Here is a 63,537-nt window from a genome sequence, read left to right as displayed (position 1 = left end):
TTTGAGGCGGTGCCCTTGCTCACAGTATGCTTCACCCATTTTTTGCTTGCAAGTCTTGGTGAGAGCGGATTTGAAACATCCCATGGCGATACCGTTTTTTACTATCCTTGAGTGCCCAGAAGTGTAATCCAGGAGTGGTTTTTCCATGGGAGGCGAGTATTGCCAGCACATGTGATGCTCTTCAAATGTGAACCTCACATCCAAGAACTGTAGCACGTTTTCTTTTGGTACCTCATACGTGAAACTTAACCCTTCGCCTCTCACTCTGAAGACGTCTAACACATGTGCTTTTAACATCTACAACTCTGTACATTGGCCCAGTACTAAATATTCGTCTACATATCTGAAGATTCTCAGCACACTTCCTTCTAAATCAGTCTTTACACGACTATCTACCCTACTCAAAAAATGTGCTTAACACAGGGGCTACTTTCGACCCTATGCACACGCACTGTTTCTGAAGGAACAGCTTGTCTTTGTACTTCACGTAATTACTCTCCAGATACAGACCCAGTAGTTCTAGAAAGGCCTCCAGCGACATTCCACTCATATTACGAAACGCGACTTCATCATTGTAGTGTTACTGTACTGATTGTAATGATTGTACTGATAGTAATCTTTTTTGAACCATAATTTTGTACCCGATGCCTGTCCCTTCTTTCTCTATTGCAGGCTGAATTACACGGGCGCATTCAAGCTGTCAGGTATGCCGGAGTTACCGCAACGCAACCACACATACTGATTTCGTACTCGAGCCACTCCAACGCCGCTCCGCATCAGAAATTGTTTGTCCACCAACACAGGCCAGTTTCAGTGGCACTGGATAACTTCATTCTAAAGCCGCTGTGTGAAGCTGCGTTCCAAATATTTTTTAGACCGGCAGTCGCTAAGCTCGCAGCTACAGCTTGCACGAAACTGGCTTGCATGCCAACCAATATAATCAACCACTTCTATTGCTTTCCTCACTATTTGTGATTTTAATACCCCCTCTTTGCCTTTCTATCCTATTTTCTCTTCTGTTTCCCTTTAAACCTCTTTTCATATGCCGCATGGCAGAAACACCGCATTACAAGAAACTACAATTATAAATTTGATACATATTTTTCGTTAAGATAGCAGAATGAATCATTTCCTTTAAGCGTAGGTCCACTCCAACAGCAGTGATTAAGTTTGGTACAATGCGCGGCTAAATCTATGAAAGTCTTATTTTGGTGAAATATCGCTTTTGAGCAGCTTCCAGTTGGCCTGACGTTTCGTTTTTTCTCTAGCTGTTTACTGTTCCAATGCTAATCCACAAACATTCGGGCAGCCAGTCACCAGTCACGTGAACCTGGCTATCTGGCAAGATGCGCATGGTCTAGCACAAAGAAGGAACAGCAGACGGATGGCATACAAGCGGCTCGGCTCCTAACAAGTAGTCTAGTCGCCATGGCCCTCATCTGCCGTTCAAGTAGTTTTTAAGAACGTTTGCGACTTAGCTTTAAGGGTTATTTACAGAGCTTTTTGCCAGCTGTTTGACGTTGTTTTTTGTAACTAGCATTTAATTACCTCATATGTCGTCGACAGCATCGCTGGCCACCCAATTCGGTCACAGCATGCCATAGGGTGGCATTTAATTATTTTATCAGCCCGCTACACGCCATCTGGCAATGCTAAATTTATTCTGCAGCTGCTACTATTTTTTAGACATGAAGTTCCTTTCCTTCGAGAGAAGGTGATAGTAACCCGAAGCTAGAAAGTGCGCCTCTGGCCCTGGTTAAAACGTAAACTTTTAAATATTATTTAATTGAATATTTTTTTTGATCAACTCTTGGAACATCGTTATCCACCGCATCTCTATCCAGATCATCTACATACCGCCATGGAGTGGCGCTAACCTCAGCTATCAGCTGTTGTTTGGTGACTTATACCCCAAATACTGGTCATTTCCTCCGAGACTTACATACCTTCAATAATTCGAGCTCAAACATTATTACCAATCGGTTTTCTATTTAACATTTCAAACATCTCGGAACAGTTTTAGCGCTGAAAAATCATACTATTGTGGAATAGGAATGATTCATTCAAGCACTCCGTTCTCCTCAGAACAGTATCAGATTGAATACAATGGATTTATGTGTATTTCAATATAATCACCCTGATAGGTGTCTTGAAGAAAATGTTAGTGTTTTACGTACACCGTCTTGCGTCTCCGCCTTGCAACAGCGATTAGACGCTCACATAATTAGACACAATTTTGCCACCACGGCTTTACTATTATAAATCGTTCAAAAACCTACAACCTTTAAGGAAACTTCGAGTAATTTTGTTTACTGCATTTAAGAGTCTCGTTTATGTAAGTAGATTTCAGAGATTGCTACCACACCGAGATACTCCAAAAAAACTTCTCGGACATTGCAAACATGCAGGTTTAAAACAAACCATCGTGCACGCAGCGCCAACGTGACAAGTCCTATCAAAAGTGGCCAACTAACAAGAGCTCACTACCAACCATTTTTATTAAAAAAACGTAGCTTTTCTTGCTAACGCTGTTCAAATCACAGATGGCCAACTGCACTGTGAGACTCGGATTGTGAAACGAGACCTTGTAGTTTGAGACCCAGTTGCGGAGGAAATTATAATATTAAAGATCTCCTAACACTAAAAAACCCACGAAAAGACTGTAGTTTCTTCTAAAATTATACTCAAAGCAATATTACCCATTTATGGCCGCTTCAAAACATTTAGCCGCACATACAGTGTGTGTACACGGGTATTATTTTTTCTAGTTATTTTAATTACTGTGCGTAAATTCTGAACCTGTTAGATATTGCAATTCAGTTTTAATGTATCTTAAGGAGTGTTGAACTGTAATTTGGTTTGCTTTTAATCAGGACGGCCAGACAGTTTTGCAGCCTTTTGGTGGTCCTTGAGAAAATTACAGCCTCAGAATTTCCTCTTTGGCTTCGACGCTCCGCCTTAAAAGTCACTGCGTGTCCTCCAGCACTAGTTTGATCGCACGTCTCTTTTCTGTCACACCATCCCACCTTTAATAGTCCCTAATGGGTCCACACAGGAGGCGGCGTTCGGGCTGTACAAGCGGGAATACAACAAAAAGTGAAAAAAACTTCCAACAGCGAACTTTTGATGCGGCCACGCTGTTCAAAAAACTCGTCTCGGCTTATTTATATAGTCGGCGCCTGGACCAGAGGATACTTAGCAGGAAACTTGTTATTTTACTGTCCGCCTAGAGCCATGTGCTGTTGAAACGGAAACTGTGCCTATTAACTGGCGCCTCTTTCTAGTCAAGAAAAGCGTACTCCTCAGGTTGTCTGCGCCGCTCTTCCGGAGGAACCTAACAACGTAAGGACGAAACGTTTGAGGAAGTGACCTTCGCCATTATTTTGTAACAAAATTTAATGTGAATTATGCTGCTCCGGGGTAAATTTCTTTCATGGCCATCGATGTACCATACACACACTCTCTCTGTCTCTGTACTAATTCTGACAAACAGCGAAGGCGGCCTGGAAACCTGAAAAAGTAGCATTAGCACCATTTCAATGATTATTATCAGGTTTATAGAGAGAACCTTCTGGTGAGGTTAGCCTGGCCAAGGCACCTAGCTTGCTACACCAGATATACAAAAAACAAAATGAAATCGAAGTATTTCGGTGCACGTTACAGATACCCAGGTGGTGAAAATTAATCCGGAGCCCTCCACTACGGCGCGCCTCATCGCCTGCGTTGCGTCGGCGCGTCAAACCCTGCAACCAATCAATGATTTGTTCGGAAAGGCAAGGGTCGAAATCTTTGATTTGACGCGCTTCCCGTCACACATGCGATTCTCGTCTTCTTCGGTGATAACACTTTCTGGTGGCCGGGGGTCAAATGCTGCAGCTCGCTGTTTGCCTTGTGGTTACGAAATCCACCTCTGTCACTGATACAGCGAAGTCAGTGCTTTTAACAGCTGCAACAGCCCAAAACTGCCGTGGGTATGTGCCATTGTGAGTACTCGGACTTGGTGCGTTGAGCGGAATGTTCATAGACAGGTTACAACTATTCCTAAAGAGCTCTACCTGAGAAGTGAAAAAACTTCCCGAAAAGATGTTAAGGTATTTTTACCGAAACTACTCGCAAGTTGTGATTTCTGTGTGGCTAATGCCAGCACCATGAATCTTTTCAGGAGACGTGGGAACTTACGAAGTCTGCTTTGAAAGCATGTATTGGCCTTCTTGCTTGAGAGGGTACCGAAGGACAGGCTATGTGGATGCACCTCGCCTACTTTTGCTGGGTATTCTTCTTGTGAAGGGCTCCCTTGCAGGAAAATGTGATTTGGACCAACGTGAAGGTGGGTGTTAACTACCTTTTGTTTTATCATTAAATGTGCCATTTACAAAATCCTTACTTGGAGGAAGCAATGCTTCAGCATTACAACCACACATTAGCATTTCGCCATGTTTTGTTAACGGAATATAACTTTGTGTGTGTTCCGGAAATAAAATTGGGTTCTGAATGACATTCCGTAATTGATTTGCGTTGGCTGAGCATTCGAGCGTATTACCAAGGGTTGCGTTTATCTCGCAGTGTTTAAGCAGCTGAAAAAAGCGAAAACAGATTAGCAGTAAATTGCAACACAATAGAGAGAAGTCCAGGAATTCGTAAGCACATTTATGTGAAAGTGAGAATGTCCATTAAAACGCCTGAGATCCCCTCGCGCTGTAGAAAGGCTTTGTAATCTTGCCGCTTGTGGCGCGTTGATCTGCGATCCGCATTGACGCTTTCAAATGGTATCAGTCAGTCTATTACAGGTACGCAATTTTATTCGGGGTAACGTCTCTCCCATGACATTGCAAATTCTCTCCAAAAATCCTCCATCCGACATCGTGACCCTGCTGTGGACACCAGCCCACACAGGCGTAGGCGCTAATGAAGTGGTGCACGTACGTGCTGGCGAACTAATTAGCCAGGTCGACATTTTCCCTACGCCTAAACGCGAAGCCCCTGCAGGAAAGCCAACCTCCCTCCTGCAACACAGGGATATTGCCCTTCCCTACCACCTTCTCTGCCGCCGATACCCACCCCCGCTCACATCTCTCTCCGGAGGGAGGCCACATGCTGCGCATCCTGCAAACACACACCTTCCCACACAGAACACAATTGATACGCAGTCATCCACACCTCTTTACCGACCCTACCTGTCCAGCCTTCGGAGCACTCAACACTCACTACCATTTCCTCTGCGAATGCCACGCAGACCCGTCCCCCCTGTTCCCTCCCCTCACCTCTGGTAGCAGATGTTGCAACCCCCGGAGGGAGTCAGGCCAGGTCCTGACCACCTCCCGGGCCCTGGCGGTCACGGCGGCCCTGTGGATCTCCTCCACCCCCAATACCTGATCCCGATGGACGAAAAAAGTGTATTCCTTCCTTCCTGTTTTCCGCCATTTATCTTCCCCACCGCCGCGCAATGGGAGAGATGACATCGAAGTGAATTTTCTTGCCTGTCCGCTAGTTTTCTTGATTTCGTGCGCTCGCCTTCATCTCCGACTCCTCTTAAATTGTTAGCTACAAGATGGCCGGGATTCAAGAATAAACTTCCCAGTGCCATAGGCAAGGGTTGCTATTCAAAACGACAGTAATTCCCGGGTAATATAAAAGATAAGGCTTTAGACCGACACTGAACGTCCGTGTCGTGCGTTGTGGATGACAACATTGTATATTCAAACGCGCGGAGCAGCTTCTTGTCTTACATGAGCACAGAAGAATATTTCTCTGAATAATTGCTTGTGCTCTCTTTCCTTATCTGAATTGTTGCGAACATCTGGCCGCGCCGGTCTGTCTTTTCTATTTTTGAAGCGAAAATAGGAAAGATCATACCAGCTGTCTGGTAGGCCATACCAGATGGCCATGGCCATACCAGCTGTCCTATTTGATGGGGAGAGTATTGCACCTTGTCGTCACTTGACTAAAATGATCTTTGTTCTCGGTGCAACTCAATTGTTCCAGAAACAACAGCGCCTCAACATAAAAACTCCCAACGCCGCAGCATTCAATTCGCTGACACTCGTATGTGCAGGTCATTTTCGTGACTGCTACGTCCCCGCTTGTGTATTCTTTGAGTTATTAGCGTAGCACAAGTTCGCTCCAAAATGCTTTTGTTCTTTAAGGGAAACCTGCGTAGTCCTTGGCTACGTGACAAAATCATGCAGGTTTGACGCTGCATCGGACTGAATGAGAACACTATTTGGCAGGCAGTTGTGGAGGTTTGAAAGTATTTAGCAATAACCGCACCATAATCGAAGCCAAGGTGCCTGTAGCAATTATAAGAGAGAACTTCACCAACTGCGGCAGCAGTCTTGTCCATCCCGGGGCAACAAAGCCCACAGACAATTCTCCCTTCACATCTTGGACAAAAAGAAGCGTGAAAATATCCTCATCTCTTCTGAGGCCGCATCATTAAAGATCATCAAATGAAAGACGACACCAAAGAACGAAAAATGGACAGGACCATGCTGCCCTTACAAATAATTTATTTGGGAAAAGCATGGCTGCGGCTTAGCACAGCTAACCCTGGCGATGCAAAGCACAAGCTTGGCTTAGTTTGATTAATGCGTAGTTTCACTCGGTTAACCTTTCATTTAGCTCTATTTTTTGCAATATTCATTCAAAACCTGCCTTTGTATACGGTTGTTGTCCCTTTTCGGCGTTATTTTAGCCGAACGGCTCACCCTTCTTGGGTTTCAAGGCGCTTGGCATTTTGGACCCTCTCCAGCTGCTGTGAAGCAGCCAGCCGAGCGATATCCTCGCTGTGGTCAGACCCCGCTTGGCGATGACCGCTCACAGACTCCAGCTTTCGCGCAACGCTCAGAGAGAAGACGGTTCGGCCTCGCTCTCATTCAAGGTCAACCTAGCATGCACGCGCCGATTCACGTGGTCAGGCGGCGACCCAGCTGCGGAGGGCGCATGCGCCAAGTCGGAAGCGGCGGAGGCACCCAGCGAGCGTGTCCGTCGGCAGAGCTTGGCCCGGCGAGTCACTTGATGTGTGTCTAAGGCCACGCCGCAGCGGAGTCAAATGAAGGACAATTTTTGCGCGAAAGTGAAACCGTTCAACGGGATTGATAAATGTTTGCCTTATCGCACGGATTCCACACATACATCAGTTATTTACGTGGTGCTAAGTCATAACAACAAACAACAAAAGGAAACACAATCACTGGTACGTCTGCGCAAGTGTAATTTATTTACTGACTTGGCTACACACTGATTTAATTTAAATACGTGAATTTTTGGTTATACAGCACTAGGGAGGGTACACTTATGCAGCGGAGGGCAGATCGCCTTCTTTGGTATGACGCAATGATACAGCGCTTGCCAATTATAAAACACTTCGATTATATAAGGTTAGATTAGATAGATTAGATTAGAATTAGATTAGATTACGTTTGCTCGGACGTACCAATGATTGTGTGTCGTTTTGTACTCTGGTGTCACGATTTAGCCCAACGTGCGTGACCGATGTATGTGTATAAGCCGTGCTTCCTTTTTCAAAGTATATTGAGTTTGAACGCTGCTCTGTCCTGTCCGTTCCTCGTTTAGCGCCGTGTTTTCTTTCCCAAAATACAGCTGCACTGCCCTGTCCATTTCTCGTTCTTTAGTGCCGTGTTTACTCGCGCTCATCTGTAATGATGAACATTCACCAACTCGCCCACCTTACACTCCTTTCAGGAACTCCAGTGATTCCACATACTGAACCCGCCGCTGTGGCTCAGTGGCTAAGCGTTGCGCTGCTGAGCACGAGGACGCGGGTTCGATTCCCGACCACGGCGGCCGCTTTTCGATGGAGGCGAAAAGCAAAAACGCCCATGTGTGAGAGATTTCGGCGCACGTTAAAGATCCCCAGGTGGTCAAAATTAATTCGGAGCCCTCCACTACGGCGCGCCTCATCGCCTGCGTTGCGTTGGCGCGTTAAACCCTACAATCAATCAATACCACATACTGATTGTGATGCCTACATCCTCCTGCGATTCCCCATTTTTTCGAAGAAGGATGTCACCACAGAAATTTTTCCGCACATTTTTTTTTCTACCATGCTCTAGAGACCTTGCTTTGCTGCCGCGTAGCCCCTGAGCTGGGCGCAGAGAAGGCATTTTTGCTTTTTTTCTACAGGAATCATAAGAGCCTCTGAGCTTGGGCGCGCCACAAGTCATTTCATGAAGAACTGCAGGTGGGCATTCAGGTGCCTTTCCAGTCGTCCGGACATGACCATCATCTACGAGGTAATATGTTCCATCTGGCGCTGCGTACCAAAACTTGTATTCGCCGGAAACCTGAATGCGTCGTTCGGTGCACAAGCACGACGGTGAAGCGGAGGGAGCGTTGCGGAGATTTTAGTATACCTGCCAGTAGTGACAAAATATCGAACACTTGTTACAGCCGACAATAAAAAAAACTGGCAAACTTATTGCAGAAGGTGTGTAGGCACATTAAAATATACGAACCACACACTAGTGGACGCAAGCGAATAGTAAAGACTTCTTTCTATCATTACTAGAGCTTAAGAAGGCTCTCAAGTGGCTTATAACAACTGTCTACATAGATGGTGTGAGAGCAGTTCGCCAGTACTATTACCAAACAGTTTCGAACGATAAACGTTCTCCTTCCTTTCTCCAAAGGCTGACCGCCACCACCACGCCGAGCGGTCGTGTTCTAAACGTGCTCCAGTTTTTTTTGCAAAGTTCTGGCGTTTTAGGCGACGTTGGCCCTTCTTCCTGTGTTTACCCACCTTCATGGACATGTGTGACACCGCCTAACCCAAAATTCGGCCCATCGGAACCACCACGCGTCCCAGAGCCAAGTCTGTATCCCCGAACAATCGGTTAAGCCTAGCCCAACGGCCTCCACGACGTGCTCGCCTACACCCGACCGCAGCTGTCGGCGTGGCGGCTGCGTGTGCGGCTGTCGCAGCAGCTGCGGATGAAAAGGCTCCCACTCACTCGGATCTCATTCCTATGCACACTGAAGACGAACCTAGTCCTACCATGGACGCGAAGGCGATCTCCAACGAACCTCAGCAACCCCAGACTTATTTCACTCTACAGTCACCGAACGTGAATGCCTATGTAGGAGAAGATCTCGAAGACGACGGCATGGAAGAAACCGAAGAGGACGCCGCCACCGAGGAGGCGGAAGGCTGGCGACGAGCTCGCCTTTCCAAGAAGCGCAGACCTACGCGCACAGACAGGGTAAGTCGGTCACGCCAGACTTTTGATTTGAGGCCAAATTTAAAATTGAACCAAATTTAATATCAGAAATATTCCTCGACATGCCATAGCCAGTGTAATTGGCCGAACAGCGCCAAGTGCAGAACTCGCCGAAATGGCTTTCGTTACCTTCGATGACGCCGCTAACAGCGCGCACATTGCTGTTTACGATAAAGGTCATGCAGCTAAGCTCACCCAAATGGACCATCTTACTTTTCGCCAGAACGAGAAGTTAGAACACATCGAAGTAGTCATTGAACTCATTACCTCATCCAAGAACACCACCAGAGGAGTCATCCGAATAGATCCAAACGATAGTAACGAAGCTATCCATAGTTGGATTCATTGCGAGCAGGTGAAGTACTTCGAGGGCAAAAAATAGGAAAAACGGACCGAGTGATCGTTACTTTTGACTCTACTACTCTCCCCCGCGTAGTAAAATATTATATGGAACTCGTACGAGTCACCGAGTACCGTCCCAAACGGTTAGTGTGGTTCAACTGCCACAGTTTGGGTAGGAAGGAAGGAAGGAAGTAAACTTTGCACTTTTTGTGTCCCGTGCCAGGCTGTTGGTCATCTTGCTGTAAGCAAAGTCTGTCCCAGCCGGTTTCCAAAGAAGGAGGAAAAGTCTCCAAAGGCCGATTTACCAAAATAGTCCGATGAAAATTGTAGAACAAAGCAAACGAGCCCTCCCAATAATAACAATGTTTCCTGGGCAGCCACTGACGCAGGACACCAGCAGATGATTGGCCGTAACCCCACCGCCCCTTTACCAGAAAACCACCCGGTCATGATCGAAAATATTCAACTCAAGAAGAGCCTTGTAGAACTTCGTTCAGAACTTCAGGCGATGCGTAAAGAACTCACCTCCCTCCGCAAAGCTATCACACGGCGTCAATCTGTTTCACCCCAATCACGTGGCATGGAGTCGGTGCGCCAAAGTCGTTCGCGCACCTCTCGTCACCCCACAGCAGATTCTTCGCAGATAGCAAGCAGCAAACCCACGAGCTATGTCACTGAACAGATGTTGAAACAACGGGAGGCGCAAATCAAGTTTGAGGTGTACAAGGAATGGCAGAAAGCCTGCGGCAATATTGCAGACTTACAGGGGCAATATGACATTCTTAAACAGGACATGCAACAGGTCATACCCAGCTTTCTCGCTCCAAATTCCGACCTCTCAGGAACCTAGCAGAACCACTTCAGGAAAGTGGTATTTTGCATAAAGCTGCCGATTCTAGAAGAACTGCGCCTCCATTCTAACTACTCTCAAGTGGAAGATACTCTTGTGAAGACTCTCTTCCCACATGCCGCGGCTGACATCTCGACGCTAGCCCCTCTGCCCGAAATCGATATACACGCACCGCTCCCGGAGCTCGACTCTCCATTCACCGAGAGCGAGCTGCATACAGCCAGCTCCCAAGGAAAACCCGAATCTACAACGGGCCACGACCAAATTAAATGGCAAGACCTTCGAAATTTTCCCTCATCGGGTCAAGCATCCCTCTTAACTCTCATCAATCGATCCTGGGATACTGAGCAAGTTCCTGACCTGCTCGATCGATCTATCGATTCCTGATCGATCGATCGATCGATCGACTACGACCCATAGCATTAACTCCTGCTAATTGCAAGTTAGCAGAACGTCTCATAAACAAGAGGCTTCACCACCACCTGGAACACACAGGATGGTTCCACCCGGCCCTCACAGGATTTCGCCCCAATTCAGGCACCCATGGTTACCTCTGGCTTCTGCCCCCACCACGCAGGCCCGAGAGCAGAGCTCCACCGAGCGCTCCAGCGTCGAGGCCTTCCTAGCGCCGACATGGAGGACCTTCTGTTCCCGAAGGGACCTGCGGCAACCCAACGGGAAGTGTTCACTCGTCTGCTTCACTTCCTGAAGACGACCGGCCTCACGCAGCGGCTGTAGCCCGGAGTGCAGTGATTCACTGGTGTGCCCGGACTGACAGCGTTCTAGGACTGACAGCTCTCTTTATACCTTTCTCTCTCTCTCTCTCTCTTTCTACCTTATCCTATCACTCCCCCTCTACTTCCCTTCCCCTGCACTGGGTTGTATGCAGGTGAGCTCCCTGCCGAGCTCAAAATATCCCCAGTGAATTTCCTTTCATTTTCCCGTCGCGAACCACAACCCCCCCCCCCCCCCCCCCTCTGGCTTCTTTTCAGAAACCGGCCATCCCGAAAGAGCTTACCCGACTACGTTCTGGACCTTGATATGCACAAGGCGTTCGATAACGTCAGTCAAGAAGGCATCCTGCAAGAATTAGCCACTGCCTTCCCCAGTCAGAAGGCTCAGAGGTGTATTCCCGGCTTCGTAACGCACAGACCCATTCGCCTTAACCCAAAGAAAGCAAAGCCGACTACCTACTACTTTGAACGAGGAGTTTCTAAAGGTTCAATTCTCGGACCTTTCCTCTTCAATCTGGCCATGAATCATGTAGCCCGCATCCTTCAAATGGACTCAGCGGCCCGTTTCACCTTCTAAGCTGATGATATAGTCGTGTGGACCGAGGCTGCTGATTATGACTCAAAAGAATCTATGCAGGCTGAATTCCCAGCGGCTGTCTTTAGCTCGGAGCGCACCCTCTCCCGATTCCAGCTGCAATTATCCCCCAACATGACCGAATTTCTCTGCGTAGACGGCAAGCGTTCGACCAACCCTGACCAAGTCCTCCACCTCAATATCGCCAATACGATTCTTCAATCAAAAAATGGTACCATGAAATTACTTGGCCTCCAGATTAGCAGCTGCAATAGCCCAACTACATGAATCCGACATTTTAGGACAACATGGCGCTCAACCTTGCACGTCAATACCCGTCTATACAATAAATACGGCGGCTTACACAAGACGCCTGTCTCAAGCTTACGCGAGCCGTTGCGCACGGCCGACTGCCTTGCCGATTTTCTGTATATGAATTCCGTCCCCGGCATCTCAGTGAACTAACCATATTAAACAGACACCTGATTCGTGCCATATCAGGCCTACCACGCCACACTAGGACGGACGTGCTAGAACAAGCAGTGCCACTTCCTCCGATCACAAATCTAGTCGAAGAAGCCAAGGTGCGATTCAAGAAGCACCTCTAATACATGCCGCAGGGACGAGCTATCTTTAAAGAGGACACCTTGAACAGCAATTTCGACCTTGCAATATTTCCTAAATCTATCCCCCCTGGGGAGAGACCTGCAATCGGCGCTATCCGACGACGACCATTTCCCCGACGTGAACGAGCAGCTAGGGAACAGTACGTCCGCACCCTGACTAATGACAAAGCCCACGATGAAGTTGATGTATTCACCGATCGCCGCTATCCACGGCATAACAGCCACTGTTGCTTGGACGTGCCCCGAGGTTCCACAACTCGGCGGTTCTCGCAACATTACGAACACCTATGTCCTCTCAGATGAAGTGCAACTCTGGAATTCTGGGCGCAGTTCAAAGTATTTCAGACCCATTGTTCAACCACCCACACAAAGAAGTCCCGCATCATCACTGACTGAATAGGACCCTCACGCCTAACTATACGGCCACCAACATCCTCTACATAGTACGGGACTTGTCTCATGAAGGAATCACGATACGCACTGTCTGGACACCTGCGCGCACGTCTGGAGCGCACGGCAACCGAACGGCGCACAACACTGCCCGGGAGTGCCTACAAAATCCTCCCAGGGTTCTCGACACCACTTCAGCACAATCTGACCCACGCAGCACATCTGAACAACACTGGCAACAAAAACATCGTCAAGGTAGAGCCCTCAGCCGGCACCGGCTAGCCCAGGCCTCACCCCTCGATTTCCTCGCCATACTAAAGACCCTTCCCAGAACCTGAGAGGTCATCGCCAACAAAGTTTACGCCAACTCGGCCTATACCCCCGATGTGCTTTCGAAGTGGACGAACCCAAGGCGTCCCTCCTTACACAGGTGCCCCCACTGTGGCAGCAGCGCGACACCCAACTTGTTCCACCTTATTTGGTCATGTGCAGCCTTCTCAGACAGCCGTGCAAGCGCCACGGTTCCGACGTCGGCGTTAGAGCGTGTCGAGTATGTTAGGGACAACCCTGAAATCTTGGGAAAATTGACAGACTTTGACCTAAAAAATGGTCTCTATGAGAAGGTTTAATGGCTTACCGACGACCTTTTTAGTTGACCAGGCACAAATGAACACCGGTGCGCTTCCATCTTGCCACACCAACCATAATGTGCCATCAAGAACTATGCCAGACACCCCCTCCCCTCAGTGGAAGGCCAGTGTGTGTGTGTTGCTCCAACGGGACCTCGAGAGACAGCTACAGTAATAGCGAAGCTTGAACATTGCTTAGTGAGATGTACTATAACTAATTTGTGGTGTCTTTCCTAATTCTCTTTTCCATTCCCTACCACCAGGGCTTTATAGCCTCCTCTCTAGAATAAAGTAATGCATTCATTCATTCTCCAAAATTAAACTCCTATCGCAAAGGGGTATGCAGTGAGTAAGGACGATACATGACAAAGTTTTAAAACATTTTCCTGAGTGAGAAAAATAGGAAGCACTGTCACTTCCCATTAACAACATAACGCTTAGTATAACAATTCCCAACTAATCTCCCCCCGCTCTTCCAACCTACGAGCAGGGGGAATGCGTGCCGCAGGCCACGGCAGGTCGCTGCGGCCACGGAAGGCGCAGCGGCGAGCGGTCAGCGGCCACGGCACCTGTCCGGTCGGAATAGAGTAGCCACCCTTGCCCGCTTTTTAAGTGCGAATGCACTTTATAAGCGACCCCAAACCATACACCGCCGGCGGCGGCGGCGGCGTCCGCAGTGCTGCTCTATATTTAAAAAAGAAACAGCATCCGGCGCCAGGTTTCGATCCGAGGACTTTGCGGCCGCAGCGCGACGCTCTACCGACCAAGCCACGGACGCGACGCTGATATCAGTGTTAGTGACGCGCCTTATATCTTTAACGCATTCAAACTACGTCGTCAGCGGCGTGCGTTGGCGACTCAGCGGCGTTATAGCGGCTTGATAACTGCGTGGTGTACACGTGATACTACAAACCCGATGGAAGAGATGGAAGAGAAGGCGGCGAGGCGGTGGGCTGCGGGGGCCGAGCGCAAGCGCCGCAAGCGGGCCGACAACCGTGCATTCGCACTTTCACATTCTCCCCCTCGGGGAAATGCGGGGGAATTTTTTTCGACCCCATTACTTTCCCTCCCCAAGTTTTTGGAAAAAAATGGTTATTGTCCCTTTCCCTTGCTCGGAGTGAACCCTTCTTTCTTCACGTTAAATCTTCGGACGAAGTTCACATTTTGTGGCCCATCTGACATGTAGCAAGAACAACACCGGCACTAATTAAAACAACTTCGCTGATGAGAAAGTGGCGGCCATCTTGGACGTTATGTCTGACTGACTGACTGACTGACTGACTGACTGACTGACTGACTGACTGACTGAACAAACTTTGTTGAGAAAAAGGAAGAGGAGGGAAGGGGTAGGGTACAAAAAGGAGTGGAATTCATGGGTGGAACCCTAGGTCCACGGACCCAGTGGTGAGTGCTCCTGTCATCGCTCTCTCCAGCAGGTTGGGTTGGTCGTGTAGAGATGTGCTTGCCAGGGCCGCCTCCCAGGTAGCCAAAGCGATAGGTTGAATCGAGGTGTTGCTGGTGCGTGTTCCCCATGTGATTCGGCAGGACCATATCTAACCCGTAAAGGCAGCGCAACCTTGGTTATGAAGAACGACACCGGCCATGCCAATTCGCGCAAGGACGGAGCAAGATTTGACGGCAGATCGAAAGTCGCTTGTTTCGTTGCGGTTGCCGCCGCTTAAGGGCGCCACCATTCCATGTGCTTGCTACCATTATTAGTGACATTGCATCTTCATCCAATCTTCCCTTAAAGCGCTAACAGAAATACATTTTCAAGCTTAGAACGCTTGTCGACATCAAGCATTTGTGAAACTGTCACATTAGTCGGTACTTTTACTGTCATTAGCGAAATGTACCCGAGATATTACGCTCCCGGCGTTTTGATCGCCGGAAGAGGACATTTTAACACCCTGCACCTACTTTCTGGGTTCTTCCTGACAGAATAAAACCTAAAATTAGCACCAACTCCTACATCAATGGCGCCCTCCTCACCCACATTTTAAGACATAGTGGCTTGCATTGAGCGCCGACTGCAACCCACACGTATTGCAAAGACCTCGATATACTCTAGGACACGTCCACGTATCCCTACAATTCCTTCTACTACATGCCCAATATCACTTGCTTTGTATTCTGTGAATGCCCGTACGCACCAAACGGCGTGCATACCTTTTACACTAAACAATGGAAATGCGAACTGGCCAGAGCACAGAGCGAGGATCAAGAACACCTCTTCGGCCGCAACAGAGCTGCTGTGATGGCTGGCAGCTTGCTGGACTCAGGAAACCACCCTTTTATGCTAAACAAATGTTTCTTAATCACTCAATTAGCTAACCTAACGCTAATAGTCAACCGTTCCCTTTTATTATTTTATCAGATATTACATAAGGTATTATATGTTGATTTCATTCACTCTTGCAGTTCCTAGACCACGCCTGTGCCGCGGTTCTTAACTGCAGCAGAAGGACCAACGACGAAGACCCGGTGGTACGACCATTTTATCCTCAAACTTGTGAAAAAAGAATCGCGGCCGTCTTGAAAGCAGCGATTGAATTAGGTCAAACAAGCCATCTGAGAGAATTGCATTCCCGGGCCACCTGTTTACAGCTTCGTCACTCCACCACGTCGGCACGAGAGATCAGGTATTCTGCAACTTACGGCCCAGTCAGTTTGCAACAATTCGGCCTAGAGCACATTGGTAGCAACTCTTTAAAAAATTATGCAAATAAGATGAACGAAAGGGAGTTGCCACTACTATGCGTTATAGAAGTAAAACACCTACAACGGCCCGTTATGATGTATTTATGGTTAACCTACACGGTGCACATTGAGACATCTTGGTAACGGTGTGCAGTGGAGCCGCGTACCCGAGTCCCCCTGCTTAAGCTGTGACCAACTGAGGCTAAAAGATTTATATGGGGAGCAGATGTTTTAAATGGAGGCAGTGGTTGGTAGCCTTGGGCAACCTAAGCCTTGTCTGTCCACCATACAGAAGGCAACGGGATCTTAATGAGCAACAGTAGAACTTCACGAGACATAATAGCTGTTGTTTATGATTTAATTGCTATCGCACGCATGCAAAACAGTACCTTTCTGTTACAGCGCATCATGGAATGTACAAAGCCTTTAATCTATGTAAGTATCAGTTGGTGAGATCCATCCTTTTTTATAATATGCGTCCACCCATCCCATAACAACTGAACATTTCGTAAGTGACGAAACGTTCAGCCAAACTCACCAGATTATTATTAAGGCACAACACGTTTTATGTATTTTAACGCCATAGCCTTACAGAGGCCGTTCTGTAAATATCCGGTGTCAGCTTCGGAGTGAGTTCGTGAGTGAATTGCTGCTAATGAACAAGGGCCTATCTTTGCAGAGAGTGCCAACAATTGCTCTGTCCTAGCCGCGCAAAACTGTGCGTCCAATACCCACGGGTACCTTAGCTTTGTGTTCAACAAAAACCGGAGGTGCACTCGCAATATGTCCAGCCTGATGAGCCAGTGCTCGTTTGTGAAAAGAACGCAGGGCGTCTCTCATTCGAAGTTGCCTAATCAAAGCTGACCGCTCCGCCGCATGTTCTGGACAGTCCATGATAAGGTGTCCGATGTCACCTGGAACACTAAACGTTGGAAACAGGGCCAATGAGATAAGCTAAAATAGTAAGCTACGACTGAGTTCGTGACGAATTTGTCCGATTACGGTGCAGCAATTACAACTCTCCCCTTTTCATTCCTTTGGTAACGCAGGGCTGGAAGCGTTTGTGCTAAAGGGACCTGAAGCGTTTTCTGACGGTTTTACCACTTTCAAAAATCGAGAATATGAAAAGGTTCCTCACGACCACTTGTCACCGGCTTCGTTCCTTAGAACTCCTACACGTGAAGGAAACCACTGAAAGCCAACATTACAGCCGTTTCTGGTGAGGGGCCAGGCGATACATTAGACGCGACGCTTAGAAGAACTGCCAGTTGGGCTTGTTGGTATACGCTCATGACTGGAACAGCGCTATTCAAAACGAAGACGGTGCAACAAACACAAGACGGCACGCTACTAGCACCTAAATTTTGTTTTGAAAAACGAACATGTATATACATGGAGCAAGAACCTGCTTCATCACCGAAAACGCTGCTAGCATTGATACCTTTTGAAACATCACTACATTCGCATGAATGAAACGTTCATATCAAATAGTAGCAAATAATCGCAAGGCACGTGTAGAGAAAATTAAGATAAAACAAAAACTAAAAACTATACTAACAAAAAAACTTTTTCATTCTATTAGCTTCGAAGGGGCGTATGCGCCAGTCTAATCTCCCCATTGGCTTCAACGTGCCATGTGGCCACAAACGCCGGTATGCGCTGACTACGACCTCAGGCCTGCGTCGTCAGGCATGACGTTTCCATTGGCTGCGAATAAGAACAGTAGGCACCAGCATGACATCTTCAGGTGCACCGATGCATCGCTCTTCCGCAAACGCGTGTATGCGGCGGTATGACGTCCCAAATGTATATCCGAGGGCCCGACATTTGGCTTAACATTACATGCTAAGATCTGACGACGTACGCCGACAATCCCCCCTCCCCCGTTACGCAGAAGTTCTGCATTGCTTGGCACGTCGGTAAGTTTAACGTTGAGGTGACGTAACGTTCTGCGCTACTGTCTACTGTTATAGCCTGTATTTAAGGTTTACATTACGCAGCAATTGTTCCGCACCATTTGGCACGCCAACCAACGTCTACCCCTGAGTACCTTGACCTATATGTACCATATTACGGTTTCGGAGCTCAAAGCGTAACGTACGTATAACATAAGGCAAGAACACACCCCCGTGGTCACACCGCTTACGCGGCATCTGTTGGGTAAGATGCGTTATAAAGCATTTTTAACTGGCTGCTGCTTCATGGCGCTACTAACGTTAGCCCGGAACACCCACGGAACACCAAGCAAAGAGGACATCTATCGCTACCATACCCTTCTGATCGCTTAATTTATACTTCTTTAGTTTGCATGATCAAGTTACTCACGAAGGCCTCAGTGCACGTCTCTAATTCTACGCAAAGGCCGTGCACGTGACTCGTTAAATGGAAGCAGCCTCCTGCAGTTACTGCGGGTCCGTGAGCACTTCCGCAAGTGGGTACGGCGACGACATTGAAACGCCCAGTGAATGGTCGCGTTCCATTGTTGTTGTTGTTGTTCCTGGCGATTTGCATCTTATCTTGCGCGTGGCACCGCTAGCGCTCGGGGGCACGCTATGCTGATAATGGTGCCATTTTCGAAGTTGAAGGCCAAATCGCATTCACTATGTCCCCGTTTAGTCACCTAGAGCGCCACAGCCATAGTCCCGCCGCGGATGCCTTATCCACTCGCAGTCAAGAGGCCCTGTGTTCGACTGTCAGCCAGATCGAAATTTACAAAATTTTTCAGGCCTAATTTTCTGCATTTTTTTCTTTTTGCCGCTCGCCATTTTGTGCATCACTTCAGGGTTACAACGATACTAAATTTTCGACTTACCAAATTAACTAATGCTTCCATATTAATGAAACTGCTCAATAGAAACGCTCAAGTTTGGCTGCGGAGAGCTTACTCTGTTATGGCCAGTTAATTCACAACCTCTCTGCACACTACACCACATTAGAAATCGCCAATCTTTTTCTGAATGTAGAGAGCATTTTTGCAATCTCTGTCGCCGGAAAACATGGGGATACGGCTGTCATCACTAAACATTACAGAGGAGAGAGAGAATAAACATTTAATAGCGCTAACGGTGGTGGTTGAGCCGCCACTCAGTGAGGTGGGTTGGCCTCAGTCCAGGTATCATTAGGCGTTGGCTGCAGCCCTGGCAAGGGTCACCAGAAAGATCTGGTCAGCGTGACATGAGCTGGTCTGCAGGCCCTCCCACTGCATTAGGGGGGGGGGGTGAGCCAAGGGTTGTTTTGATAGGCTCACACCATGTGGTAGGTAGAATTAAGAGAGGGGCAGAAGTGACAGGTGAGGGTGCATTGGGTAGGGGAAATAGCGTGGAGGATGGGTGCGTTGTGATAGGTGTTAGTACGTATTCAACGGCAGAATATTACTTCCTTTTTGGTTAGTTGAGAATGAGGCTGAGGCAAGGTTAGTCGAAGGTTGGGATAATGGTGGACGATGTCGTGCTAGCGTGACGGAACAGCGGGAGGTGGAGGATGCTGGATCGTGGTTTCTGTCCCTGGGGGAAATGCCCGGTGTGGAATGGCGCAGGCAGCGGCGTGAGCCGCCTCATTTCCCTCGAGGGACGAGTGGCCAGGGGTCCAAACGATGTACAGCTCGAGGAGGAGATTGATTTATGCGGGTATGCATAAGGCGGGAAGTGAGATGCATCCACGTTGAATGTTACCGCAGGCTTGCTGGGAATCTGTTGTAATTGTAAGATATTCAGAGCCAGTGGTAGCGGCGATGGCTATGGCAATTTCTTCAGCAGTGGTGATTGATATGGAGAGAGTTGTGAGGGAGGTGAGAAGTGTGCCTTCTGAGTTGACAACCGCCAGAGCTTGAGCCTGGCGTGAGGGGTAGAGGGCGGGGTCGGTATAGCGAGTACGGCGGTGAAAGTAAAATTGGTATCGAAGATGTTTAACCCCGGATATACCTTGGTTGAAATCTGGTACCCATTGCTAGGAAGTTTGGATACAGTACTGTGGAACCGGCTTGAAGATGGAATGCGTTGAACGGCTTGTGGAGCAAGTGGGGTCGGGTATCCGAGGGACTGAAAGACGTGTCGGCTAGTAGAGGTGAGGAGGAGACTGGTGAGTTGGCTGTTGCGTTGAGCTTTCAGGAGTTCTCCGAGGGTGTTGTGGATTCCATTTTGAAGGAAACCACCAGAGGTTTGAGCGGGGAGGCCAAGTCCAATTTTGAAAGCTTTTCGAATTAGTATATTGACTTTCTCCCGTTCTTTGGATTTGAGGCCAATGTATGGGGTGGAATGTGTGACGCGACTAATTAAAAAGTGCTTGAATTAGTCGTATTGTATAGTCTTCTTTGAGGCCCTGACGTTGGTTTGTGATACGCTTGATGAGATGGGTGAGTTGGGTGAGAATGGCTTGTAGCTGGGGAGAACTGAAGCGCCAGAGCCATCTTGATGGAATCGGGCTCCGAGTATACGAAGGGTGCGTACTTTAGTAATTGGTGTGGAATCGATTGTTTGAGCAGGGTCGGGTGTGGGAACTGGAGGCCGCCCACCGGCTTGGGAGGGAGCGGACACTCTGGGGACACACGTGAACCCTCGAGGTCGGAGATAAGCGAGAATGGTGCCGATAACTTGTTGTGGTGTATCTGGTTGTGTGCGAGGAGATCCGGGGGTGGTCCAAAGAGAAAAATCGTCCGCGTATAGGGCATGGTGTGGATAAGGAATGGCTTGAAGGAGAGGTGGGAGCTTCCTAGGAATGCGAAAGCTAAAGCCTAATTGGACCTCCTGATATCTCCTGTTGAACTTTCTGGTAAATTTTGCGTCCCCACCAGTAACCACTTGACCAGCCTCCCGGGCAGCACCATCCGAAGCTCGTTTCCCTCGCCTCCGAGATCACCTCGCGCGCTATCTCGGAGGTTATGCCCTCGCAGGACATAGCCAGCAGGATCCTGCTTGCTCCCGTCGTTACCTTCAACTCTCAAGGCAGCACGTACTGCACGTGCGACAGTGTCCTGCCCCTCTCCTGCTCCGCTGTTTCCCTTCCCCAGCGCGATACCCGGCTCTGGCCTTGCGTTCCTATTTTCGAGCGGTTCAGTGTACTTTACAACGATTTCTTTTACGTCAAATTTTGCGTGAAAAACAGAGATTTCAGGCTTGCACCTTATACACGCAAAGTACGTTTCACTGACGTCTGCCCCAACCAGCTTTGCGGGCTGGACCCTTCATTCTTCAGGTCGGTAATGTTTAGAGCCAATACATATGTACAGTTGAGTAACACTTTTTCACAAACATCACGGTTTTTCTTATTTAGAACGAAACTTACAAGATACCAAGAAGCGAAGTGGAATGCCTCGAAAAGGCTGGCGTAAGTACATGCTGCCACGAAGGTGAAAGTCTTATCTCTGGCCTTTGGGCGAATGAACACGAATATTGGCGGATAAAAGAGGGCGTAATCCTCGGTCCCACAGACAAGGCTAAATCATTGTGCAAGGTTAGCAAATATTTGCCGCGCGGCTGAATTGAATTTTCTGTCTCTTCGCGTGCTCTGCGCACGGCAATTTATAGTAACCTGGCGAAGGTCAGATCTAATGCTAACCACGAGGGGAGGGCGTACGTTGCCTTGTGGAATTGCTCCTGCTTGATCTGATCTGTGCATTAGAATGAGAGACAGCTGGGCGAGTTGGAAGGGGTTCATATTCAAAATTTACCCGTCCGTCTTTCGCGCAGTTAAATTTTGAATTTGATCTGATCTTCACACGGGAAGACAATGGGGTTTATATTTCTTTTTCCTTCTTCCAACTTGCTGTAACCTTGTCCACGGTTGTTGCGAATGTTAAAACACTCTGTTCCACACATACTAAATAAGTTCAAGCTCACAGAACAGCACTTGCGTCTGCTTTCAGATAGGGATATATTAAACCTGTTTGTATAAGGAGCTGTAAACCCAGAGAAATTGCACCCAGTACTTGTAAATGCATGAACATTTCAACAGTGTATCCCTTTCTGTTATAGCGTCTTATTATGGTATAAGTTGCCTTTTTTTCTGATAATTTTATGTGCTTGTGAACACCAAAGTGTGCATTTATTTTGTACTTGAAATATAACCACTAGAATGTTGTTTTCTTTTCTTTCATACGTGGGTACCGTATGGGGTTTGGTGCGCCGTTGTTTCTGATGCCTTGTACAAACTGTAGGTGGGGCTAGTCAAGCTGCTATAGCGTAGCTTGTTTCCCACTTTCCATGCCACAATTGTTTCTATTTTGTGCAAACCACGGTGTATCGTTCTGGTGAAATAAACTTCAACTTAAACCGTCCGGTAAGTCAGACGGTGCGAGGAGGATGGGGGTTTTTATGTATTTTCGTCCGGACTTTTTTTTTACCAAATCGTAGGAGTATTTACCATCTGTATCTGAGGTATAACATTATGGCGTATCAAGTAGATGCTTCGTAAAAAATTTCAGGCCTTGTAGACACTCAGAGAAATTGGCCGATCGTAGCATTGGGTATTTTATTTGGGGGCCCGTTTTGTCTGCGGCGAATTCCCCTCACTATGGCGTCTTTGCTCTTTATCCATTTACACTAAAGGCCCTTACGGGTGTTGCAAAGGGGTGTGGGTGGAAAAAAGGCATTGACATAAAGAAAACAGCAACACTCATAAAAATACACATACAAACACATTCATGTTGAAATCCATAGTTCCGCTATAAAAGCACACAAAAAGGGGACAAAAGTTTCAATTCGAACAAGCCTATGTACAAGTTCTAAAACGACACAAATATTAAAACATTGCTTATACATTGAGCAATATAATTGTAACTCTTTGATGAATGAGTCATGTTAATGAAGGCGGGGATGTTACCAGACAGCTGATTCCAGTGACAAATTGCAAGTAAGGTAGCGAATTGGGTGAGTTGGAGTGCGTTCATGATGGTCAGCGCAGACGAAAACTGGAGAAGAGTAAGGACGACAACAGCGCTTGTGTCGTCCTTACTCTTGTCCAGTTTTCGTCTGCGCTGACCATCATGAATTGCAAGTAAGAGTGGCGAGAAGGAAAATACGTTAGTACGTGAAAATAATTTCTCGACTTTGAACGCATGATCTAGAGGAGATAAAATGCGATTCGAGGCTTTTGTGTGCTAGAGAACGGAATAATACTGGCTGGCGTCTATGAAAGATAGGTAAAAAACTGGGAAGCCGGCGTTGTTTTAGAGGTGGTCAATTTAGGAAGTTTTTTTCATTTCAAGTTATATTTGATTTTCGTGAGCAGTTCCTGGTAATAAATCAGGAAGCTTTATTTTGGAGTGCTTCAAGTTTATTTACGAGATACGACTGATGGGGGTCCCGATTAGAGCTGCATATTCTATGTTCGATCGAACTAGCTTTTGGTAGACCGAAAGCTCTGTGAACGTGTTTGCTGGATACAGACTGCACCTAATAAATCCAAGTGATTCAGATGCTTTGCTGGCTATTGTATCTATATGATGGTTCCAGGTCAGATCAGGCGTTATGTAGAGCTGCAAGTATTCTACAACGGTTACAGCTTGTATAGGCATACTATTAAGAAAATAGTGATGGGCCTCTGAAGTCCTAATTTAAATAAATTTCGAGGTGTTAGTTCTGGGCACATTTATTTCCATCGGCCAATTCATACACTACTCTTTCAGTTGATGAAGGTCTGCCTGCAAGGATAAGGAATCTTGGGGGTTTGTAATTTGTCCACAAATAGGCCAGTCATCCGCAAATAATCGAATAGTAGAACAGATATTACTGTAAATACCTTCGATATATATTAAAAAAGAAAACATAGAACCCTAGACTGAGCCCTGTTTTGTGGTATAGCGTCCAGTAGATGATATTTCTAACCTATACACAGGTACACATTACAGCACCTTTCGCTCTGTTGATACTCTTTGTCCTAGAGTATGGCTGTGACGGCATTCAGTTCGGCCATGACAGGGCTGTTAGTTCGCCTACAATCACTTCACTTGCATTTATTTTGAAGACGCATTTTTTTTATTTAGATCGTATTAAGGCCACATTCCAGGCAAAAAGCATCCCCTGGAAGGTAATCGTTGTAATGCGCAGGGAGCGCCCAAGCATTGCCTATTTTGGCGTGGTCGTTCGATGGAAGTAAACCTAATGTGACCGTGCTTCACAAAATCACTGCAAAGCTACCGAAAAAACTCCCAGAATACTTCTCGTTCTCTTTGCTTCGAGGCACCTAAGTTCACACCTTAGCATGGGAAAAACAAAATCACAGTGTTACTAGGTAAAACCTCATAGTATATGGAGAAATACGATGTTACGTATGAACGGCCACAAGGCCACCTCATGATTTTGTTGGACGTAGCCACGCTTAACAGTGTTCGCTCCCGCGCGCACTGATAGCCGCGCGGTTTCTGCCATTTAATGGCTCAATAAACAACAGTTTGTGTTAAAACACATGATGCACGGCAGACTTTACGCCCCAGCGGCCGTATACTTGCCGCCTCCAGGCCGGAGTTCCCCCGTGACACTACAATAATGAGCGTAAGTGACATCGTTCTATGCAGAAAAAACTTTATAAATATATACTTTCTAGTGACAGGTCGTAAGTTAATTTTTCAGTCACTTCGTTTAATTGCGGATTCAACACAAAGAGACAGAACGCCTGCAATGTTTACAGAGTACTGTCGGGCAGACGAGAAGATGTTAGATTCGCGATTACTTTTCTCTGCGGCAACCCAGAGAACGCCAGTCAGAATAACAGATGCTCTTTTTTATGAAAAACTTGTTTCGAAAAATCATGTAAAATATCCCTACACCTGTTTTCCCACTCGGGATCAGTGGAGAGAGCAGCGCGAAGGCTTCTCCGCAACTTCATGGAGTTTAGTGCAACACTGCCGTAATAACAGTGCACTAGCAGAAATATCACTTTGCCTGTAAATACGTGATTGAGGCTGATGGTGAAGCCCCGTTTTGTAAGCAATGCATGCAGCTTGTGTATTTGGTGCGCTTTTAGCTCAACTAAGAATTTATCAGCTTCAACCGGAAGCACTCTGTTCCCATTTGTGATAGACTGTCACTCGAACCGATTCTTCTAAGGTTTAACTTTTCGGAGCCTAACGGCCAAATAAACGTCGTTGCTCACATATCAGAAATACTGCATGGCATCTTCAAACATATCGCATTATGCCAAAGAACAGTAGTTTTGGCAATTACGAATATTATGACGCTATTCTTGCCGTTGTCTCCAAAAATAAATTCACTTAATCCCGACTTGAGTGAGCGATTGTAACATTCGGTTCCGTAGTTCCTCAGAATAACCCGCACACAAATTCACGGTAAGACCACTTTGTCAAGTCGACAAGTTTTTATTGAGACAGAATCGTTCATATCTTTGGTTTTCAGTTGTCATTCGTTTCCTATTTTTTGTTTTACATCAGCGCAGTGCGCAAAGTATTCCTTAATTTTTTGTAACTGCTAGTTGTTTTCGCGTTCTCATAGAGGATTGCAGTGCGTACAGTGGCGATTCCATAAGTCCTTCTATTCATTCAGCAATCGGATGTTAGTAATCATTGTTTGTTGCTACAAAACTGGTTTCTGTTTTTCATTATTTATCTGATCTAATCTTCAAGGCTAATTATTTTGCTTGCTTTGGTGATGCATCTAATCTTCAAGGCTAATTATTTTGCTTGCTTTGGTGATGCAATAACTTGCTATAGGTAATGTTGAAATTCTTCAAGTCTGTCTTTTTTATGGGCTCGACATAATCAATGCCACTATGGGTCCAAGCGCCATTGTGCATACTATGCAAAATGAAATAAAAAGGAATGAAAAATTCTCGAACTTCGTAATCATTATTCTTTCCTGTCACCTGCACTTTTAGGGACGCTTTTAAAAAAATATTTTCAACTGTCGTAACTATTTTCAACTGTCGTGAGTTGACAGACGTAACTTTTTGTGGAATGACGGGCTACAATAATTACTTACAGGACTGTGCCATAAAAGAAGTTAGAAGTGTCAACGGGGTGATTCTGCTTATTGGATACCTGAAAAAACTCCTGGGATAGGAAGTTCCCGGTAATATTGTCTTATTTGCATGAAATAAAGAAGAACTTACTAAACTACGCTGACTGACACATTGCCTGGCTTACTCATCACCCCGCGCTCCAAACTTTCACTAGTAAGGGTAACCTTATTGCATCTGAGAGCACTCTCCCTCCAACCTCTGTTGAACTTTCGCACGAACTAGTTAGGGGTGGAAGCGGGCTTGCTTTTCGGAAAGCTCATGGAGTAGGAATAATGCTGTTCTGGAGTAGCTTTAAAGCAACAAGGACGTTTCGAAGCTGTTTTGGAGCATTTGACGAGTTTTGGAGCAGTGAAAGTCTGTCTGGAACTAGACTTCGAGTCAAACATCATTTGTTTGCACTTTTTTATTTCTTGTAAACACACAAAAAAGAAAATTCAAATTTACTCGTACTCAACATTTGATCAATACTAAGCCGACCACTTCTCCAATGCGATAATATATGTTCCCATAACTGAACCTAACAGCTGACAGAACAATACGAGAGAGATGTAAGCAATGCTTTAAACAGCTACATCTAACTAGACTTCGCACGAATGAAAAATATATTTGTCACATTACACCATCAGTCATTATAAACAACCCAAAAATGGTCCCATTCGCACTTAACTCTTTCGTGACCACGCAATAGGCCATCGTTCACGGGTGAACGAAGATTTTCAAACCTCCCGCAAAAAGTAAACACGGCGCTATTCGGGCAACTGACGCCATCTGGCATGTTCATTAGAAACACCTTTTTGTTTGTTTGTTTACATTGTTTGCCGTTTGTTTACATTTCGCGTGTGTAGACGGCGCGCCGCGAGAGAAATCTGAACCCAAGGCAGCAGGGAGTTGGGCAAAAATGGCTTCCAGTGTTACTGTGTGCTCAGCAAAGGCGAACTGCGGTTTCAGGGACTTCGGCGACTTCTGCTGCTGATTTTTTTACCCTAGCAGCTGTGATGAGTCTCGCAACGATGCAACCGCCTGAGACATCGACAGGTGCTGCCAGGAACGGTTCGTTTCGGACTTCGCGCTGTATTTATAAACACAAGCTGCCTCATATCTGACGGCTGTGGTATTACTTTCATGTGTGGGGTCTGGACAGCGTGCGGCGGGGATATTTTGCCAAATGCACCGCGCCGTACCGCGTTAGGACCTTCAAGATAGCATGGTGCTCCTGTAAAATTAGCACTGCGGAGCGACGCGCGCTGCTTCTCAGGAGCGCTAAATTTTTGTTGCTTTTTACCACTGCGGTAACAAGGATTTTGTGTGAGAACAGAAACAAGCATGCTCGGATGCATATTTTAGAGAGACCGCCTGACTCTCGAGTGGCTTCGTGATGAGAACAGCTGTCAGGGCCACAACGTTGGCGGACCCGCAAAAATCCAAAACTCGGTGTACAGCGCTGATGTATTTACTGAGTCATAGCTTAGGAACGTAGGAACATTTTGTATGTTATAATTCCTAAAATAATTTTTAGGCTAAGTAAAATCGCCTTTTCTGTACACTGTTTTCGTGCATTTCTTTTGAATTCCTTGATACATTTACTCTCAATAATTACACCTTTCACAAAACTGCTGTTATTTGGTTGAAAGAGAAATCTATAAGCTACAATTTCATGCATAGCAATGCTAAATGTGTGTGGTATAGCTCAAGAGAAAAAAAGTTTTCTGGAAGCACTCTAAATCAGCCGTTTGTTCACGGTCACAAAAGAGTTAAGCTGATAGAAGTAGCTTCATTCTACACCTAGCAAGATCTAGACAGATGAAAACTAAAGAGAAACTAAGAGAAATTATGTGAGAAAAAAATTGAGAGAAAAAGAAACCAAGAGGAAACCATAGATAATTTGATGCATTGCATAAATAAACCGCGCTAGACTCCAAAGTAATAAAAATAAATGTTCATATTCAAACACAGAATAAGAAATGCTATATAGCATATCACCCATCCTATTGAACAATGCATGCTTCTAACTACATTAAAAATACTGTGCAAATGCACCGTGTTTATCCAAATAACGAATGTACTATCGTTTACGAAAATTTTTGATAGAGGGAATGCACCCTCCCCCTAAAGAACAGTGCTTTATGGTACCACACTACCGATCTTATTACGTGCAGATAGTTACCAGAATCTCCCCCTCACTTGTGCCAGTGCCATGTTCATTATCTCAACCAGTTACACATGGCACGGCGGCATCTACCCTTTGTACTGGCGAACGCACTCGCAATTAGATAAAATGACGACGTTCCGTATGAACAGTGAAACGTAATTGTTTTTTGCTTTTGACACACAGCTGGAAGTTTTCAACGACAGCTGGTGACAATGCATGCATCATATCACAGCATGCCGGGTGATGAAGTTGCGTTGAGCGGCAAAATGTGCGCATTTCCCGCACCGCGAATGTTCACTACCAGGTCCCGTGAAACAATGCTGCCACTTGAAGGCAAGGAAATTGTGACGAGTTACTCAGAGCACAAGTCCTTTGGTGATTCCGTTGCAGTGTACCTCATCGTCAATGACAGCTGAATGACTGAGTACGCTGCTCCCTGAACAATGTGACTGGCACTCATGACCTCACAGTGGCCTCAGAGTTTGCGGCTACACTTCGGAGCACTTCTCGCACAATTTTGCCTTTTGGAGCAAGATTGCGCAGGAAAAGTGGATTGGCACAGCGTGGCGCAAATGGCGCACATCCACCGCTCACTAGTGCTTTTCTTTACAGGAGACATTTTCTCCATCACTATTTGGCATTGACCGATGGATGAAAACTTGCCCAGGGACAGTACTGGACGCAGAATAAAGTGTATGACCTACTGCCTCCACACTGTGCTGCTCTCCCAAATGCTTCTCCAACTGCTGCTTCCATCTGAATGTGCTTGGACATAAGCTATACAAGAACGGTTTCTCACCAGTGTGCTTGCGCATGTGAATTCTCAAGTGTGTCTGCTGCGTGAATGCGACTGCGCACACGCTGCACTTGAATGGCTTTTCTCCCGTGTGAGTTCTCTCATGCCTTACAAGATACCAAGAGGTAGAGCAGGAGTACGGGCAGAAGTGGCACTGGTAAGCCCTCTTTCCCTGGTCCATCGTAGAGCCCAGATTTTGTCCTCTTCCTGCAGGGTAGATAGTCCCGGAATGTCGATTTTCTCTCCCTGGAATAGAGTGGGCAGACTTGTTCAGGGGAAAGCCATAAACACGTCCTTACACAAAAAAACAACATCCAGCATTGGCATGAAAGAAATATGCCTGACAGTGCAAGAAAAATAAACTAAAAACAAAAAAAAGTTTGATGGCGTGGGATTCAAAGCAGGGGCATTTGAAACTGGAGGCTAACTTGCATCCTGTGCACCACAGCCAAGAAAAGGAGGAGATAGTTAACCTGCTGTGCACATCAGCTAACGAATGTGGTGGCAACATGTACTGGGGCCTACAGGTACATTCTGTGCATCACAATTATACACGAAAGCGTATTTACACTAACATCATATACTAAGGAAAGTTCGACCCAGTTAAGTGCTTAGTAAACTTCAGTTAAGTAACATGTTGTAAAGGCATGTCCTGAAGTCTACAGGAATATTACCTGCATGCTAATTACACAAGAAAGCAAGTTTATACTAATATCATATATGTAGGGTTCATGAAGGCAAGCGGCCATGGCTGTCATCAATTTACAGGAGTAGAAAACGATTCAGAAGAAAAAAGGATAAGAACGATTAAAATAAAAGCACAATACTCATGAGTGCTGCCACCACTACAAAGTACTCTCGGCATGACGTTATAATTGTATAGTGATATTTGCATATAAAGTGATTATTGCACTGTCTAAAATAAAATTTAATGCTCTTGCATCACAATACATAAGCAGTCACAGCAGTCCCTGAATTGCTTTCCTTTTTCCATGACTTACCCCTTCTGCACATAGAGTGAACACCAAAAAAGACCATAGAACACCTCCCATAAAATCTCAACCAAGCAAACGTAAAGCAAATTTTTGTGGACGCCCAGCTTGATATAAAATGCTGGGTGTCACAGGCAACCAAATTCAACATCAAAGTTTTGTTCCAAGCACGAAACCTTTCTGCATATTTGAACAAAAAATTGAAATACTAAACTATAGAAGGTTAACTCCAGTTGAATCAAACCATTTGATTTTAAGGATTAAAATTACTCTTTTAAGATTTAAAAGTGAGGTTTTCAATGTTCGTACTCCTGCGCAAACAATGCATTGCCACACTAAAACCTCGGTATAACGAACTTTATAGTATCGAAGTATCCGGTACAACAAAGTCACCAAACATAACCTAATACACAATGCAAATAATGTATACTTATTCCTGAAATAGTGCAGTACCTGCTGCTGTTATTCCAATAAAATGACTCTCTCAAGTTCAGGATTAGATGTCGCAAGACAATTTCTCTATGACAATGATGGTTAAGGAGAAAGCATTGCTGGTATGGGCACTTTCGATAACCCATAGGCGGGCGCCCTAAGGGCTTCCAGGATTGCTTTGCAGAAAGCGGGAGGCAAGCAGCTCCGTTTTTTCCTTCACTGTCAAGGCAATGCACATGCAGCCACCCCCTCCCTTTGCCCTTGGCTGTTTCTTTCTACCTCATGCTCGGGTGAAGGCAGCTGCACTTTTTCCAATGCAATGTTGCAGGCTACTGAAATTCTATAGCCGAGTTTGTACATTTTGCTTATCATTTTGAAGCAATGGATAATGCGGAAAGCATGAAATATTTTGTGTACGCAGAAGGGCTTTGCACACACAATGGCCGTGTGGCCGAATACCACATTCGGCTCCAAGCCCATGCAGTGCGGCGGTTTTATGGTGCCTGTTGTCCCTTTTAGAATGAAACTCGCAGCAAAAATAAAGTTCCACATGCAAAAAAGATGACAGTGTGAAAAAAAAAATTGGACCAGCGATTGTCATTCCGGTTGCTTGTGAAAGCAGTGATCAAATAAATGCCGCAATGCTAAGCCGAGAGTACTGTCTGCAGACTGCCTACTGAAGATGTGACAAGTAAAAATGTTTTGACATCATGGTATTCGAGAACTATGTGGCTAAAACCGAGTGCACCTCAAGAACATGTTAGTGTGGCAACCAATGAAAGGGCTCCATTCAATATTCATGCACTCGGTAACAGTGATAAGGATAAGGATGCCCCTGAAGAATCATGAGGTGTCTGGAAAGTGCCATGGTCGGGCTTGATAGTACCACTTTATAGAACTTTGTTGCATCAACACTTACGTCATGGTATCAAGGATGTTACTACTGAGAAAAAAATCTAAAAATAATTATCAGTGTAGACTTAATTATATCTGCAAATTTTTCCCTTAGTTTAAAAATTTCAGTTATTTAGGACTTCAATTGCATGTTTATATTTTCATATGTTCAACCACGCCTAAAAAATATAGACTAGAGTGTATCTTCTATTTTATTCAAACTGGTCCCGAGAAGGTGGTTTACACTCAAAAAATTTAGTTAAACTATTTTCATAACTTCTTGCCTCTGCTTTGAAATCACTTTTACTTCAACAGTACCTTAAAATTTGCTTTGAAATTTGAGGTAGCTCACCAAGGAAAACCAACATGGTTCTGATAAATGTGCCATTAACTGGAAGTCTAATAATTTCCCACGATTTAGGCCTATCACTGTACACAATACGTATTGGGTGTGACAGTATGGCTAAACGAAATATTTTAAAATAGATGGCCATTATACCACACAAAATGAACATGCAGTTATGATCCCAGGAACACAACAACCTGGCCAATGAAGAGCCCCAATCGATATTGAAGGCACAGGAACACAAAACAAAAATACACTGGTCCCCAACTGCTAAAAGTTGTTTCTAACACCATTTAAGGCAACGAAGAGCACTGCAAAGCTTTATTTTGTTCTAGTTAAAGATAATCCAGCTTGTTTCAAAGTACACATTACTCAAAACCAGATAGTGAAAATAAGAAGGAAACTATTTTTACAGGCAGTACCTACAACATAATTGCTTTCCCAAATCATATTTTAGTGATGTGCAGTGCAACAAAGTCTGTCGCATGAAAACTTTAGTACATCCAGTACCTAGAGTATAATTTCTTTCACAAACCATTTTTTGAGTGATGTGCATTCAACAAAATCTGTTACATGAAAACTTCTTTAGCATATCTAAGGTGCTACAGCAGTGTTGTTTTTGTTAATCATATCTGGAATATGCCAGTGCTTGTTGTAATACAGCTTTTCTTATTGGCATACCTGCAAACACCTTCAGTTATAAAAGCTGAGGAGTAGCATGACCAGCACAAGTAGTCGATTGCTAGTATGTATGTGCGGTATGACGCATACCATACAAAACAGAAAGCACGGTATGCGTGGACACAATTAAGGATGCTAACAGGCACCAAACCACACCTTAGAAACCCACGAAATTATGTTATCAGAAGTTTAACATGCTAACCCTTGGCCCCAGTAGCCCCGCAAAAACATAGATAAACGAAATAGGGTGGTTGGTTGCCTATACAAAAGTTCTGAGCAAAAACATTTAATTGCTAACCAAAGAGGAATTTGTGTGTGCAGTAAAAAGTACTAGAATCCGAAGCTGTGCCCATGTAATGATCAAAAATGTGCTTAAAACATTGTTATTTTAGCTAGAAATGATACCACACAATTAGCATCAAAACAATAATAGCAGTTCTACAATTACTAACCTTAGCATAAAAATTACAAAAACTAGAAACGAAAGGATTCCTAATTCAACTATCTCAATCGGATGATAGTACAAGGCAAACTAGTAGCAACTCTGACTGAAAAGAGAACACAAAGATGAGTTCAAGCTAAAGTAGCTTGTTTCCATGGCTCTATAAGCATACCAAAAACAAAAACAGGAACTTTTAAACAATTGGCCCCAAAATCTGTACCGAGCACGTGGCATTTGACAGGGCGAGACAAAACATCTGCCGGAGCTTCCACTCTGTTGGTGTCAAATGATCGTAATAAAAATACCAATGATAAAAAAATCAATACAAAAATTGCCTGAATGAGAATGCGACTATTATGCTGCTGCTATGCTTGTATGGCCATTCAAACCAGCACAAAAAATAACGAGGACAGCCGAGTGAAGATGTCACAAACCTGGTGGCACCAAAGCTGCATAGATGGACACAGAACCACGGTTTAAAAGTACCACTATGCCCCCAGCTGTAGCCTGTTTCCTCTTCACAGTAATTGCAATGATTAGAAGTGCTCAGCTTAATTATACAGCGTGATGTAAAGGCACTATTTGTGGAATTCTTTTCCTTAAGCTTAACACTTGGAACATAAAAAATGAGCACTTTAGGTGCTACTACACAAAAAGTCCTTTTCATTAAAATACAAGAATTACACCCAGTAAGGTTAAACTATTTTTCTGTACAACCAGTCACATGCTTCTGATCGTTTTTTGTAACATGTAATGTAAAGAGACTATCAGTTGTCAACGATTTCAATTTTCCAAATATTTGGAACAATTTCCGTTACCTTTTCTACTTATTCTTTGACACCCGACCCCGTCAGCTGATAGACTGATTAATTGATTGCAGGGTTTAATGCGCCGACGCAACACAGGTGATGAGATGCACCAGAGTAGAGGGCTCCATATTAATTTGGACCACCTGGGTATCTTTCATATGCGCCGAAATCTCGTACACACGGGCGTTCTTGCTTTTTGTTACCATCAGAAAAGCGGCTGCCGCAGCCGGGAATCAAACCCGCGTCCTCGTGCTCAGCAGCGCAATTGTGATGCTTCAAAAGTTAGGAAGCATCACCATAGTTAATCTATAAATGCAGTACCTCCATTTTGTTGTGCAAATACAAGTGATTACGAAAGTTGTCTTAAATGTTTGAACACCACTATTAGTGGACTCCAACTGGTCTGTATTGTTACAAAACATACCGATTCAGGTGCATGGTACATGAAAAAATTTGTATAGCCAAGTGGCATATAAAAAACTTGAGTTTCAATAACTTACAGCCTGTACATAATACACAACTCATCGGATCATTGCATCAATCCAATCAAAGGCTCATGCATACAAACTGAAAAAATGCAACGACATAAGCTTAGAAAAAAATAGGATCATGTGGTGTGCTTATTTTATCTAACAAAACGTAAGAACTTGAGTACTGGTGGACTAACAATGTCATGTGCAACTGCGTCACCTCCAGGCCAAAAGTCTGCACTCATGGGGCACTCCCACTGTGTGAGTACGTGCCATGCAGTAGATGACAACAAAGAAGCACACTGGCTTGTGCTTTTGGTTTTGTTTGCCGTATTGCCAGCCACTGCCCAGTGCTCACTTTGTCGCCCCTTGCCACTTAGGCACCTCGCCTAATACTTTGCCCCCTGCGTCTTCATGAAGACAACTAGCGTGCGCACCTGTTTGACAAGAAGAAACACTGGTGAATGGGCTAGGTATGTCACGTGTGCAATATAAACCAGCTGTCTTTCAGCTCCGCATGTGAACTTCGTTTCCCAGAATTAAATTTCTAAGCTCAATGCCTAGGTTTTACCGAATGATTACTCACGTCCAAGCAAACTATCCTTATAATAAACAAGTTTTCTTTCAGATGCCGCTTAAGTGCCACCTTTCACAAGACGTAAATTTCGCGAACAGACTCTGTTCAGTTAAACAAAATACAGAAAATGATTGCTACGATGGCTGCTCCGAAATTCTGAGATATCAGTAACGTAATGCTCTGTGTTGACATTTTAGCTTTATTGAACCTTCCGGAATACCAGCAAAAAAATTACTCGGTGAGTATGTTCCTTAACTCTGGAATATGTTTCAATTCAAAAGAATTGTTGCACTGCAAATTCCAAGCACACAATAAATCCTCACAATATACATTTTTATGCCAAAATACTGAAAATGCCGTTTTCCGCTTTATTTCAAGCTACAGAATTCCTGTGCAGCTTGTAAATGCTGCACTGCCTTCATTTTTTGCACTTCGGATGGATGCATGCCCACGGCCCCTTCATGCACAAAAGCGTGGGTGATAGATGGTGCTGTTGGCTGTATAAGTAACTACATCTTTTTGCCACATATACTAATTCCGTCTGACATAAGCAATACAGTGTTTGTAAGTGTACAGTTTACTGCCAGCTATGTAATAACATTGGCCAAGATAATGGGAATTAACATCTTAGAAGTAAGAGTTTTAGCGAATACAGCCAGTGTAGATGAAATCGATGAAGACTAGCAAGCTAGCATTCACAAAAGCAAAAACATTGTATTATTAAAAAAAAGCTTTTAGCATTTCAAACAAGGAAGTTGTCACAGATTCTAGACTTTTAAATTTTAAGTTCAAATAAAAGTGTACAACTAGTCATCATTTTTAGCCCTCTCAGCCCTAGTGTCATCATCGAATGACAACACAAAATATCCTCAAGCGTGTTAAAATTCCTAGTCAAAATTTCTTCAAGGATGCCTCTTGCAATGACATCACCATCATTGCATTTTCGTGAAGGTGGACGCTACGAAAAAGTATGAGCTGCAGTGGAAACAAGGTATGGCGGAGGGCCGGGAAAGGAAACTTAACTCTCGGTTTGTGCAAATGTCCATAAATCCGTAAATACCAGCACCATCCGCTTAATTTTTTTGTGTAGGCTCAGGGTGCCAAAAGATTTCAGGAAAACGGGACAAAATTTTTGTTGTTCTCGAGAGAAAACTTTTGATTGCCAAATGACCTAATTATCACACCTGTAAATTAATAAATGCTTGCACAATGAGCTCAATTTCTTTTGTCTACACTTCCGAGGTCCACAAAACACAATAAAAATTTCTGCTAGAAATAAAAAATTTCAGGGCTGAAAGGGTTACTATTTTAACATCCAAAGATGAGGGTGTCGCTTTGAGTAAATTGAGCGTACTTAAAATGCCCTAAATTCCTTTTTTGGCTGCTATCATTGCTATTCCACACAAACAATTTCCCCCTAACCAGCAAGAAGTTGCAACTGATTTGGGTACTGAGCCCCATCTGCATATTAATTATGCTAATGTACTTCCTAATGAGTCGATTAAGGCAGCGCTTGCATTTTTAGTGTTAGGAGTTAACAAATAAAACAATTTTTGCATTTCATAACACTTTATACATCTTTTCAGAAACATGTTTTATGTTCTGCACACAATTTCACAAAAATTTCCTGTTTTCTATCTTAGGTTCGAGCTTCAAACCTATATCGTTTCAAATCGATACCTCCACAAAGGAAGTTTAGTTGGCTTTCTTTATTAACAATACTGCCACGACCATTCTGGAGCATAGCAGTTTGGCATACATAGTGCAGATTTCAAGCACACAGAAACACTAGAGTGGAAAATATATTACACAGTACAAATTTACCTCATTACATGACATTATTATCTCAGCACTTTCAGAACATCAGGAATGGATTCCTGGAAGAAAAAAATGGTCATTTCTGTCTAAGTTTACTTTATCAGCCTTAGTGTAAAATTGCACAATCCAATTAGCAGTAGAATTTTCATCATGACGTGTGCTACCTGGAATTCTCTAAGACCGCTTTAACTTTTTAAATAAAAAAACACTTATCATTTCTTTGTGATAAAATAAATCAATAATACAGAAATACTATTACTTTTTAGAACTTGAGCTGAGATATTTACCAGAAACACTCTCAACAGGACAGAACTACTAGGAGCTTCAATATTATTTCGTTATGAAGACTACTATTTAAATAGCACAAAAGGAAATGCACTTATTGTCTCGTACTGACTGGCCTCTAGTGTAAAGGCCCAGGCATAAGATGTCTCTAGAACTTCTTGTTTGGAATTCTGCCAAATCAATGCATCCACAACACAAAATGTTGCTTTTGGTGCCAACAACAAAATTTTTCAAAGCGTAGAATTCGGGGTCATGCCAATGAAGACAAAAAACTCTCGCTTTTTTTACATAGCATGCTCTTAGCTTATCACAACGCTTGGCTTGCACCGAAGACAAGCTTTTACTAGATTCTTATCCCTGTTAAGGCCAGCTTTTCTTACTGTGTGCATCAAAGACAACCTTGATGTGCTACAGCGAAGAGTTGATCCACATTACAAATGATCTAACAGAATGGACATGATACATCATGGTATAATCAACACTATCACGAGCTTTGTTTCAGAAACATCCATTTTAAAGCAAAGCCATTCTCGACTCAACTATAAACGGACCACTGAATGCAGTGAATTAAATATCAGGTGGAGATTGATAGTGAGCAAGTTAACAATGCCGCCATGATAATGCCAGTTTGAGGTGGCACAATTGAACTTTATTCCAACAATTAAAAAACTTTTCAGTTCTTGTTTGCAATCAGGGATAATTCTTGTCTATGCTGAGTGCTCCATCTATGATGTACTTGAGACAAAAGCATTCACTTAACCTACAAAAATGACTGCTCTGTGAAGATGGTATTGCAGAACATTCTGAAATGTGACCTTCTTTCAAACCTTTCCTTTTCCAAAACTTAACACTGGGTTGCTAAACAAGTTTTACTTCCTTGGCTCTTTTCCACTTGAAATGCAGACCCAGACAATTCAGAAGCAACAGATCTGTTTCCCAAAACCTGCAAGGTGCATTACGAGGGACCTTGACTGGAAAAATGCTTGTTGCTGACATGTTTTTTGAGCTGATTATGGGATGCAAAGGAACTTCCACAAAAGTCGCACACATACGGGTTCTCCCTGCTGTGGATGCGCATGTGAATTCTCAAATGCGACATCTGGGTGGAAGCGTGCGAACACACCCTGCACTTGAACGGCCTCTCGCCAGTATGTGTCCTAACGTGTGCAGCCAAATGGCTGGTCTTGTGACTTTCATAAGGGCAGTAGGGGCAGCCGTGAACTGTGAATTTCTGGGGGTGTCCTCTGATTCTACGTTGAGCAGTCCGGTCTGCGCTGCCCACCATCTCTAAGCCAGAGTGAGCATAGCTTGTGTCCTGAAGAGGAAGCTGTCCAGTTGTGGTATCTGAAGCAATTGACAAGCAAAATATTTGAGCAGAGATTGTCGAAGAAATGCGCAGAATTTTTTAAAACTACGTTGTTTTAAATGCCCAGCCCTGGAAGTGAGCATGCCATAGCACAAAATTTTACAGTAAATAAAAACTCAACAAAGTTCCAATAATAATACCAATTCAAAAGTTTAAATGTATAATTATAGGTGGTTTCAATGATGCAGCAACAATTTGGCTAAGCTACACTGCTGTGGAAGGCTACAGATTAATTTAGACCACCCATAAAACTTTAATACTATAGGCCCAAATGATGATGTAGATGTTTTAGTTCTGCTGCTTAAGAACAAAGAAATGGTAAAAGTCCTACGAATGGTCAGTACAGAACTTCTTTTCATCTTAATTTCTGGAGGGGCAATAAGGTCCAGTGATTATACAATTTCTTGTTTCACGGGCTGCCAGCTAATTTCAGATTACTTTAAATAATTACGCACTTCAATTTATATTGTTGATATAAACTAATGAAATTGCAATCCTCTCCATGTTGTTGTAACCATGCATTCCTCAGCATGTGCAGTCTATTGTGCAGTTGAATTTATTCTATAACTAGTAAATATAACAAACTGGTATTTTCATGCACACTTAATCTTACAGTTCCCAGCCTAGTTAATCTTGTGGTCATTATCCTGCCTTTATTGATTTTATCTCTTACTTAAAACCAGGCCACCAAGTTGTGCGCTCTTTCAATGATACCTACTCGTAACCAGCATTACCTCTCGCAGTTAGTTCCCCTTAAATTTATCAGAATATCTACCTATCCATTTATGGGTAAGAAACACAGCAACAAGCAAGCCTGCCTTTCAGACAACATTGTATTTTGGTTGCAAAGTCAAAAACTGAACTGTCTACACTTAAAGTCACCTATTTCACTTTTTTCTTGGTTATACTTGTCACAGAGCATTTGGTAGCCACAGTTCAACATTTCAATGCATTGACAGTACAAAAATTACTTAATGTACGATTTAATGTATTGCAGCTATGAAAAACAACACAGAAAACGGGCACGAACTCTTACTTTTGCAACCGGTTTCAAATGCGAAATGCACAAAAACAAAAATACGCTGCAAGAACCGATATGCATCACGTGCACAGACCGACTGCTTCTGAGCTGAATACGGGTACATATACAATAACCACAATGTTTCACTTCAAAGTCAAATTTCTTTGCCACCAAGCTAGCAAATGATTAACACACAAATTTTCTGGTTTCAACTTCACACTGACTACCATCCCATGGAGATCTCAAAATTAGAACATTGGTGTGACATCATGGCATAAGCAAATAGAGCTTTCAAAAGTTAGCAAAAGTGCGGACAAGTGAGCAGCGAGGACGACTTCTTCATATTGGTAGAAATTTTCATTTTGGTTTGAACTGTAAATTTGAAGTAGATGGCAGTTGACAAATAGTGAAGACTAGCCTGCACATCTGCCTGAAAAATGGCATGCATTAAGGTGCATTCCCAATCAAGCCAAATCAAGCCTGGGTTATTTTCTAATATTTTTTGATGATGTCTGTTTGGCATGTTGTGGTAAAATTGCCAAACATGAGTTACCAAGGCCAACTGTGTGATCTGTGACCAGCACTGAATCAAAAACTGTGGCATGGTTGGCACACTGCACAAAGTCATAACAGAAAGTTCTTTTTGCATTTTTGTTTGGTGCGCATGCATGTAATTACTGTTTCTCACATATCAGTGCCGGTGGATCCTGATGACAACAGTGATGGTGTTAAGCACTGAAAAGCAATCTGGAGCTAGTCCTGAAAAATGCTCCCAGGCAATATTGCTTGGTTCATTAAATGCAAAGCAATTTTCGGCGGTTATTCGAATGGCTCCACAATTCTTGGTGATATGCATCAAATGGCATGCATGTTGCAGTAAAATAACCGGCTACTTCAGTGCATTACAATGCGGATGGCTTCTGATGGCTGATTGTTTTGCGCATAACTATTCCAAATGTTCGCTTCTAAATTACTCAAAGCACAATATTACTCTCCACAGGTGACAATCACTATTGCCATATGCCTAGCAGAAAGCACCACAAGGACATTCAGGGTATTTATCGAGAACATGTCACCAGAAACGTTACGAATGCATTCCCAAAATGCCAACTTACAATGCACTGCGTAGAGGTTCACAAATGGTCCTATGAGATCATTATTCTGCATTCAGAACTTTTAGCATAGCACTGCAATGCTCATATTCACAAAACCAATGACCACAGATAACCGAACATGGCCCAAGAAGCAAAGGAGATTGCTGGTAAAATTAAATACGGGATTCCGTTCTCCTGTGGATACAAGCCCAACACTCCCTGCACACTACAAGCACCACCTAGAATGCTCCTTCTGTTGTTTTGAAAGAGCACTGCTAAAAGAACCCCCCAGTGTTTGGCCTCAGTAGGCTTTGTGTACATTCTTATACATTATAACTAAATAATAAAAGTTGTGTTCCACCAAATGGAAAACACCCAAAAAAACTGCCTAAATATGACTTTTTGATCTAAGCAAAACACCTTCACCTCTAGTGTCATTTGCCAAGTAGGAATTAAGGGTTGAGCTGCGTCAAAATGTTCTGCATTACATCGACAGCAAATCAGATTTAATGCATAAATACTGAGTGTATTAAGCACAAAACACAATAAACGAAGCACTACACCATATAAAGGGCTGCGGTATTATTAACTTGCTTAACCAGACACGTCCAGTGTACCTTGTCGACATTTCCAGCTTAAAGCTAACCTTAAAACTTAGCAAAAGCTCTTCACGAAGCAAAATGCTTTGAGCATTATGGGTAATTAACATTGCACAAAATACCACGTCAACATGTATTTATGAGGCCACAGTAACTGCAGTAAAAATTGCCACCAAATCTTAGTGATGCCGCATTCACATACAATAACAAAACCCATTTTGTTAGCTCTGAGTTTGCAAATACAACATGCCGATAGCAATTTGCGTGCACAACTAAACACAGAGGCCTTAAGGAGAAACAGTCTAATAAGGTAAATAATAAAAGAAGCAAAAACCTTTGCTGTGAGCAAAAGAGCGCATAGGTCGCTAGGGAGGCCTCACTTGATCGAGTCTACAGGAGCAAAACCGGATTTTTCTCGGCAGCACCAAAACATGCAACTGATCAACAGCACAGTGTACAACTCCTAAACCCTTTTACATTAGACGCCTCAGACAGTTGAACAGTCAAGTACATTTCTTCATTGACGCAAACCTAAGGGACCTAAAAGAGAAAAAAAAATGTTAAATCAACTCTTCCAATACAAGGGAAGAATTTCAAAGTGGTATATTCTTAGATGCTCAAAGAGTAGAATGCATTGAACCCTGTTATTCCAATTTCAAGTACGTTTTTTCAGTGATGCAAGTATCATCTAGCTACTAAACAGGAGATGTTTAGGCAAACTCTTCCAATGCAGGTGCACAATTGCACGGCAAAAAGTTCCTCGGTACTCAAACAACTGTCCCACATGATGTCCTACACTGTCCGCACATTCAGTGGACTGCTCTTCGATGTGTCTTGAGCTGACCAACAAAAGACCCGGAGCATAAGGAACACTTGTACGGTCTCTCACTGGTATGCTTGCACATTTGCATCCTCAAGTGGCTCTGCTGGCTAAACTCAAGTACATTTATCCAGTAACGTAAAACTAACTCACCTATAATAGAAGAAATATTAGACAAACCTCCCAGTGCAAGTGAAAAATTTCAAGGTGAAGAATTCCTGGATGCTCAAAGAGCCCTCACATGAGATGTCCTACACTACCCTCATACCGAGTGTGCTGCTCTTCGACGTGCTTCTTGAGCTGACGCTTCCAACGAAAGGCCCCGGAGCATAAGGAACACTTGTATGGTCTCTCACCCGTATGTTTCCGCATGTGAATCCTCAAGTGGCTCTGCTGGCTAAACGCGAATGAGCACACCGTGCACTTGAAGGGTCTCTCGCCCGTATGGGTTCTGACATGTGTAATGAGATGGGTGCGGTTGGCGCTTCCGTAAGGGCAGAACGGACACAGGTGGTAGTCCTTCCTCCGGTTGTCTCCACCAGACAATGGCTCATGCTCTCCTCCAGATGGATGACAGACAGTACTCTCATCTCCGTAGTCTGCCGCAAAGCTGGGCAGAGGATAACCCGTGTCCTCACGCAGGTCCTTCCCAGTTGCTGCATCAACAGGAAGAGCGAAGAAAAGCACAAAGTATTTTAGCTGAATTTAATTGCAACGAAAGTTGCCAAAATTCTCGCAGGATTAGAAATAGCCAGCCTGTGAACAGTGCTTTATAGCAAAGTAAGCTTCGGGTAGAAATTTCCCCAGGAAAACTTTATTAAAAGTATTATAATCAGCCTGAGCACCAAACTGTCAGTTTTGACCAAGGTTAAAAATACACATGTAAGATTAGTTTTTGCTGCTTTGAATGCTCGTTTAGGTTACCGAGCTCTGAAGAATACCCATGAAGTTGCAACAGGTTTCTGCTCTCTGAGTGAGTGTTGCAAAAATTAATACTTTAAGCTTTCTTCGGTTAGTTTTGGATTGCAGGGAGACACGACTTTTACAATAACGCAGCTTTGCCTCTTCACTCTAATAGAGCCCTTGTGAGCGGGGTCGGAGACGAACTACTTGTGTAGCACTGGCATATACATCTTCACCAGGCATCCTGTGCACTCAGCTCCAAGAATGCAATGACTAAGCAAACAAGCAGCCATTAAAGGCAGACTGCAGCACAACCTCCCTTGGCAAAATTTATATTCTCAATATATCGCAGGAGTCACCAAGACAAAAGGAATATGATTACTATCTCTTTAAAATGCAAACGCCAGCTAGTTTGTGTTGCTTGCTTGGCAAGCTGACTTATCATTTCCACCAGGCTGCAATGGCCGCCTTTTTTCAATTTCAATTTGCCAATTTTCGCTGCTCATCAGCGGCCCCGGCACATATTACAGGTGTAATTTGTAACTTCTACTCTCTTAGTCAGACTATACGAAATTAGCATTTTGAAGTGGTCAAAGCGTTTACTGAAATTGGCCTTTAAAGTAGCACTTACACAAACTTTTTGCGTTAGATTTTTTTCACTGTTATTGGTGCCTACCAACCCACTAATCACAGAACGGCACATTAGATGGTTGACCACAGTGAAAATAATTATTTACAGCCTCGTTTATCTGTGTCAGTTTCAGTTTCGACAAAACGAACACCTAGGCGGTCACCATAACCGGAAGGCTCTTGTGGCGTCAGTGTTAGTGTTTCACTGCTAATTAATAAGACCGACCGTGGTCTCCAGCATCTCCACATGCCCGGGGAGCCTGAAGTCAGTCCCAAAACAGAGATGTGATATGCATGCCAACTGCAGCCATTGCATTGACCGCGTCACGAGGGCAGTCACATCAGCAGTTTGGGGTCAGGAGGAGCAGATCCCCCCATTCATACCGACTGCGAGAGGGCATTCGTTCTGAGCTTTCTCGTGCATGCAAAAGTTAAAATTAATTTAAAATATGCTATACTGGATGGTTACGGTAGAAACTTGCTGGGAGTGATTTAAACAGTTATCTCAGCTTTGGAATTTCGTGTAAGTACTCCTTTATAGCATATGCAGGTCCTTGAAAAAAATGCCTTTAACATTGAGCTATTCTCACGTAATTTGCTGGAATATACATTTCAGCCTACAAATATCAAATATAGAATCAAATTTTATGCTATGCTATCCAACAAAGACATATCCACCTTTATTCCTAGACATTTAGAAAATTGTCATAAAAACCTGCTACACCAGTACTTATACTGATGGCGCTATAAAATACAATAAAGGATTGCAGTAACAGCCATTTCACCTCAACCTAGCCTTGCTATCTCAAAAGTAGTGTTCATACATTACAGGCAGTAAAAATTATATAAAAGTACCATTTACATTATATTTTCTATTAAAAGGTACTTCAAATTGGAGTTTTCTGAAACAAAGCTATGGCGCTGCTATGACGCACTCTATTGTGGATGGTTACAGGTGAATTTAGACCACCTGGCTGTCTTTAACAGGAATTTGAATATTGATGCACCAGCATATCTGTTTGTTGCTTCCACTAGGAGCAAATTTTGTATTTTTTACCATGAACTATGGAACATTCCAAGGCATAATAAGCTAGCATGTAGAAACATATTTTAGGTAAAAATACATAAGAACACAGGAAGGCTAAATGCACTTGAAGCACTTTTTTGATGCTCTGCGCCCTGCAGAAGTATTACATGCCCACATGAACAGGGAATCATCATGACACAAGGGAAATTTTGACTGCCAAGCATCAAGCGATTTCTCACATCTCTCGAGCCAGTAAGCATGTGAAACAAAAAGAACACTAAGCACATCAATGTCTGCATGAGCCATAAAAAGTTCTGGTGGCACTTCAGAAGCGATACAGTGGCCTTTGCAAGCTCACAGTTCTCAAGGGTTAATTTTATTCATGTGATGTGGTAACAATAGACATTTTTAAGAACCAAATATTATTCAAAACGTAAATGGAAAGCACGCTTCACATCCAATGAGCAAGAACGTTCAGAAAACATCATCTCGAGAAACCAATGAGCAGTAGGAAGAAACACATCCACAAGCAAAAAAGGGGGTGTACTCTTGGCTGAAGCTCTCGTCTCTAAGGCACCCTGTTCAAATCGTTGCGAACATGTAATGAAACCAGTCTTCACACAAAAATGACCAGGAAAGCAAACAGAAAATGCAACTTCTGCTACTGTTGTTGAAAACCCTCTTCAACTCTTCCTCACTTGGCATTGAACATCACTGCAAAAGAAAACAAAACGAAAGATCAATGATTGCACTCTTTAAAATGGTCAATTGCCATAATCTCCTTTTACCCTGAAGAGCACCAGAGCAAAAAACGAATTACAGATGTGCGAGGTCTATCTGAATCATGTTTCAAATGGCCTTTCTACTTGGAAATGCCGCTGTATTATTGCACGAAAAACTGGTGCGAGTTTTACAAGACCTCATGAGACACAGGGTGCTCATGCCAAGGAAATTCGCACTACCTAAAAATGAAGACCGGACACAAGTTTAAAAAAGACAAGAGAAATGGCAAGGCAGTGTATGCTAAGCGGGGTAGAATTGTGTGAAAGCATGAGGTTATAATTATATGCCTCCCTGTTCAGGGTGTCAAACCGGAACTGAACCAAACCAAAAACCAGAACCGAACCGATATTTTTGCCAGAACTGAACCCGAATTGTTATTTTTGGAGCAAGCTGAACCCAAACTGGAACCGAACCAAAAAAATAAATAACGGTTACTGGTTCACGACAAAATGGTTTGACCATTCATGGTTGATATTGCATGGTCAACACCATTCAGGCGTTTTGCTTTCATGTACCATCAACTTTGTACCCTCTCGTGCACTTTTCCTCTAGACTATCAAAGCACTATTAATGCTCTCTTTGTAGTCGCTACAGGAAAAATGAATGTGCATCAATGGGGCAATGGTATGTTGCTGCTGGCAGCGCGAGCAGAGTGCATGGCTGACCAAACAAAATGTCATTCTCGGCAGCTTGCAGGCCACATGAAACCACTTCGCCCTTCCCTCACTGCAATTTTTAGGATCAGTCAGGCTGCAAGAGTGCTCCACTGTGCAATAGCAAAAGCCCGAACCCAAAGTGTGCAAACCGGTTTCATTTCATAATTTGTTTTAAAAGGTCGCACACCTGGAAAGTGTAAATACTTGAGTGTAACCCGTCGGAGTTGCCCAGCGGCTGAGCCTTTTGCTGATGACCACGAGGGTTCGATCGCCATACCCCGCACCTGTATTTCTGATGCAGACAGAAAACGAAATCGCTCGTGTGTCGAGATTTCAACGCACATTAAATACCCCCAAGTGATTTAAATTACTCTGACACCTGCAGTATAAACTGCGTCTTGGGGGAGAGGTGTAGCATCGGAGCTTCAAACGCACCAATATTTCAAAAAACTGTGTTTTCACGAAAAAAAAGATAAGGCACCTCATGTGCTTTTTAATTATTTCGCACAAAATAAGCAAAACATGAAAAGGTTGATATTGTTGTATACACATCCTTTCCTTTGTCCGATCTTTCACAACCAAACATGGTCATCAATGAAAAGCTGTAATCGGCAGTTTTTCGGGACGGAAGAGCTGACAAGTTCGCATTTTTTGGGATAGAAATAATTACAGATATAGCAGGGAAAATTGCTAGCGTGTGATGCACATTTTATTCCTTTCTGAAGAAATTGCATCCCTCAACCTTCAGGCACTACGCATTCTTTCATTTAAGGAAAAGCAACACTAATTCGGATAACACATCCATGAAAGGCAGGCCAGTCCTACACTGTCCCACTCGCCAAGAGTTTGTATTTTCTGCATGTTGTGCAGTTTTCGGCTCTGATTTGTTTTTGGGGGTGCACTTTTACGAACTGCCAAACTCGCTACTCAACTGCTGCTGCTACTGATTCAGGAGGGGATGTACTGCTGTTGACGAATTAAAAAGCCTCTCCCCGAAAAACTTCCACCTCGTGCTTCACTAATCAAATTACGCTTTCAGTTTGCAATGGCATAATCTGTTATGAGATTCCGCAATGTAGCTGGCAGAACGATGGTAGGGGTCAGGCGGAACCAAGACATATTCATTGTGACGTACAATTCTGTAATATCTATTGCAAAATATACTCTAGTGATCAAAGCAATGCAAGGAATGCATGTTAACTAAAGTTTACTTCTAACAAAATTTTGACTTACACCCTCGAGAAGGTGACAGCTAACAAATTATTCTAGGTGGCCATATAATCGAATCCATTTGTCGCATTCATGTGGTTCCTGTAAAAAATTTTTATGCTACACCGCTGGTATTAAACGCTGGCATATAAATGCCCCGGTTTGGAGGTCTAACTCAAGGGTTTGATGGTTAGCATGACGGGCGGTTATACAACAAGGATTTCGACTTCGACAAAAAAAGGAAAGGGTAGAAAATTTATACCACCGTCGTATCTCTTGGCAGTGACTTTATGCAGTCCCTCGGACAACATAAGGTCTGGGTGAGAAAGTAGCAGGTAAATTATCACTACTTAGTCTGTTTTCCTAATGTCTCGCCCAATTGTTTAAAGTGTGCTTTGGAATTGCACCGCTGTTATTATGAAACAGAAGCATTTTGAATTTTGCTTTTATAATGTTTTTAGTGCCGTTCTAACCTAGTGAATCTTTTTTTCTCTCACTTAGCTTGTAATACAACTCACCGAACCGGTTTGCGAACCGGTTCAAGGTTCCAAACCGGTTTGCGAACCTGTTCAGTACGAGTTTAGTCAAACCAGAACTGAAACTGGAACCGAATCGGTATTTCTTCGGTTCAACACACTGTTCCTGCATTATTTTTCTTTGTTTCCATCCAATTCTGATTGCCATTATGTAATGTTCTCGAACTGGAAGTAGCACCTGCACCCAGAAATCCCGCTCACAGAAGGTAACCAGAACGTGACAAAAAAACACAAACAAGGCTTCACGAAGTGATCTACAGATATTTATCACGAGGTACAACAAAACCAGAACATGCACAGGCAGCTGTAAGGGATACCGTAGATACCAAGAGGCTGACGTCATCCAAAGTGTAGGTAGAAAAATTAGACGAGCATGTGCACAGTAATTCCAGAGATGTCCCCTTAACCGAGAAAGCTCTAGCAGTGTTAACACCTACACGAAGCCAGCTAAAATGAGAGACTCAAAAACACAACAAAAAGCTAAAATTACACATCATGAACAACCTCTCACAAAGCGCAACAATATATTTCGAGCCTCAGAATTAAAAACTGGTATTAATTATGCAGTCCCATACATGGTACTTATCAGCAGAGCCAGAATTTAGGGTTTGTTGTTATTTCAACAACCCAAAATCTAAAGAACCCTGCTTAAAGAAACACCGAAGGCTGAGACCACACTTTTCAAAGCTGTTTAGCTTTTGTATGACGGCAATCGATGCTTGGTTGGTTCAGAATTAAAATAATTAAAGCTGTCTTTCCTCTCCCTAGTTTCCCTTTTCTAGCTGCATGACATGAATTATCACGTCACCCATCACAAAGGGCAACAACCTAAGAAGTCATTCAAAGCATTGCTAACAAGAAAGGTGCTGCCTCCTAGGAGAAGCCATGGAAACTAGTCACGTGGTTCACAAGCACAGTGGCTGACTGCTGGACAAATTTTTTAGCCAATTGCACCAGTAATTAAGGAGTATCGCTGTTGGTTGTTGCATATAAACATGCACAGTAAAAAAGCAATGCCTCTCGTGTTAGCTCAGTGCTTACATGGGAGTTACGATAACGTAAAACACTTCACGGAAACCAAAACTAATTTGACCACCAGCTGCCAACTTTTTCACTAAATGAGCCATTTCGTGCTTTCCGCTTAACACGTCTGACAATGCAGTGAAACATCCCGATTCCGCAGTATGAGGAACTAGTTCTAAATTTAGTTCTAGTTCTGGGGTCACCGAAGCTACCCCTGGGTGGAGGGCCCTGGATTCACTTCAACAGCATGGGGATCTTTAACATGCGCCAAAATCTCGACACCGGCAATTTTGTTTTTTCACTCATCAGAAAAATGGCTGCCGCTGCCTAGCTCGAACCCGCGTATTTGGACACAGCAGCATGAAAGCTTACCCACTGAGCCACTGCAGCAGGTAATATGAGGAAGCATCAATGTGAATCTCAACAGCACTGCCACCATAGAAAAAGTGTATCAGGTACTGCAGAATCCCACAGTTAACACTATCTTGCTCTCTTATGCATCAGCAACAAACTATTTGCAAACTTGAGAAAAATAATCTCACAGCTGACAAAGTATTTTACCAGTCACAAGTAAATGAGTACTTTCCCACAGTAATGGTGGCACGTATATAAGGTTCTCATTCCCAAATAGGGCAGGCCCCTAGTCTTCCAAAACTAAATATTGATATCTCTAACAACGTGCCTTGGTAAAGTTTGTTCATGGCATCTGCAACAGGATATCCCCAGGAGGACAATGACCTCTTACAACACATACGGTTCCCACTTCCACCTATTCACTCAGGACACTTGAAACCAGTTAACAAAAAAAATTCCCCGCATTTCCCCGAGGGGAAGAATGTGAAAGTGCGAATGCACGAGTTGAATTTGCGCGGTTCGGTAATGTTCGCGAAAGAGAGATCACACACACACACACAACTACAAAGAAAGAAAGATGCATTTATTCACAGACACCTATTTGTGTTGTCGTTGTACTTGATTGCTAGAGCGGATCTCAGCTTTGAAATTTCGTGTCAGTACTCCTTTAAGCGGGTGCATTAGCCCTTCTCACGCCCGATTCCTGGCCAATCCCCCACGTGGGTATGTGCCATGTCAGCGGCCAGGCAGCGCGCGCCCATCTCCCCCCGTTGCTAAGGAAGACGAGGAGCGCGCGCACCCGCAGCTGTTGCTATGAGGACTACGGCGGCGGACGATTCAGGCTCGCTTAAGAAGTGCATTCGCACTTAAAAAACAATACCCACAGTCAACCAGACTAACATGGCCCCCAGAGAATGCTAACACTAGACCTGAAAAGTGCACTCAATAAAGTCAGCCATTAAACACTGGAGAACCTGGGCTGAATGACCTGAGGAGCAAAACGTAAATATTTTCTCAGAGATTACTCGCTCAAATTAAAAGTTAAAGCACTTCGACTGGCCACAATATTCCACCATTAAAGGGGCCAGTGAACTGAACTCGTCAGAGTTCTGTTTGTGCTTGCATAGCATAGATGGGCTCCGATAACTTTTCTTCATGCATCCTGTTGCAAAAACAGTGTTTAATTCATACTTACTGAAACAAGAAAAAATACATACCTGCAAGGTTTCCCGAACTGTCCGGGCAGCTCCTGAAATTTTATGGTATTGTACAACTGCACGACAGAAACTATATTCTCCCAAATATGCACTTGTGTTTACCAAACCTTTCTCCCAATCTGGCCACATTGCGCTGAAGCTACCTGACAATCCAATCTAATCTTACGCCAATTGACACCGTTATCAGCAATGAGCTTTTGAAAAGCATAGTTGGCTATGGGTGCAAGCTGAACTGTTCTGTACCACACAAACACTGAATGAGAGAAGCAGTTCAGCATAGTAAAGGAAAATTGCCCCCCGTTCCGAGCATCCATATCTGCACAACATTCCGTCGCGTTCGTTTGGCAAAGTGTTGCAGGAATGAACATTGTTAGGCTTGACAACATTCCCAGGACTTCCTGAACATGGTGGCGTCAGCCACACCGAAGATTGACCAACTTACCAGTGGTGTGGCTTCTTAGTTTCCACTCTGTTGTAACGAAATTAAAAATGCATGTAAATTGTTCCATTCTGGTAATGCTAATTTTCCTAGACCCCCCACCTGTAAGATCTCCCTCATTCCATCCCAGCAGGCATAAAAATACCATGGGTTGTCTCTGCCGATCGCAACACAGGAGTGACGTAAAATGATGTGCACTTTTCTTGTGATGGGATTCGACGTCTAAGCTCTTAAAGGGACAGACAACCGATTTTTGTGAGCATATTTTGTTTAACCCAAATAAAAGGGCATGACTTAAAAAACTTTAACCCGAAACAGTTTTGCTGATAGTGCTTTAGAATGTTTGAAAAGGGAATTTTTAGATCTACCAGCCATACATGTCCTAGCAAAAGGAATGCTGGCAACCATGACAGTGATAGGTCTGGCAGCGTACTTGTAACTGCACTGGAGATTAGAAGAGGTATTTGACAACTTTTCCCAGGCTAAAATAACAATAGTGTTAAACCTTACCTATTCCTTCAAGCAGTTTTTTAATCATGCATTGAAATCGACGGAGTTGTTTGGACACGTAACTTAGCGTCACGTTTAAACACTGTGTCACGGCCTTTCAGAGTTCGGAAAGTTTAGTGCTAAAGTAACGTTATTTTCACCTGTTTATTTAGAAATTCCCTGCGGTACCCAATCTATAAAACGCTGGCTTTCATAGGAGATAGAGGACATGCACTCCACAAAAATCGGTTGTCTGTCCCTTTAAAGGAGCCATGAAGAGAAAATACAACTTCGTTTAATTTGAAAGAACTAGGATACAGTATCTCACTCAGCTCCATTGCAGCCCCAAAAGATGTTTTTTAACGAAAAAAAAGCAAGAAGAATTTACTAACTTTCAAATTTTGCGCCACAGTGACGTGTTATGAGCCAGAATGACGTCATACGGGCCAACAATAAAACATAATTTTCAGTTCGTTAACTGCACGTTAGCATTCAAGTGATGCGGTAAAATGGAACTAGAGGCCCCATTACAGACGTCCAGTCATGTGTCGTCGCGATAGGTCAGTTAGGGGGGCGCCAATTGCACAAACAAGGTTCCGTGACGTCATAGAAAAGTTGCGGGAAATTGGCTAGGGGGTCGCCACGGCTTCACACGTTTTCGTTAATATCTCCGTTATTTTTTCGAAGATTGCGATGATATTGGTATCATTGTTATCGGGAGTAAGCAGTCTTTCTAATAAACCCAACTTGTATTTTCTCTTCATGGCTCCTTTAAAACTCATGTATACACATTTGCAGTTGTGTCTACGCTATTCTTTCTTTTAAGAAAAAAACTCGTTATATTTGTAATGGTCATATGTGTCGAATGCAGTCCTCGTGGTTTTCTTTGAGAAGTTATCCACATCAGCTTCGATTCCCTGCAACATGTTTGGCGTCCGATGCTGTCTTTGGTCATGCATTCTTTATATTTAAAGAACCGGCTGAGCGCGTGTATGCCATGTTGTCAGCTGCAGAACCTGTCGGATAAGCATGCTAGCTAGCACTGCTCACGGTGAATGTGGCGGTATTAATGAAAGGCTGGCTGTTAAACAACGTGACTGGCGCACGTGATTACCTAAGAAAGAGAGCCGACATGGATCTCAGAAAAGCGGACATGGAACACTTACAGCAAGATGCATACCCTCTGACAATTTGAGAGAAAAGAACAAGATGAAACAAAACACTCCACATAAAAAGAAGATAGCTAAAGGATGGTGTCCTTGTCCCAACAGTGTTCAGACATGTGAAGTGTTACAATACAGAGCAAAGGAACGTCCTCACGTTTGTTGGTCTTGGTTGGAGTTGCGCCGTCACAGGCGTGGTACGGGCGTAGAGTTCACTCACGGCAATGTTCTTGTAGATCAGTGGTGGCAGGGTTGCATCATCTCATATGAGAGTGCAGGAGCGCTGGTGTATAGTTGGGCGAGAGCAGTGGGCAACCCGGCACAATTCCACAGGCCCCAGCACGGGCACTTGAGGAACGTATGCCAGGCACTGTAGAATGAATGGGTGGACCGCCCAAAGATGCAGCAGTTGCCGATGGGCCCGTATGTGGCTCAGACTACCCAGCGCACAGCATAGGTGGCTCCAGAAACGGGTAGTCCATCTGATAATATGGAGGCCCAAGACAGGAGGAAAGGGATTTTCAAGGTTGGCAGGAAAGGGGTGGATTGTGACTACAGTGGGCCTTAGAGTGCCTGAAGCAGCTTTAGGCATCCTGACGCTGCAGCACGGATGGCTATTCATGAGTAAAGGCTCTCGCTGGCAGTTGGACACAGTCATACAGCAACCCAAGCTCCAGCCGGTCAAGCTTCTTCCAGGCGTCCTTGTTTCTCCTCCCCTTCTATCCTGAATCAAAACATTACCCAAAGAAAAAACTCAACTACAAAAAAGACGTAACTCGAGTAGGATTCAAAACTGCATAAAGAGATGCACTATTCCTATTGCTCTAGAATTCCAAGCCACAAAACCAGACTTTCTTCAAAGGAAAATGGGACGGATATTAAGTCAACTACCCCCTCACTATATACAGACTGTTTGCCGGATTGCAGCATTCCAAACTGCTCAGCTGAGAATTTCTTGAATAACAATTGTGCAGCAAGTTTCTTCCTAGCCCCATAAATAGCTTAGCACCAGCAAATGCATACCTTAAAGGGGCCCAGCAGCACTTACCATCGACTAATTGGCATGTATTTTGGGGTAAAGTCTATTGTCCCAGGAATCTCCTCCTGCAAGAATTATAAAAATTCGTTCCCTATCAAAGAAACTATGTGAGATGAGAAATCGCGCATAATTGTTCTTTCTCAAGTCAAACGCGGACAACGCAACGAAAGCTGCGCGCTCTCTCCCGGAGAGGGGGGCGGCTTGCGGCGGTTTCTTCGGAGGCCTTCGATATATTATAGGCCGGGGAGTTTCTCCTTTTGTCTGCAATATGGAGGGGTCTATTTTTGGTCTGGTACCACAAAAAAGCAGGCATGGCTGCCTGCTTGCAAGTGCGCGCTCAGGCCGGTAGGTCATTTTTTAAGCAATAAATGTTTGTTGTCGAGTGGTCTGGTTGAAAGGGGAGTACTGAGTTCGTCAGTATAACTCTGTGAGCAGTCAAAACACAAAAGAAACGCCAAAACTGTGCACACAGGTTCAGGCATAGAAGAGGTTGGTACAGGGTGCCGCCGACGGCGGATCGTCACAGGAAATGCGAGAAATTAGTTGCGAAGTCTATCAGCGATAGCCGATCGGACAGCCATGGCCTCAATGACGTCGTTTAAGACGACAAGGGTGCATAATGAGGAAAACTGAAGAGAGCACGGTTGGTTTTTCCGCGTCTTTTAGAGCGATTTGCGCGCTCACCGCTTCACATGCACGTGTAATATTTGGCTCAGGTATTCTTGGCAGTGTAATCTAAACGTCGCGCAGGTTTACTTGCACTGCTCTAAGAGTGTTCAAGTCCCTTTAAAGGGGCCACAAGATAAAATACGTTTGTTTTTGGTGTGTTACAGTACCCTCAGTGCTTTATTAAACGATGCATTATTCATTGAGAAATTAAACAATTTAATTAAACAACAACAGTGGCACATCATGGTGTCATGGTTACTCTAAGGAGGCAATCTTTTGAATGAACCAAACTCACATTCCGTTTCCATGGCCCCATTAAGGCAGGAAGAGCATCGCAAGTGTGTATTTGTGCACGAGACTGGTTAGATCGTTAATCCTGCTCAAAACATGCTTCTCACACCTTGATTTTGCGCCTTACAATAAAAGCATCAGTTGACTTCAATTCCTTATTACCTTTTGTCATGTCAGGCAACTCTTATCCTGAACGTACAGGTGTGCACAAAAGTAAAAGGAACACGAGAGCGATGGCCGAATTGCATCGCGGCGCTGCCTACTGGAAGCAACAAGCGGTGTTCTGGGGAATCAAGCGCACTGCACGCCACTCTTCCTGTGTGTCTGACTGGGAGTGACAATTTTCAAAAGGCAGTGCTTGGCTGCACGAAGGCATGGTTACACTGCAGCTTGCAGCCGTCAGCGGCAACCATATCCGCCACTTTTGGGTTCAAGGAAGCTATGCGTTTGAAAACGTGCCTTGCTGCAAACAATAATGCGCAGCAATCGATATAATACTCACGGGTGGCATAATGTTGTCTGCCCGTCCGGTTTCCCAGTGCCTTCGTTTGAGACATGAAACCAATAAACTTACAAAAAAATGTTGCTGCAAAATATACCCAGCACATTCCAAGGGTAGATAGAGATAATCCCACTTCAGATAGTTTTTTTGTTCGGGGTTGTCTCGTTTGTGCTCAAGTAATGACTGTAACTACTTAGCTCAGGAGTGTTCCGACAAAAGGTAAGCTAAAAACGCGAGTGTCCAAGAAAATTTTCCATGACAGGCTGGCAATGCTATCCAACCCATCAACAGGAAGGACGTCAGTGGTTGCGCTTTGTAGTGCACAACAAATCACGTTTTCTAGCGCACAACTTCCTTGAACTCAATAAATAAGCGGCAGATACGATCACCGCTGATTGTGAGCGGAAAAGTAAGCAGCGCCATTGTACAGGCGCTCCAAAAGTTAAACGGAGCATGACAGCGGTGGCTGGAGTGGGCAAAACTGAATGCCAGCACGATCTATAAATAGGTGCGCCGCAGATAGCAACAGTGCATGGGCACATCCTGCTGGCCAGTCTCGATATTCTGATGATCGCCTTAAAGCCAGCTAAAGAGAAATTGCGCCGCTGCCATCCCTGCTCGCAAGGGGCGCCTACAATGCTTTATGCATGAATGTTTCCCCACGTCGGGGAGAAAACTAATTTTCAGCGGCGAATGGGCTCCGTTTTGTTAGCAATGCCACCAGTTTGTCAACATCCCTGCCGTGGTTGGTGTCACGATTTATCCCCGCATTCGTGAACGTGGGAGGGTCAGGTTACCCTCCAGCTGAGTGACGACACGCAGCATGCTGGTAGTGACGGTGACTGACCGAGAGCGGCTGTGCTCATCGGTGTTTATTTGCCAGCCGTGCACAATGTTTCCCACCGAGCCTGGTGGGGCCACCAAACTTAGCGGCTAACGAAGATTAGGGTCGGGGGCGCCACACACTTGTAACAACCTTCACCCCCAAGTTTGTTTGTCCAACACAAACACAAAAACTCCACCTGTCATTCTGGCAAGTAGTGATCCGGCGGTCTCCGCAGTCTCTCACTCCGCCTGAGCACACGTGTTGATGCAGGTGTGGCAGCATCGGGTGCCACCTGTGTCACTCTCGCACCGTCCATCAGCCTTGCAGGTGGCATCGGACTTGCACGTGGTGCCACAGTGGCGCGAGTAGCACCAGCCCCTGGTGCTGTGCTGGCACTGGCCGGTGTAGTTGGCAACCCCTGCCTGCTGGCTTCCTGAAGGGGCGGCTGAGGTTGCCAGGCGAGGCCTCACATGGTCCGCGTGCCGGTGCCACGTGGTCCCGTCCGGCATGCGAACAAGCAGTGATGACACACTGGTAGGAGAGACCACATGCCAAGCAGACCAGCATGGACCAGGCCGGAAGTTCCTGGTGAAGACCGGAGCCCCAGACTCCGGCAAGGACCCAGAACGGCAACCTCGGTCAGCCGCCAGCTTCTGCTTGAGCTGCTTCAGGAGCGCTGTGGACCAGAGGTCTGGGTGCAACACGTCCAACGGTGTCTTCACCATCTGGCCCAACAGGAGCTCGCAGGGGGCACGGCCCGTAACGTCGTGGGGTGTGGTCCGGTACTGGAACAGGACTCGGGCGACCTGCGTCCAGAAATCCCCTGCCTTGCTCTTCTTGAGCTTATCTTTCACAGTTTGCATCACCCACTCGGCAGCACCATTCGAAGCAGGGTGGTATGGCAGAACCATCATCTGACGGATTCCGTTCTTCGTCAGCCAGGCCAGGTACTCCTCACTGGCAAAAGCGGGACCGTTGTTGGACACAATGACGTCCGGCAACTCCTGGGCTGCGAAGACTTGCCGCGACACCGCAATGGTTACTACTGCCGAAGGAGTGGTGACTGGCAGTGCCTCCACCAACTTGGAGAAGGCGTCCACCACCACCAGGAAGTAGTGGCCCTTGAAGGGGCCCCGAAGTCCACGTGCAGGCGGGACCAGGGCCTCCCCGGGAACGGCCACGGGGTGATCTCAACATGGCGCGAGGCCCACTGGTTCTCCTGGCAGATTTGGCAGCTCTGCACCATGCGAGCAATGTCCTGGTCCGGGCTAGGCCACCAAACGTGGGACCGGGCCACCATCTTGGTCTTCTCCACGCCTGGATGAGCCGCGTGCAGCAACTGCAGGACCCTGGACCGCAGGCTCTGTGGAATCACCACCCTGTAACCCCACAGCACGCAGCCCTGCTGCAGGCTCAGCTCAGCAGCCTTGTAGCTGCACGACCGCTCCACCAACTCCTCCCCTCGGGACACCGCCTTGACGACCTGTGACAGGACTGGATCCCGGCTGGTCGCCTGCGACACTGCCGATCTGGACAGTACCTCCAGATTAGCGTGCTCCAGCATGAACATTTCAGCAGGTTCAGGAACCACAGCAGGCACCTCCGGCAGGGGCAGTCGGCTCCGGGCATCAGCAGGTGCCAGGTCCTTTCCCGGGCGGTAGACCAGCCGGTAGCTGTAGGCCGCAAGCCTCAAGGCCCAGCGCACCACTCGAGGCGATGCCTGCACTGGAACCGCCTTGTCAGGCCCCAGCAGTCCCAGCAGCAGCTTCTGGCCTGTGACCGCCTCGAACTTCCCGCCCCACAGGTACTGGGTACTGGTGGAAGCGCTCGACCCCGAACATGAGGGCCAGGCCTTCCTTGTCCAGCTGGCTGTACTGCTGTTCTGCAGCATGAAGCCAACGGGACGCAAACGACACAGGGCGTTCCTGGCCATTCTTCTGTCGGTGGGCCCTGACAGCTCCCACGCCGTGCGGCATCGCATCTATGGTCAGGACGACAGGCTTGGCCGGATCGAAGTGCACCAGCACCAGAGCCTTGGTGATGAGCTCCTTGCTGTGCTGGAAGGCCAAGTCCTGTTCCTTCTTCCAGGCCCCCTGCTGTCCATCTCGAAGCAGAAGATGGAGTAGCTGCAGATGTGATGACAGGTTCAGCAGGAAGCTCCTGTAGAAGTTTACGAGCCCAAGGTAGCTCTGCAGCTCCTTGTTCTGGGGCTTGGGCGCCTTGAGCACAGCCTCAACTTTGCGGGGTGACGGGGCCAGGCCAGCCTGGGAAATGACGTGGCCCAGGTACTCAACGCTGGGGGCCAAGAAAATGTACTTCTCCAGCTTGAGCTTCCGCCCGGCATCCTGTAATCGTGCCAGAACGCTGTGCAGGTTCTGCAGGTGGTCCTCGTCGTCTGTACCGGTCACCACGATGTCGTCCAAGTACACCGCCACGTGCCTCATGCCCCTGAACAGGCTGTCCATCTCCCTCTGGAAAATGGCAGGTGCTGAGGCCACGCCAAACAGTAAGCGTGTGTACTGGAAGAGTCCCAGCGTTGTCAATATGGTGACATACTTCCGGGACGACTCCTGGAGCACCAGCTGCTGGTAAGCATCTCTGAGGTCGAGCTTGGTGAACTTCTGTCCCCGGACAAAGCTGACCAGAGATCTTCAATACGTGGCAGCGGGTACTTCTCCACAGTAGCGACGAGGTTGATGGTGACCGTGAAGTCCCCGCAGATCCTTATACTGCCGTCTTGCTTCAGGACTGGCACGGTGGGAGCGGCCCACTCTGAAGACTTTACAGGCACCAGGATGTCGTCTCGCTGCAATCATTGCAGCTCCTGGGTTACCCCATTCTTCAGGGCGAACGGCAGCGGGCGTGGCTTGAAAAACCGGGGCCGGGCTCCCTCTGGGACATGTATGCTTGCCGCTGTGCCAGTGTATGTGCCCACCCCGAGCTGGAACAGGGCCTTGAACTTGGTCAGGAGGCTCGGGACGTCTTCCACCGCATGCACTGCTACCTGGTACTCCGGCAGCTGCACGCCCAACGCCTGGATCCAGTTCCGGCCCAGCAGCGTCGGTGACGACCCCTTGGGCAAGTACAGGGGCAGGGTGGCCTCCCTGTCGCCAAGGCGAACGCTGACCTGGGCTTGACCCTCGACCTCGGTGAGCTGTCCGGAGTAGCTGCGCAGCATGACGCCCGACGCCTCGACGGACACTCCAGGGAAGGTGCGTTTGAAGGCTTTCCCGGCCATGACCGACACGCTGGCCCCCGTGTCCAGCTCCATAGAAATGGGACGCCCGCAGACTTCGACAGTGAGCATATACGGTGGCACAGACGACTGAAGTATGTCCGTGTGCCACATCTAAAAAATCTGCAGGTCTTCGGCCATGACGTGAAGCCTAGCCGTTGCACCCGAAGCAGCTGCTGGACGCCCCCGCCACCTACCCTTGTGCCGACTCCCTTGGCCGTGGGCTGGCGCAGAACATGTGCTCGATGCCGGCTGCTGCTTTCGTCCATTCGCCGTCCCCCTTCGGCACACCCGAGCAATGTGCCCAGTTCTCCCGCACGCAAAGCACTCCGCTTCCGCGAACTGGCACTGTGAGGGGTGGGGGGGGGGTGGTCACCACCGCAACGACTGCACCTGCCATGCCGTGTCGCCATCTTGTTCACCACCGCTTCCGTTGACGGTGAGCCGGTTGCACGTGATATCTCGCCTTCATCCTTGGCCGCAGCATCCGTCGCCAGCGCTGCCTTCACGACGTCATCCAACGAGGCGTCAGGAAGCTCCAAGAGTCACGTCTGCATCACTAGGTCATTGATGCCGCAGATGAAACGGTCCCGCAGCCGCGAGTCGAGCAGGTCCCCGAAGGCGCAGCCGCTCGCCAACCCTCGCAGTGCTGCCACGAACTGCTCGAGAGTCTCTCCTTCTCAGCGGCTCCGGTTGTTGAAGCGCTTCGCTCCATTAACGTCGACGGAGCTGGGCTGAAGTGCAAGCGTAGCGTCAGGAGCAGCTCACCCAGCGACTTGTCATGCGGCGTGGCCGGCTTGAGGAGGTCGGACAGGAGAGCGAAGACGCAGGTCCCGGAGCTGGCCAGGAAAATGTCGTGCTGTTTCGCCTTGGGTGTGTCGGTCGCCCGGAAAAAACTTGCCGACTTGTTCCTTGTAGACCCGCCAGGCGGACCCTTCACCCTCGAACGGCTCGGCCTCCTGTACAGCGGCATGGCGTAAGGGCGGCCGGCGTGAGGGGCGGTGTCTCGGCACTCTCGGTGGCTTCGGCCGCTCCGTGGGCTTCTTCCCTTGTTGCCAGTGTCACGATTTAGCCCCGCATTCGTGAACATGGGAGGGTCGGGGTACCCTCCAGCCGAGTGACGACACACGGCGTGCTGGTGGTGACGGTGACTGACCGAGAGTGGCTGTGCTCATTGGTGTTTATTTGCCGGCCCTGCACAATGTTTCCCACCAAGCCTGGTGGGGCCGCCGAACTTAGCGGCTAAAGAAGATTAGAATCGGGGGCGCCACACACTTGTCACAGTTGGAGATTATCTTGTTGTGCCATGAGGTTTAAGCTCTTGTGAATCACTCAGAAGCTGTGGCCCTAACAATGCTTGGCTAAAAAAATACGGCATAACAAATGAATACAAACAAACAGTCCATGCATGCATTGTTTGCATTGCTTCCATAGTTTTAATGGGTGCGCTCAAGAGAATTAGAAGGTGAGCCTATTGGAGGCCGGCTGTTTCAAAACAAATCGGCTTTGACACAAACTTGAGTAAATTATGTTGGAAAAGAAGGGTATCCCAGCTTTACAAGTAAGCATTGGAAGCACCCCTGTCGAGTAGGGGTGGCATCAGCCCGGCTTCGCTTGAGCCGGCGCTAAGGCGAGCGTCAGCACATTGAGACTGGCCAGCCAAGTGCGCCCACGCACTCTCGGTATTTGCGGCGCGTCTATTCACAGATAGCGCTGGCATGCAGTTTTACCCGCTCCAGCCACCACTTCATGCCCCGTTTAACTTTTGGAGCACCTGTACAAAGTGTTATATTTTAAAAATGTCACACCCAGTGACGCAAGCCAGAATAGCGACGATTAAACAGATCAGATCGGGCGGCGGGGCCAGTGCGCACGTAGTCCCAGATCGCCACTCGTTGCTTCCCGTCGGCGTTTTTAAGCGGCGCCGAGATGCAATTCGACCACCGCTCCCGTGCTCTGTTTACTTCTTCGCGGACCTGTACAGTGCTCAGCGATTGAAACGCGATACTCGGAGCGCGTGGCTGCCGGTGCTTGTTGCGCCACCGGTGAGCGCTTGTGAAAGCGAGCTGACGCATTGTGGTATACGGTGAGGGTGAGAGCGTTTGTGACGCAGGCTGACTGCATCCGGGAGACAGCCTTTCAGTGTGTGGTTCTTGGCGGCGCCATAGGGGTGCAACATGTCATGGCTTCAAAACGCTGCGCCTGCGTGCCGTGATCGCCACGATAACCCATCGCGATAAATGCGCATTCAACTTCTTCATAACGCGCGCGGTGCCAGCTCGCCCAGCTTCGCGGGGCGCGGCGCGGCACGCAGGCGCAGCGTTTTGAAGCCATGGCATGTAGCACCCCTATGGTGCCGCCAAGAACCGCACACTGAAGGGCTGTCTCCCGGATGCCGTCAGCCTGCGTCACAAACGCTCTCACCCTCACCGTATACCTATAGTGAACTAGAATGATCTAGTGGCGCGAACGGCGAGGAAGGGGCGTGCTCTTCTGTGTAGAAAACACCAGGTGGCGCTGCTGCGCCATCTTCGAAAGGCGCCGCCGCGGCAGGCTGTCGCTGTTCCGATGTTGGGTAGTAATTAACCCTTAAAAAAAAAATGCTACTCGTGTCTGGCATTTCCGTACCTTGCTAGGAACGTTTTGTTGCAAATCTGCCCGTTTGAGCTGTAGGGAAACAACTATAAATCGAGTTGTTTGGTGTCGTCTGCTACCTGCGCAGACGATCGATGCGAGCGTACGCGTTCGATGTGCTGCCGGCGGACAACTGCTATGTTTAATTCTTTACGAATGGATTTACTTTTTATATTTACTGTAATAAAGTCCCGGCATGAACCTACTTGTGAATTTCACTCTACAAAAGCAAATTATACCCAGTATTCACGCGTCCAGTAGCACCCGGCTGATTTTCTCAGCAGCAAAGTTTGCAATAAACAAATTACCTTCAGAGGAAACTTTCCCCAGGCACTTAGTGCTGAAGGCAGCGTCTCCAAATGTGTCGTTTGAGATCGCAGCTTCTGTGTTAGCACGTGTAATACATCACTAAACCTCCTAGTCGTCATGGCCCCTTTGCAGGCCGAACTGCTGTCAGCTTCTTGCAGCACACTGTTCGCAACAGCTAGGGAATATATGTCACCGCTTCCGCATAACACACCACGAAAAGAATGCTTGCGACGACACTTTGTCGTCATGTGGATAGAAGAGCACAGATTTCTCGTGAAAATGTCTAGCTTTTTTTTTTTTTTTTCGTATCGATGTCGTATAGCGAAACGAACGTTTCGATCGTCGCAACAATTTAGCCGGCACCAGAGCTTTGAAGGAAGCTTGACTTCTTGAAGATGGCTCATTGTGAAAGCATCATTCCACAGAACTTGCGACTTCATTTGATGAGCACTGCGGAGAGAGAGCCTCGTGTTGTGGCTGGTGCACCTCATCTTTTTCGGCTCTTCAGCTTGCTTGCTGGCTGCCGAAACTGAAACTCTTGTCCGCCTTTTCCTTTGCGGCTTCCGCGTGCATGCTCCGCGCAGAATTCGAAGCACAGTCAGGCAGGATGGTAGGTACAGCACCTGGAGCCAGTGACAGCTTCCCGCGTACAAGTCGCACTTTACAGCCGTTTATTACGTGGATGTAATCACGCAATAAGCACTCGGGCTCAAAGTGGCGCTCACCAACGGCTGAAGATATGGTCAAGAGTTTGTCCAGTCTTCCCAAATTTTGTCCCCCCTTTTTGCACAGTTCATCGTCCAAAGGAGCGGCGAACAAAGACGCCTTGGGAGCACCTGCAGGGTAACCACTGTGACAACCCGGAGCAAAGCAATAGGTGTCCGTCCTTCGTTTTGACATCGCGTACCCGGCCTGGCCAACCTCTATTCGACAGCACTCGCAATAACTATATTCCTGACGATTGTATACCTCTTGCTTCTGTGGAACATCACGGAAACGTAAAACACGCAGAAAATGAAAGGCCGGCCTCAGCCATAAACAGACGGAGAGTTTGTCCGACCGCGCGCCGCCAACGTATCGCACATCCGCTCGTATCGTCTGCGCCGCTAGCAGACGATTTGTTTGTAGCCGTTGCCCAATGGCTCAAACGGGTCTGATAAGCAACAAAACGTTCTTAGAAAAGTACAGGGACAACAAAAGTGAGCATCTTTCTTCCATAAAGGTTAATTACTGTACCACAGTAAAAAACGGCCCAAGGAACGGCCCGTGCAACCGCGGTACCGTTTTCGAAGAAGGCGCAGTGGCGCCCCTGGCGGCGGTAGACGCGCTTTGCTTCAGCCCGAACGCTGCAAAGCGCTCCCGTTCGCGCCACTGGATCAAGACATTCTAGTTCACTGTAGTATACCACAATGCGTCAGCTCGCTTTCACAAGCGCTCACCGGTGGCGCAACAAGCACCGGCAGCCACGCGCTCCGAGTATCGCGTTTCAATCGCTGAGCACTGTACATGACCCTAAATATTCTACAAGCGTACCAGTCGCACACACGCAGTTCACAAATTCAGGGAACCGATGACAGCAAAGCATCGTAACGTCAAAGAGCGGATCGTGTAAGTGCTAATGAGGAGTGATTTTGATTTGAAGAACTTACTAAGCTTAATGCGCTCTACCAACCAACAAAGATTTCCATGGGTTTTACTAAGCTTAATTCGTTCTACAGGGAAAAATTTCCGGGTTACCCGCGAGGTCTCAAATAAGGTCGACGCTACAACTCTGCGCACACTGCCGACAGTTCGAATCCACGCTACTATGCTGAGACTATTCGCTTCTCCGATTCAGTCCCCGCACTTGGCTCAATCTTGAGATTAGCCGATGTTTACCCAGCGTCTAGCGGCTGAAGATGCATCGAAAAGTGCCGTTGATATTAGGTGTGACGCCACATGATAAGTTGTCCGGAGCCGTAC

The 63,537-nt window shown here is 45.8% G+C and overlaps 2 protein-coding genes across 2 annotated transcripts; one reads left to right on the top strand and one right to left on the bottom strand.

The window, feature by feature from the left end:
* The first annotated feature begins 4,173 nt into the window (after positions 1-4,173).
* LOC144158987 (uncharacterized) lies at positions 4,174-26,302 on the top strand. The gene is made up of 6 exons (XM_077690210.1): positions 4,174-4,327; positions 8,143-8,252; positions 15,803-15,868; positions 16,484-16,516; positions 21,350-21,403; positions 26,013-26,302. The coding sequence occupies exons 1-6, from the start codon at positions 4,198-4,200 to the stop codon at positions 26,088-26,090; spliced, it is 471 nt and encodes a 156-aa protein (XP_077546336.1). The 5' UTR covers positions 4,174-4,197; the 3' UTR covers positions 26,091-26,302.
* A 136-nt stretch (positions 26,303-26,438) lies between these two features.
* On the bottom strand, positions 26,439-56,967 carry LOC144159989 (uncharacterized). The gene is made up of 8 exons (XM_077691616.1): positions 56,773-56,967; positions 56,230-56,479; positions 55,641-55,830; positions 43,401-43,434; positions 41,881-42,340; positions 37,699-38,142; positions 33,217-33,231; positions 26,439-29,289 (listed from the first exon to the last, which is right to left on the bottom strand). Exons 1-8 carry the CDS (start codon positions 56,965-56,967, stop codon positions 28,793-28,795), a joined length of 2,085 nt encoding a protein of 694 aa, XP_077547742.1. The 3' UTR covers positions 26,439-28,792.
* Positions 56,968-63,537: the final 6,570 nt, after the last annotated feature.

This window comes from Haemaphysalis longicornis, unplaced genomic scaffold (assembly GCF_048455015.1).
Source record: "Haemaphysalis longicornis isolate Haplotype H1 unplaced genomic scaffold, Haemaphysalis longicornis Haplotype H1 scaffold_10, whole genome shotgun sequence".
NCBI classification, from domain to species: domain Eukaryota; kingdom Metazoa; phylum Arthropoda; class Arachnida; order Ixodida; family Ixodidae; genus Haemaphysalis; species Haemaphysalis longicornis.
This window is presented reverse-complemented; position numbering and strand designations above follow the sequence as displayed.

What these genes read in the sequence shown, in the direction of transcription:
- LOC144158987 (XM_077690210.1), top strand. Translation starts at nt 4,198, where the DNA reads ATGTATTGGCCTTCTTGCTTGAGAGGGTACCGAAGGACAGGCTATGTG. An exon ending in CCAACGACGAAGACCCGGTG is followed by an intron (nt 15,869 to 16,483) that starts GTACGACCATTT and finishes TTTCTGTTACAG; the next exon opens with CGCATCATGGAATGTACAAA. An exon ending in AATGCCTCGAAAAGGCTGGC is followed by an intron (nt 21,404 to 26,012) that starts GTAAGTACATGC and finishes AATTACTTACAG; the next exon opens with GACTGTGCCATAAAAGAAGT.
- LOC144159989 (XM_077691616.1), bottom strand. Translation starts at nt 56,967, where the DNA reads ATGTTCATGCTGGAGCACGCTAATCTGGAGGTACTGTCCAGATCGGCA. An exon ending in GAAAGATAAGCTCAAGAAGA is followed by an intron (nt 55,831 to 56,229) that starts GCAAGGCAGGGG and finishes CCGCCCCTTCAG; the next exon opens with GAAGCCAGCAGGCAGGGGTT. An exon ending in TGGAGATGCTGGAGACCACG is followed by an intron (nt 42,341 to 43,400) that starts GTCGGTCTTATT and finishes AATTAAATTCAG; the next exon opens with CTAAAATACTTTGTGCTTTT.